This window comes from Enoplosus armatus, chromosome 14, assembly GCF_043641665.1.
Source record: "Enoplosus armatus isolate fEnoArm2 chromosome 14, fEnoArm2.hap1, whole genome shotgun sequence".
NCBI classification, from domain to species: Eukaryota; Metazoa; Chordata; class Actinopteri; order Centrarchiformes; family Enoplosidae; genus Enoplosus; species Enoplosus armatus.
The window spans coordinates 4,515,331-4,586,922 of NC_092193.1; the positions used below are offsets into that span (position 1 = coordinate 4,515,331).

Consider the following 71,592-nt stretch of genomic DNA (forward strand, 5'->3'; position numbering starts at 1 on the left):
ACAACCTGGGATGTCTCAGTAACAAGTCTAACAAGTAGATGGGTGAGTTCTGCTTTAAAATCTGTACTTCTATAAACAATTTTTAACACTGATATTTCATTTCCACAAGAAAAAAGTCACTGTTTTTGTTTTTTCTTTTTTCAAGTTCAGGCACACCTGGGTTTTTGTACACAGTAGTGGACCGTTAAGATCAGGCAACCGCCGTGACTTTCATGACTTTTCTGCGGTTTTGTCTTAATTACCTCGACTTAAATGACCGACACATCGGAACTGTCCCGAAGAGATTTTCCTTCCTTTATTTGGCGTTTGTCACCACTTCCTCTGTGGGTTCGGTGCTGTCTGACCCCTCCCCGATGCTTTTGTCCGTATTTGCTTCACAGTCTGCCGCCTCCTCTGTATCTGCATTTGCTGCTTCCTCCTTTCCTTCAGTTGTTTCCCCGATCTCTTCGTCTTCCTTTCCTTCAGTTGTTCCTCCGATCTCTTCGTCTTCCTTTCCTTCAGTTGTTCCTCCGATCTCTTCGTCCTCCTTTCCTTCAGTTGTTCCTCCGATCTCTTCGTCCTCCTTTCCTTCAGTTGTCTCCCCGATCTCTTCGTCCTCCTTTTCTTCAGTTGTTCCTCCGATCTCTTCGTCTTCCTTTTCTTCAGTTGTCTCCCTGATCTCTTCGTCCTCCTTTTCTTCAGTTGTCTCCCTGATCTCTTCGTCCTCCTTTTCTTGATTAGTTTCCTCCATCTCTTCGTCTTCCTTTTCTTCAGTTGTTTCCCCGATCTCTTCGTCTTCCTTTTCTTCAGTTGTTTCCCCGATCTCTTCGTCCTCCTTTTCTTGATTAGTTTCCTCCATCTCTTCGTCCTCCTTTCCTTCAGTTGTTTCCTCCATCTCTTCGTCCTCCTTTCCTTCAGTTGTTTCCCCGATCTCTTCGTCCTCCTTTCCTTCAGTTGTTTCCCCGATCTCTTCGTCCTCCTTTCCTTCAGTTGTCTCCCCGTTCTCTTCGTCCTCCTTTCCTTCAGTTGTTTCCTCCATCTCTTCGTCCTCCTTTCCTTCAGTTGTTTCCCCGATCTCTTCGTCCTCCTTTCCCTCAGTTGTTTCCCCGATCTCTTCGTCCTCCTTTCCTTCAGTTGTTTCCCCGATCTCTTCGTCCTCCTTTTCTTGAGTCATTTCCTCCATCTCTTCGTCCTCCATGTGATCGTCCCCCAGCTCGATCTCCACCACATCACAAACAACCTCCGCCTCTTCCTCTCTTGTCTCTTCCTCCGCCATCTCCTCTCCGTCCTCGTCGTCGTCATCGAAGTTACCCTCGTAGATCTCGCACTCGCCGTCGTCCACCTGCACGACCCGGATGTCGTCCATACACATGGCCTCGTCGTCATCGTCCTCCTCTTCCTCGCTCTCCCTCTCGTCTGAGTCCAGTTGGGAGGGCGGGGTCGTGGTGCGACTGTCCGACTGCGGCCCGGCGCCGGGGCTGCCGAGCTCCGACTGAGCCCTGCGTGGCCCTGAGCTGGAGCCAGAGCTCGGGCCGTCCTTCTTGCAGTAGGAGTAGCGGTGGTTCATGTGCTGGGAGTATGAGCCGGAGTGAGAGAAACGCTTCCCGCACTTATCACACTGGTAGGGTTTCTCTCCGGAGTGCAGCCTCGAGTGTTCGATCAGGTGGTGTTTGTGTTTGAAGGCCTTCTTGCAGATGTTGCACTCGTGGGGCCGTTTTCCTGCAGATGACAGAACAAAGTGAAACAGATTAAGTGGAGTAAAAACTACGACTGATAATCTGAGGAAAGGAATTGATAAAGATATTAAAAATATTCAAGGGAAATGCCTGTACTCAAATTAAATGTCTTAAAGTGATTTATGGCTTATTGTCTTTGGAGGCAGTGGTTCCCAACCTAGGGATCCGGTGCCCCAAAAAGGGTCTCAAAATAAATCTGGGGGGCTGTGAGATAATTAACAGGATAAAGAACTGTCTGCTACACAAACTGACAACTATTTTGATAATAGATCAGTCGTTAAAGTAAAAATACCAAATGTTGTCCAGCTTCTAAATTGTGAATATTTGCTGCTTTTCTTTGTTAATAAACTGAAATCTTTAGGTTTTAAAGTGTTGGCCGTACAAAACAAACAATTTGATATCATCATCTCGGGCTTTTGGGGAAATTGTGATGAGCATTTTTCACAATTTCACATTTTAAAGGCCGAACGATTCATCGAGAAAATGATCGAAAGATTAACTGATGTTAGTAGCAGCATTTTGCCTCTTTAGGTCTCTAAAAAGTATTTTTTAAAAATCGCTCTTTAGTTGAACTGTTCACAAGTGATAGTCATTCATATATATATATATGAATCTTATATATATAAGATGAATTTGTGTCCATGGTTTGTGTTTAGGTGGATGATGTCATTGCTGAACCATTACACGCCTGTACACAGTAGTGCAGTGTGAAGCTAACTGCTAACAGATTTTAATAAAACCACGTTCCAATACGATACTAGTTGGAGCTTCAGGGAAAATATCCAGTTAATTCACCTCAGGAGCCTCACTTCGATAAAAAATACTGATGTCAAGTCTTTCTGAGCTGGTGCATTTACAGGCCAGCACACACATTAAGTATAGCACATTTAATGAGAGATGATGTCACATGTAAAATCACTGGAAACACCTTTGGGCCAAACAGAAACCCTGCTGAATAAAATGAACTGGACTTGTTGAATTATCTTAAATGAGTTTCTGACTAAGTTTAACTCGTGCAATGAAACAAAACAATTAGTGAATGAGTGTTAATTCAGCACATTAACATTTGAGAGGTGTCACTTTAGACCACCATTATAATCAATTGAGAAAATGTGTTCCTATGTCTGAGCCGACTTTTAATCTAAAGGCCTACCTGTGTGTTCATATTTGTGCCTGAGCAGGGAGCTGCCCTTCTGGAAGACTTTGGAGCAGAGATCACAGGGGTAGACGCCGTTCTCCAGCCGTCGCTTCTTCATCAGTGCGGCCGAATCGGAGTCAATCTGCTCCTCCACTGTGGAAACACCGTCAGAGCTGCTGTCCAGCCGCTTCTCCTGCTGCGAATGGAAGAAAAAGACATTCATCATTGTGGTCAAATGATTTAATGCCACGTGTCGGGGGGGGCGGCAGTAACCCGACGGCGAGGAAAAGTAGTGATAACTCTTCAGGTGAATGTCGATGCATAAATCTCTTCCTTTGATTGAGCTGTCCTTGAATATACTTCAGGTGCTGCAGTGGAGCTGCTCTGTGGCCAACGCTTAAAAACTAGGTCAAGTCTGAAAGTGTGAAGGTGTGAATGAAGCAGGTCTTCTTGAACAATAAGATGCTCAGCAGAACTCTTCCCTAATATATATATTTTTTAGTAGTAGTTTCATTTGGAATATTTAACCAGCAAGTCAAAGAAACATGTATTACTCCTCTGTCAGAAGAGCACAGTGAGGTAGAGGAGGACTGCCAACCGTTTCAGAGATATCATCTCTCGCCACGAATCCCACAGGGGGTTTAAAGTTTGTCTGCATGACTGCCAGATATCGAGTCCACTCATCTATTGACATAATTCCTGCAGCAGTCCGGCGAGCAGATGGTCCCTGAGTCCCTGCAAGCTGGATAAAATGCATTCTGCAGAGTCCGTGGATACATCTCTTAAGTTATCATGTCTAAGAAAATTTGGGTCGTCTATCATACCATCTAAACATATATATATATTTTTTTTTTACATAAGATGTAATGAAGTATGTGTGTGATTGAAATGTTTATCGAGTTCATACATGTTTAGTCGTAGATGGAATCTGAGCTGATTTCATTGTGGTACATTCCTGTTTCATGACATCTGACAAATATCTAACATGCACAGCTCTTTTATTTTATTATTGCAGGGGCCTGTTCTGCCTAGCAACAGTCATCTGCAATAGACAGGTCTCTGGCGTGTATGATGATATCATTGACTACATACTGTCAGGTCAGCTCAGTTGAATAACTACAAATACAGATGCTAAGATACTTGGCATGTTAGAGACTTCTTGTTCTGGTTCACCAGCCTCAATGCTTTCACAATTGATTCACCCTTCAGGTCATTTATCAAGCTCAAATGTGTGGATTTTCTTTTCTCTGTTTTGTCGTTGTAAATTAAATATCTTTGGGTTTAAGACTCTGGGTAAGACAAAACAAACAACATCGAACACATCACCTTGGTCTCTGGGAAATTGTGATTTGATAATGATAAATCAAAGAGAAATGTGATTGAAAGATTCCTTAATAATGATTATTATGGTTAGTTGCAGCCACAAAAAACTTGGATGGTATTCTAGCCTGAATGTTACTGCTGTGTACTGAACTCACAGCTACCTATCACAAGCTAATCATGTGTCTGAAGACCCTGAAATCAGTTTGCAGGTGAATAATAATCTCATTTATTACTAAGAACATCTGTCGCAGTCACGAATGCATTCAAAAATGAATCCACAACGTTCACTGTTTCCAGGTCATCTACAGTTTGTTTTTGGAGTAGTTTTGTACTTCTAAAGGACGACCGGTTACCTGACCTGAATTAAATTGACCGAAGAAGACAATGTTTAACTCAACCAACCTTATGGCCGTTCAGTACGACGGTCTTTGCTCCAGTGGCGTTGCCGGCCGTAGTGGCGTAGGTGTAGGTGAGCTGGGGGATGAGGATGGTGCGCTTCGTTGTGGTGTTGATGGTGCCGAGACAGCCCACCGTGCCCTGACCAGCGATGGCCACTAATGTGGGCAGCTGCGCGGCAGTGACGATGTTGACGGATCTTCCGGTCTGAGGCGCGGTGACGTAGATGGTTCGACCCTCCAGCTGCTCCTTCCTCAGGCAGGTCAGGTTCAGGGGCTGTTCCTGCTGCTTGGCGGGAGGTGTGGGTTTTGTTTCCAATGCCGCTGCGATATGTTTAGGAAGGGAGAGGTCAAGGGGCTCTGCCTGGGAGTCCGGGGCCTCCGGGTCTTCTGGCTCACTTTTAACGATGATGAGGTCCCCGGTGTTGAGGCTTAGTGGTGAAGAGTCTGACGGAGAAGCGCTGCCAGATTCTGATGAGGCTTTGTTGGATGTTTCTTGAGTGCTGTCTTCCTCTGCCTCGCCATTCTGATTCGAGGCCTCCTCTGAGCTGGAATTTGTGGTTTCAGTCTTTTTGGAAACCGCTGTAGCGTTTTTGCGGTATTTGCCCAAATTTTTCCCAGAGTTCATCTTGGCAAACCACTTTCTGATCACATCCACGGGAATACTGACAGACTCGGAGATCTTTGTCAGCTCCGCCTCGCTGGGGTTGGCATTGGAGGCAAAGTAGGTCTTGAGGAGTGAGAGGAGGTCTTCCACAGGTGGCTCCTCCAGCGTCACCCCTGCCTCACTTAGCAGAGCAGCGAACGAGGGGTCCAAAGCGGCGGAGTCAACGGCCTCCCCATTGGCTGCTTTGCGGTGCTGGAGGAGGTGTAACGCCTCCAGGTTGTCGGGACAGTCGTCGCATAGTAAACATGTACTGGTGCTGTTGACTTTTGGCATCTGAGCTGTTTGGGCTGAAGTCTTAACAGTTTTCATTTCTGTCTGTGTGACAGCTTCGGTCTCCATGATGGACACTGATTCTGGCTCTGTCTTTATGATGGAGAGGTCGGCTACCTCTGGGGTTGGGGGTTTATCTGTCCTGGTGGGGGTGGGGGCTGCAGCAGTGGTGACACTGGGAAGGGGAGGAGGATTGTTTTTGGCAACAAGCGGTGCAGGCTGGGTAGTGGCAGTGGTGGCGGCTGCAGGGCTGATGCTGTAGTTGATGATGATCTTTGTGGTGCCGTCGTGATCCACAAAGGCCGGCAGGCTGATGATCTGCTGCTGGGGCTGCTGGACTACAATTCCCTGCTTCCCCTGTGTCACCACCCCGTTAGCTGTACCCAGCACCTGCCTGAGCACGTTTCCGTCCATCGCCACCTTGAGCACATTCTGCAAGTCATTCAGGTTGATGCTGATGGGCGACATCAGACCGACTGTTGGTACGACCATAGCCACGCCCTGAGGCAGGGTCGCAGCTGACGCCACCGCTGGCTGTGCCGTCCCTCCGTTCACCACTCCGTTGGTACCAGCTGAAGTTGCTGGTGCCGCCATCACAGGCTTGCACTCGTATTCCAAAGGTTCAGATTTGATCTGGGTGACGGGGAGCTGCTCCTGGAGGGGTTTGCTTTCGGTCTTCTCTTTAAGAATCACGCGGGCCGGAGCGATCACGACCGGTGCGGCCTGGGGGGTGGGTGGGGGGGATTTGATCGACGTTCGAGGGACGCCATTAGGAGGTGCTGCGCCCACACACTTCTTACTGCTGATGTGGGAGCTGTAGGAGCCTGAGTGGGAGAATCGCTTCTTGCAGTTTGAGCATTCATACGGTTTCTCACCTAAGAAAAAACACAGAGAAATTACAAAAACTGTTGAAAAAGAATCTTGACTCAAGTTGATTTTTATTAAAATATTGTTTTATGTTTTCTTGTGTGCAACTTTCCTCTTAGCACGGTTTAGTTGTCAGTAGGGCCGGGTATCAAACCTGACGTGTTTGTAGCACAGAGTATCAAACACTCGTATCAAAGTACCACAAGTTGACCTTAAATGTTTATATTTTGCAAAATAAGGTATCGAAAAATGTTTTGGTATCAAATACTATTTCTGTTTGTGTCATTTCTATAGTCCCTTGATCCAACATGTTCTTTGTTTTTATGGAAAACATTTTTTATGTTTTGACTAAATTAATTGAAATCCTCAGACCAAAACTAACGGAGCTATAACGACCTGGTGATGAATGTGTAGATCTGATAATAACTATCAATCAACAACAAACACAGTGATTACACATAATAAATAACAGCTACAAGGCGTGAGTGGTCTGTTCAGACTGCCAGGCTGTGTGTGTGTGTGTGTGTGAAGTGAATGAATGAGAGGCAGTTGCTGCAGCAACAGCTCACCGCTGTGAATGCGCAGGTGCTCCTTCAGGTGGTGCTTGTACTTGAAGGCCTTGGAACATTCGGTACACTTGAACTTGCGGGTTCCACCTGTTCCTCCCGATCCTCCTGTCGACTGGGAAACGTGACGCTGAGACGGACAAAATAATAATAATAATAATAATAATAATAAATACATAAATAAACGATGAGGGTGGTTTTGAGAGGCTGCAGCATAAGATGTGTCCATATAACAGAATTAAGTCATTTTTCTATTGTCAGTGTGAAAAAACACAGTAAAGATTTCCATTTTCTTCAGTTTTACTGTCGGTCAAAGCTTTAAAAGGAATATTGATTATCTATGCAGAGGCTTTTGTTAATGGCTTGATTTGCAGGTTGCAAAGCTGCATGTTGATTTTGAATGAATAATGAATCACAGTGCATGACCATTTAAACCAAAAGAGCAAGATAAAAACAGCCAATTTCAGTTTAAACTGAGTTAATTTAGTTAGTACAGTTACTAAAAACTGGGGGGAAAAAAGCATCAGCAAATCAATTAATTGCTTAATTGCTTAGGAATATGAGGTCCAAAAGTATCTAGTAAAGCAGATACAATACTGATACAACACACTTTGTAGTACTTTGAATTTAAAGAAACAAGCCATAATATAAGACCTCCAAAAATACATAAACTAAATATAGAAATACTTTTCCAGCCTTGAAACCAGATATTTTTTCAATATTTACGAGGTGATGCCTTCAGGCTCTGATGTTACCTGCTCCCTGGTGCCCCTGTGGTGGCTCATGTGCCTCTCCAGCTGCGAGCGGTAGGTGAAGGTGTAGCTGCAGTGTGAGCAGCTGTAGTTGTCCTCGCTGGTCTCGTGGCGATATTTGATGTGCTCCTTCAGCGAGGCGTTGCGCTTGTAGCCCCGGGAGCAGTAGGGACAAGTGTGCAACTGGGAGAAGGAGTCTGGTGTGCCTGATAATAGAGACAACAGGGTGATGCTTAAATTCTGCCATCCTTCGTCTGACCTGAGCTGCCAGTATGCTTCATCGGAAATGATGCCTCTTGTCAGCGTCCACACAGTGAAAAGTGAAAGAGTGTGACATTCAAATGCAATTTGAGGAATAAAAACAAAAAGTCAACACCTGAATTAGTGGACATATACCTTTTCACTCTTTCAGTTATGTGACAGCTGTATAATCACATAAACATCTTGCCTAATTAAGCTTTAACTAGAAATAATGGTGGGTAGGTATTCAGAAAACATAAGTTTTTGATTCTAATATTATAGAACTCAGGATATAAAATGAATATGCACAGACACTGAGATAAGTCAGCAGTGGTGTTGCTGTGTAAATGTTACCGTTTTCATCAGCGCCTCCTGTCTCTGCAGGACTTTGCTCATCCTCAGGAGCTTCAGGATAGATGATGGCTGTGTCTCCCTGTTGGAGAATCTCCTCCACTAGAGTATCCTTCACGTCCTCGTCTTCCTCTTCCTCTTCTGACACACACTCCTCTTTCACTAAAAACACACATGTATAAAGTTCAGGATCATTTTAGCAGCTGAAGAGTGGATGTATACGGTGCAGCAGGATGACGGGTTTAGTCTATCCTTGAAAAGAAAGCACAAGTTTATTCCTGAGACAACATCCATCAGACCCATAATGTAGGTCATTTCTTGGATTTGGTGTTACAAATCTCTACCATCAGTTTTCAACGGACACAGAAAATGAAAAAGAGTTGAAATGAATAAACTTCCTGGATTGGCTGATTTTCCATACATGTTTTAATAGCCTCCCTTTTAATGGGATCAAGAGCTGATACTGATTAATCTCTCCACTGGTCTCTAATGACTGAACCAGCAGCTGCATGTGATGCTGTTTTCCAACATCACCACTAGAGAGCAGCAAAGGGCTTCTTAATAATTCTGTGATGAGCACGATCGTCTCTCGAGAACCAAGACAGACACCATTTATCAAGTTTCGGCAAGGTCTGCAATCTATATTTCTAAAATCAAAGCGTACATGCCTTGATTTCGTTTATAATCCTGGTGGCTCCCCATAATCTGAAAGATTTCATCTACCCCGCTGTTGTTGATGTTTTGAAAGTGCAAAGATCATTTTCATATCGTCAACAGTGAGGAAAGATGGATGAAGTCAAAAGAGTGAAAAAATCCCCAGGTTTGAGGATTTGGGGTGTAATCAGTGGCCAAACATTTAAAACTTTTCACATCAATAAGAAAGAAAAACCCACTTGAAGGGCACAAATAATCACTAAACTTTTACAAATTCAAAGATGAGAAAGGTGAAAGGAACATCAACTAAACCCACTCCTGTGATTCAGCACTGACCTTTTCAAGTGCAAAATTACTGATATTCATATATAAAAATACCGACATTTCTGTTCATGTAATAGCTGAACTGTGCAGAAAGCCATGACCTGTAGGATGATGATGATTGCTAAAGAAAAAAAACTTCTTTCCAACCTCTTAAAACATCCAACCAGCACTGAGCCCTGCTGATATTGTTCTCAAATAGCAATTCAGGAATAAAACCATTTATAATTTATACCTTGTATACAGCTACCATCCAGTTATCTGATACTGCAGCAGCAGCTGATCTGTCCTGATGTTGTTGCTGATGATGTTAGAGTTCACTTGGAACAGCTGGTTTGCTGTAAGAGAGACGATATGTGTTTCCCTTTAACCACAATGAGCCTTATGAGGAATAATTAGACGGCTGGACTTTATTCTGACGTGGCACTTTGAGGGAAAGTGACACAGTATCTGTCACTAACTGGTCTGAACTTGTAGTGGGTGACCTCTTGATGCCTGCTGCCTTCTTTAAGATCTGGTGTTTTATACTGTTTTGCTTACTGTTTGTAACAACAGTAGTAAAGTCTCTGGAGCAGAGACGTTACCTCACTTTCTGGGTCTAAAAACACTGATAAGAACAAGCAGCGAGGTGAAACTGTGACCACCGTTGCCATGGAGATCAAGCATTTTAAATGCAGGCAGGACCGGTGCCAAAGGCCACGCCTCTTCCTGCTGAGCCTTGTCAGGGACAGGTGCAGCTGTGTGTGTGTGTGTGTGTGTGAGAGAGAGTGTGTGTCTTCATAAAGAAGAGGCGGGACCAGGCCGAGTCCTGTTAAGCCTCATTTCAAACACACAGATCTCTGCTTCCCATGATCTCATCCAAAAGCTTTCCAAATCTCTCTTTTCCCCTCGGAGACAAACTCATCTACCTTTCATGGGCTGAAGCAGAGATTTAGCTGTTTTTATCTTTTGTTCTGGGATTTAGCGTGGACGGAGATCTTTACAGAAACAACCCGAGAACACTCGTACGGACCAAGGTCGATTTAACACATAAGCAGCACTTTCAGAATGATTCGTGTTTGGTTTGGATGTAGTCTCACATGTTCCCCAACCTCCCCTCTGTCCTCCTCCGTCTTGCCTCTTGTTAACTCCATCACTCTTTCACCCTTTCCTTCTCCCTCTTTCTCCCCACTCCTTTCTCTCACTCCTCACTGTGCACTTCTCCCTCTTCTCTCCATTTTCTACCTCCATCTGTCTCTGCACCTTCATCTTTTCTTTAAATCCCCTCCCTTGCCCTTTTCTTTGTTTCTGCTCCTCATCTCCCTCCTTTACTTGCTCCATTTCCCTCCATCACTCCTCCTTCTGACCCCCCCCCCCCTCCCCTTCCCTTGCTGATACACCTCTCTGCATATTTTCCCACCACACTCTACAATTACACTTAATGCCTCACAAAAAGCCACGCAGTAATGACGACCAGCACCATGCAACACACACATGTGGAATATCATATTGGAATGAAAACAGGAAATCATGTGGTGCGCACACACACATACACACTCAATGGGACACATTTGCACAGGCACACATACCGCCAGAGATATTTGCAAGCACAAGCATCCACTAAAGACACACACACACACACACACACACGCACACACACACACGCACACACACACACACACAGCACTGCACTTGTATACCTTGCCAGAACCTGTCACTGTGAGTCCGTGGTGAATTTATAAGGCAGGATGGATTGGAGCTGCAGTGCGGCCCAGACTGCAGGGGGAGTAGCGGACACTAATCTCTCACCGGAGGACCGATTCAACACCAGCTGCTCTCCCTGCTTTCTCCTCTCGCCTCAGACGGGGAGGAAAGAAACGAGTGAAAGTCAGACAATCCAAAAATATCACGCGACGCCTTTGAAGGGTTCCCAGCGTGGCTCTGCAGCGCTGCAGACTTTTCCATGACTTCCCTCCAACACCATCGGAGCTCTTCCACACACACTAACAACGTTAGTCCTTCCTGGTTTGTTAATGTTTTTCTAAAGGAGGAGGAGGGCAGGCTTGTCTCTGCCGCAGGTGACTCGATTACTTCCCCCCAAAGAACTGATCAGATTCCCTGAATTTCCCCATCCAGACTACACCTTTTACAAATCCAGTATTCTTCCAGAAATAGATCTATATATATGCAAATATCATCGTTAGTTGTACTTATGTTGACATTTCAAGTATTATAACTTAAGTGGGAGCGCACACACAGGTTTACTATCCTACATTATTACCACAAGAACCACCTGACAGTAAAGGTCAAGGGTTGAAACTATTTCTCTCAACACTGCATACTCTACTCAGGCCTCACAAATCCGCAACACTGGCAATAGACAGTAAAAAGTCCATACAGGATCCAGAAAGAACAGCTTTCTTATCAAAAGCACACAAGCTTAGTTAATACAAACAGCCAGGTTTCAGATCTCCAGTTTAAGATCTAGCTGACATGCTCATGAGCAAGTCACTGTAGCTGCACCGGCTCTGGTTCTGAGGCTGAAACCAAAGACACTTTTCCTGCAGCAATTCATGGGAAGTTTAGTAATCTACAACTGATCAGCTGAATCAGCATACTTGGAGCAGAGGTCCATAAAGAAAAGACACAATATGTGACCATAAAAAAAAAAAAAGTATTTTCCATTTCCTGTCATAGCTCTGCCACATCATTTCCTCCATATTTCTAACAAACATCTACTGCAGTACTGGTCACTCACTCTCACAGTACCAATTATTAGGTCAGACCTAATAGTAACAAAAATGATAATACATGTATTTGTATGGCAATTATCTAAATATAACAAATATAGAATACAAATTAGAGCCAACCTGATACTGGACATGTGAGGCCGAATCTGATATCAAAATATGAGACTTTAAATATTCCAATAGCGATCATCCAATATGCATTTTTTTTTTTTTTTTACATAAACACATAACAATAAACAAAAACTTTTAATGAGGAATCTAAAAGTTGTGACCAAGATACAGCCGGAAAATTATGCAGTGATGACACTATGTCTTTAGGTTACCTACAAAAATGGTATCATCTGCATTTCAGTACTGTCATTTATTTTTACTTATCAGCTGTAGTCTGCCAATATTCTGCTTCAAGGTCACGCTGATGTCAGGCTCTAATAACCACGGCTGTATGCACTTTCCTATCTGCTAGAGCAATGAGAGGATGAGGCCTAAAAAGTTAGAGAAGTTAGTTTGTCCAAATGTCAAGGTTTACTGAACAACAACAAGCTCAGCAAACCTTCTGTGGATAATTAACGGCTAATAATATCCAAAGCTGGAGCACCACCTATCACTTCAAACACCGAGGAGAGGCTTTTATTCAATATCTGTCGTTGGATTCTGAGTCGAAGAAGAAACGAGGAGAAGAGGAGAAGAAAATAGGGGGAAACAAAGGCAAAGAGGCAAGCAGGGTAGAAGAATACAAAGAGATGAAAAGGGATCAGTGACTGAGGAAAAATAGCGGGTACACAGAGGAGAAAGGAGAGAGCTGAGAGGGGGAGAGAAACAAAGTGAAAGAGAGCGAGCAGCACTCATGAGCACTGCTCACACCATGTAAGGCTTTATGCAGAAACAATGAAACAAGCCTTGAGAGCAATATCTCTGAGTGTCACATTCTCGCCGTCTCCATGGTTTTAGTATTTCCTGCTTGGCTTTAACTGACTGTTGAGATGAAGGCAGATGCTTGCGTAGGCTGAGCTGTTTGTGGAGAATCATGGATTAAAAGGGCACCGAGAAGCGGTGTAAACACAAGCCAATCAATCTCTGCTGTTGAATGCAGACTTGCTTCTGCCTCTGCTTATTAAATCTTTTGGTACTTTTGTTGTTTGGTTCGAATGCTAAGGTGTGTCAGCTTTTTGAAAGTGTGCTTGTATGGGTAAGCGCTGATCCTGCAAACTCTCTTACTATAAGTTATCTGGAGGCTTTAAATGTAAGAGTTTTAAAGAGCTTTCCAAAGCTGTCAGAAGTGAAACGAAAGCCATTTTAAAAAACAAAACTTCCCAAAAAGGTCTATTTCTGTCTGCACTTCCTGCAGCTGGTGAAACCTATGAAACTATAAATGAGCAGAATAAGAGGAAGGACGGCAGGACGGCGACTCGAGATCCAACTGTGTTTTAATGAAGCAGACGTGATGCGTCCTGCATGACTAAACCTGCTCTGTGTTAATCTACGAGTGGACATGCAGTGCAAATAAAACCTGTCTGCATAGACAAACAAGAAGCAGTTTAGCTGACTCAACTCCCCACAGTCAAACCCAATCCCAGCAGTGCTAATGAGCAAACTCATTAAAACATGATTTCACTAATATCTCAGTCAACACTCCTGTCTGTACATAATACATAGGCCAAATCATATGAACTCAAAAGAGATTACTTGATCAATAGAATAATAGTCCGCAATAATTCTGATAATCGATTAATTGTTTAAAAGTTTTCAAGCAACATGTGTCAAATATCCTCTCTTCCAGCTTCTCAAATGTGAAGATTTTCTTCTTCTCTTTGTCTTGTGATGGTAAACTGAATATTACTGTTGGTCAGATGAAAACGAGACATTTGAAGATCTCACCTTGGGCTTCAGGAAATGTGACGGGCATCATTTTATAGACCGAACAATTAATCAGTTAATTGAGAAAATAATCAGCCAATTAATCAATAATAAAAATGAGCACCACTCAAAAGATATTGCAATAATATTAATTTTTAAAAAATAAATTAGCAGGTGTTTGTTTTTCCTCATTAATATGTTAATTTATGCAAAGAACATCAATATCTATTTCATATAGAGGGAACATGCCACACGCCGAGACAACAGTACTACACAAGAGAATGCCTGACATTTGTAATACTTCACATCAGGGTAATGTCAGCACCCTGACAGTTCGGCAGGAGTAGTTCTGGGAAAAACTGAGTCATTCATTTTTTGAACAGAGAAGCAGGTTTGACTCCAGTCTGAGGACAGAGATGACGAGGAATGATGATGAAGCTCATCAATGTGTTTTATCAGAGAGAGATGGAGAGATGGAGATGGAGATGGGGATGGAGAGACTCGATTCAGAAGGACGAAAGAATGCGTGTGTGTGTGTGTGTGTGTATGCGTGTGTGTGTGTGTGTGTGTGTGTGTGTGTGTGTGTGTGTGCGTGTGTGCCATTGGCAGATTAGTCTTTAGGATGCAGTGTTGTACACGGAGAAGAGATGAGAGAGGGAGAGCAGAACATCTGGCTGTGGGAGTGGAAAGGCGTTCCCAAAGGCTGAGAAGAGGATTGAACTAAACTAATCAAAGAGAGAGCCGGTAGATGTGCACAGACAAACAATCTGATACTTACATACTGGCCTTTAAATCGTCATCATCAGCAGTAAGGAAGACATCCCTGCACGCTGTGTGAAAACGGCGATATTGCATGCCACACTGCGAGATGGATCTAATAAAATCTTGGTTGCAATGTGTGTCAGACAGCGCAGCCTCTATTTTTAGCCATGTCAGATTGTGCGAGGAATACCCGGTGAATCCTGAGATGTAAACAGGAAAAGGAAAAAGCAGATCTACACAGCGGTTGGTTGGTTTCTGACACTCTCTGTATTTTGACGCAGGCTGTCTTTAGTCACCAAAGCTCTGAATGGGCCGCTGGTGGACGCGTCTCACAGTACGATCACTGTTTTGGATTTACAACCCAAAAACTATCACGTTTCTCTCGCAACTGTCAACTGTCATCTGGCACAGCCCGACATCCCACAACACAAAGAGGCCTTTAGTTTGATGTCGGGGTGTTTCCACAGGTTGAGAAGATAAAACAAACCTACAAAGGGTGAAATACAGATAAACCTCTTGAAGGTTGTACAATAGTTTGTCCATCATTTTAACAACATCACATCAATATTGATGATTTCTGGTTAAAAAGTAAAAGGCCAGACTAAACTCACAAACGAGGAACTTATCATATGGCTGGTGTGAGTGGTGCTGCATTGTCAGGGATTTGAATTGACCCTGTACTATATTTGGTGAATTAAGGGATGTATGGGATTTAGCCGGGTTTGTTAGTGAGGATGTGAGAGCTAGAGATTATACAGAAAAACCTGTGCATGACTAGGAAGATTATAACTCCTTAAATGCATTATAAGGTGTTATTGAAGCGTGTCTATTTCTCAGACATGCATGCTTTCCCTCCTGCTGTCTCTTTCTGTTTCTCTATCTGCATACCTCACATTTTCCCTCATTCAGATGGTCTCATTTGCTCAAATTCTCTGCCTTGTGATCGCTCATTACTTGTTGATCTGAACTGAGCTATGATCAGCAGAATGCTTAGTTTATGGGTTTTTATCCTGGTGGCATCTTGCCATCATATTATTCAATAAAGAGGCAGGACTGTGCGGTATATGCACTGTATAAGTATATTCACTGCACTGTATATGCACTTTAGCTCGTGTGGCACTGGTAGACAATAATGTGCGACCACCACGTCTGCTTCTGTACTGATTTGGTTCCACTTGACAACAGTTGCGTGGATAATCTCACCACCTGTTCTAATGTATCTACTGAAACAAAAGAGCCAACGCAACACGTACTACAATTCACTGAGTGACTCACTCCATTATTAATGTGCCTTTTTAAGCTTTATTTACAGCAGCGATGGAGATGAATTACACATGACAACCATATCGATGTTTTTGTGCAAACTATTGGCTATCACTGTCACGTTTGATTATAGTCACAGAAACAGGCAAGAGTTCAGTATCTTTGGTTCAACCCTGCAGACACGCTGGGAAGATCTGTGCAATTAAAGTGAATAAAACTCTTACCTCCCTGAACTACAACTACCACAACCAAGGTGCAGCTGGGTAAAAGTAAAAACTTATCTCTCAAGTGCTGCAGCAGGGCTTTGTGGAGACAGCTTGTGTAAGCCTGTGGGTGTACTGGGCAGCTCCCAGCAGTGAATGTGTTTTTACTGTGTGAATCTGAAAGAGGGCACTGCTGAGAAAGAGCAAACATGCTCAGCAAACCTTCCCAGGATTATCAGATATAATGAAGATCAATGTTGAAAGTCCTGTCTAAAGCCAGGGAATGTCTGACCTACATTTACTTTTACTAAAATATTGCACAGATTGTGGCTGCAATGAAAACCTTCACACTGATAATCTTCATGTTTCTATGATGGCATCTCACCTCCGTTCAAGGTGCCATTGAGGGGTAATACTGTTGTGGTGGCGTCATGGCTGTCCTGCGGCGTGGTCCCATCAGCTTTGGCGACCTCAGGCTCTTGCAGGCTGTCGTCCTCCACAATGTGTAGCTTGTCCTCATCATCAGAGTCTGAACTGGCCTCCAAGCCATTGTTGAAGTTTGTCACTGCAGAGAAGAGACGCAGATATGGAAGATGATATAACATATAACCACTAGCTCTCATTCTGATTCCCTGCTGCTGTAATCAGTGTCTGATCTACATCTGGGATGAAGAATAAAGGCAATTAGCTGCAATTACTGACTGCTAAACATGACATCAGTGTGATCTGCATCTAAGCTACAGAATCGAGTTAGACTGGTAGTCTGTGAGGGTAAAGACGGCACTGTGTGATCTTACACTCCATTGAAGCCACTCTAAAATGCAGTTAAAGGTAAGCTAAGTGGATGACTTGCTGAAAAATTCAGCACTGGCCATGCGAATCTTCTGCAAATTTACAGTGAACACGTGTTAACGATGGCATCTGTAACGATGCTGTGATCTTGAAGGTCATTTCCTTGAGACGAGACCCCCGCACCTGTGATCCAAGTGTATAAATAACCCTGCTAACCAATAAGAGAAAGGTGCATCCATGAAAAGCAGACCAGCACGACCTCAATTAGCCCACCTTGGCCAAGCCGGACCGCAGGCCACCGCCGATGAGAAAATACACTGTGCCTGTTATCTGTGAGACACAGACGTTGGATCTTATGTCTTTTCATGTTAAAAATAAACCTAGGTAACTGCAAACTGCAGTCCGATGAAATGACAGAAAAAAGCAGAAAATAGACATCAGTCAGGTATGTTCACATGCCAATATGTCCGATTGCTGACTCTGACATCTCGAAACCTGGACAAAGTAAACCAGTAAATCCAGATCCTCTGCCATCAGTGGCTCCAAACTTTGCAAAACAATCTTCATCACATCAATCAATCTCTGACACGAGGTACACGCAATTTCCTTCTCTTCACGTACACGGAGAAGACATAAAAAAGGACAAACTGCAGCCATGGGGAAAAATAATCACTTGTATATCAGCCTCAGAAAGCAAATCTATTTTACACTGTGCTGCAGTCAGTGAGTTTGTCTGTGGGGTACAGCTTCTTAATGGGAGCTCAGGGTGACAAATGGACCAACTGGACTGGTCTGAATGAATTTACCAGGATGTGTGTGTGTGTGTGTGTGGCACATAAGTTGTAGATGATGGAGACGTGTGGGTATACAGGGAGGTAAGTAATAATGAGCACTATAGGTATTAATTTAATTTTTCACTGTCAGCGTGTGTGCACTTATATACTCTCACACACAGTCATATGTATGTGAGTGAACAAAAGGGTGTGTATGCTCCCCGCAGGGAAGCTGTACGTCTTGGCGGAGGTGCTGAAGACGCCTAATGAGGAGGAAAACTCGGGTTGTTTGTTCACAGGTGACAGGTGCACATACACACACACACACAGGTCCCAAACCACAAAACAAGCTCTTTATGTGTGTGTGTGTGTGTGTGTGTGTGTGTGTGTGTGTGTGTGTGTGTGCTAAGTGTAGTTCTGCACCTCTGCATGAAATGAGAAGCTATTTCAGGTAGCGCCGTTAACGACTCACACACCCTTGCAGCATGCACATACTGCAGACCAGATGACACACACCTACAGTAACCCACCTACATCTGAGACACACCCTAAGCACTAACACTTTCTACACACACACACACACACACGGGCTCCTACGTCGGCATCGCCCCTCCAGGAGTGATGAGGTGCTTTCCGGAGACGTTTCTGTCACTGCTCCAGACAGACGAGTGAAGCTGGGAATACAAAAGTGTGTGTGTGTGGGGGGGGGGGTCGATACACGTCTGGATCGATGTAAGAGGCTGGAGTAGAAAGACTTGTTCCCCTCAATGTTTGTATGCAGAAGCGTTGGTTTGGGATTTCATATAGGCCAGAAGATGAAGAGAATAACATGACATGTACACAATTCTAGCAGGCTGTTTCAAATCCCTGGACATGTCTGTATGTTAAAGGCCACCACTTAATCTCAGCTCAGCACAGAAATATATGTGTGTGGTATCTCATAGATAGTGATACTGTCAGTGACAGCGGGAGAACAAAATTATACTACAATAATTGATCACAGGGCTGCATTTAAAGATCCTTTTCATTGTTGACTAATCGACTTATTATTTTCTCAATTAATCTCCTAAACGGTGAAAACATTTCCATCACATGTCCAAGATGACGTTTTCAAATGTCTTGCTTGTCCAACCAAAAGTCCAAAATCCAACTATCCGTAGAAGAAACCGGCAAATACTCACATTTGGAACCAGAACTGAAGCTGTAACCATCAATATTTCACTAGTTGAGTACAGTAAGACCAAAACCCTAAATGGTAACTTGAGTGAACCACTGGGGTTTGGCCAGATGCACACCAGTTGAGTAGTTAATAACTAGACTGCAGACAGTCAGCCCAAACACACCCTTACTGCAGGCAGCGAGTTCCTAAAAATCAACAAACTGTGTCTCTCTTTATTCAGACAAAAACACACATTATTTACCAGACGGGCTTGTGGCAATTCCAATAATAGAAAGGTCTATACTTTCAGATAAACAGTCTGTGTCTGTTCTGGTGAGTTATTCTTAACAGTTCTGGCTGGAGGGAACAGGAACCAGCTGAGCTCCAGATAATAAAGAATACTGGAAAAGGCACTAAATGAAAGCTTAGGCATCATGCCGTTATAATCTGTATTCATTCCTTCATTGAATTTGAAGATTTTGGTCATAATGTTGTACAGCATCTAATGAAACTAACCTTAACACCACAAGGCTGAATAATATCAGATTATTGGTGGGTAAAAACCTAATTCTATGTTTAATTTTGACCCAATTTTACTTCCATTTCATGCAAAAACTTTCTTCCAGACTTCAAATGCAATCCCTAAACTTTAACGGTTTGATTGTAATCATTTTCCCATACATGACAGACAGAGGATGGTAAGGAGAAATAAGTCTTTAAAATATAGTGAAACTGTTCTACTCAGTGTCTACAATATTATGATGACTCTCTTCAGTCAGATAATATTCTCATTAAAAATAATCACTGAGGCTGATGAAGTGATATTTAAATTGGTTTTAAAGAATCATAAAATTGGTGTTATATGTTAAATATGCATCAAGCAGATAAGAAAATCTTGTTCGTTCATGTTCATTTAAACTAAAATTAAACAAAATTAAAATAAAATTCTGGTGTTTTGATGTGCATCAATTCTACTATTCAAACAATGAAACTAAACATGAGAAAGCTGGATGCAGCAACATTAGGAATTATTTGGCCTTAATTACAGACTAATCAGGTTGGACACGAGCATGCTCTGTGTGATTTAATGACATGAGAATTCAGGATTTCTGGGTATTGAAGTCAAATGGTTACCTCTCAGTACACTTTTGAGAAGCAAACTAATCCTTCTGTGGTTAACATATCACTGTTTTTTCAGAACATTTTCAATCTCACACCCAACAAATGCTCTGAAGGCATCTTAACGATGAATGATGCACAAACAAGATGACGGCAAAACACCCTGACAAGAAATAATCCAGGAGTTCATCATTTCTGCCAACTTTCTCTGCTCTGCTGGCCAGAGTGCAGTTACCATAACAACAGACAGGGGGCAGCAGTGAGCAGCCTATTAGAGACAAAAGGACCTCCCAACACACTTGATGTAGACACAGACACACACTTCTCTCTTGTGTGTGTGTGTGTGTGTTTGTTAGCCAGAGAGAAAGAGAGACCTGTCTACATCATCACGACAATGCGTCAAGTGAACTGTTAATCCTCCATCTGGAGGTCTGCATGGAGGAGAGGCCAGCGAAGAGAGGAGGAGGAGGAGGAGGAGGAGGGAAGTCTAGACGATAGCATTCCTCCCTTCCTGCCATCCATCTCTCTGATTAAGAATCTGTTTCATAACAGGCCTCTTCATCATTACTATGAACTAATGTTTATTCAGATTTCTTTTCTGATTACTGATTGGTTTTCTGCCACTTCAAGTCATACGCGTTACTCTTTCCTGTTTATTGAGTGAAATCATGCTTCATTATTTAATGCACTAAACATTTGGCGGGAAGGCTTGGCCCTGCATTTCACATGATTTGATAAAACAAACTTCATGTATACTGGTCTTCTCAACACTGAAGTAACTTACAAAAGAAGCGAATGAGTAATAAAAACAATACTAAGGAGGGAAAACTAGTTTTGCTTCTACTTCTAAACCAACTTGTATTCACTAAATTTGGGAGTAAATAATGAATCCAAATGTGGTAAAGAAGAAAAATGATCACACTGTAAACACTGAACACATCTGGGGGGTACAAACATGTAAGGCTGTATATCAATATAATGACCTTTATTGACATTTCTTGTCTTTTCAAACTCAAACACTTATCAGTTATCCAGTGACGAAAACACACACCACTAAGTAATAAAACTTTAATTGTAAGGTGCACTGCCAACAGCACTCTGCTAGCAGGGTGAAATTTCCCCTCAATTAAAACAAGGAAAACGAAAAAGAGAGTGAGGGCAATAAGTCAGAGGATGGAATTCATAATATCCTGTCTGCCTCATCTGACTTTATTTGATATAAGTTTCATTTAATCAGGTAGTTAGACTGAAATTAAAAAAACATCTGCAATACGACGTTAACAAGGGAGCAGCACCAAGGATACACAACAAAGTCAATAAAGTCATTAAACAAGGTAGAAAATATAGTAAAAAATATGCCTAAATCACAAACAGGTACTTCCAAAAAAAGCACTCCCCCTCTGCATCTATACAGCTGTGTCCACTGAACTGCCGTCTTTTTACCATTCAATGAAAAAGAGAACATAAATAATGCCTACAAACAGTTCCTCGTGGGAAAATAGACAGAATACAGAGGCAGCGGCAAAGCATCTGACTTCAACAGTGTCGGCATCACTGAGCCAGACCCACATCAGGACACGTGACCCTGGAGGGGAAATCATGTGTGTCTGACACATCATAACACAACCCCGACTGGACCACATGGCCTGGTATGTGGGTCAAAGGTTGGCTGCTGTGCAGTGGGAAGAGGGGGAGGGAGAGTGAGGGGGACAAGCTGGAAATAGACTACTATCAGTCTGTAGACACAGTCTACATCAGGACTACACTGGCCTCAATAACAAGACTACAACCATGCTAGCAGCTCTGTGAGGCTGTACTTGGGCACAGTGGTGCTTTGAGCTAAATGCTAACATTAGCATGTTAACATGCTGGTGTTGATTACCATGTTCACCATCTTAGTGTAGCTTGTTAGCATGCTAACATGTGCTAATCATAACTAACATACACTAACATAATGTGCAGCATGTCATTCGTTTGAAACAAAAAGTTACGGGATCACCAAAGTTATAACAATCCATCAGGGGGATAGAAATGTCTATAAAACTGCATGGCAATCCATCCAATAGCTGTCTGAACATTTCACTCAAAACCACAAATGTCAACCTCATGGTGGCGCTAGAGGAGAAGTCAGGGGCTCACCAAAGTCATTTGTATTCATCATTTGTGAACCATGAATGTTTGTACCAAATTTAATGGCAATCTATCCAATAGTTGTTGAGACATTTCAGTCTGGATCAAAGTCGTGGACCAAACGACAAACTGTCATCGCCACCTTTAGAGCCGCCTCACGTGCATAGCTCAAAACATCAATCAACTAAATCACTAAATAATAGTAAATAATTCATCACCATCAATCATTAACTAAATACTTGATTACCTCCTACAGCTGAGCAAACACTCCTTATACGGCACATGAATGAAAATGAGTCAACTCCTTTATTTGTGATGTGTTGTTGAGAAGTCCCAACCAAAGAGAGACGTCGTGTGAGCAAAACATCAGACCGCATGACGAAAGCACAGCTAGTTTGCTAGATGTGTATATGTGTGTGTATTGACCCACTGCAGCTGTGCAGCATGGGACCTCAGCCAAGCCCCTAACAGACAATTACCCCACTGTGTGTGTGTGTGTGTGTGTGTGTGTGTGTGTGTGTGGCACACCAAACACAAGAGTGTACATCACTAAAGCTGTCTGTCTGCTACTAGATGTGACCAGACTTTAACATGCTGAGCAGCTGCAGAGAGAGTCAGCCCACTTAAAGGGACAGTCACACATTTTCTTGTCCTTCATAATAGACAACTGGCTCATGTTGTGGGAGGACTTCTGTCCACTTGAAGGTGACATGTCCAGCTTTTTAGGATATAAATAGGGCTTCAAGTAAAGATCACTTTCATCATTAGTTAATCTGTTGTTTTTTATAACATGCGATTATAACATCTCAGCATATAGTAAAAATTGCTCATCACAATTTCCCAGAACTCAAGGTGACAACTACAAATTGTTTTGTCCACTCAAAAGTCAAAAACTCAAAAGATTTTCTACTTACAATAATATAAAACAGAGAAAAGCAGCAAATCCACACTTTTGAGAAGCTGAAACCAGCCAACATTTGTCATTTTTCCTTGATCATTAAATGATCAATTGGCCAATCAATTAAACAATATTATCAACATTTCACAATAGATTACTTTGAGCTGTGGGACATTTTAATGGGTATTTTCCACCATTTTCTGGACAAAACGATAAATCAAGAAAATAATCCTCACATTAATAAATAATGAAAGTGGTTGGTAGTTGCAGCTCTACTGAAGTCTCTACAAAGAAGACAACACTTCCCATAAATCATATTGCTTCCTGCTTCCTTTTTGAAGAGGAACGCAAGTTTGAAGCGGTTTTCCCAGAGGCAAACAATCTCTTCAATGGTATCATTTGGTTGCATTAATTATACGTGCAATTAAGTTATCGCTGTTAAAATGCTACAGTACATGCCACTGCCTCTGAGCGCCTTCCAGGTTCAGAAATGGCTACGTCAGTATAAAAACAGCCCTCGTTGCAGGACTGGAAGTTGTTAACTATGAAGCACTGAGTCATATTCCTGAGGTGTCTGTTAAAAGTCAACATCATGAGGTAAGACTGAGGCTGCGTCATCCGCACAGACAGCAGAGGAGGGGTGCGGTCACTTATTTCCCTGGCGCACCACACCGGGTTTCCATGCCCACCTTGCCTTAATACAGCCGACAACCTCTGGACAAGCACACACTGCAGAGCTATAAATGCACCAGCTACACACACACACACACACACACACACACACAGGAAAGCCCCTCTAGTTGCAGCCAGCAATGTAAACCAGAGGCCAGGGACTCTCCCCCTCCTCCTCCTCCTCCTCCTCCTCCTCCTCCCAAAGAGACAGAGCATCTGCCACGTGTATGTTCATATATGTGTGTGTGATTGTTACAGTGAGAGAGAGAGAAAACTTCAGTGTGTGTGATTAATAACTGTACAGTGAATCTTTATAATTCACCCTGGTAAGTCACTGAAGCCTGACATGTTTCAGGAATTGTGTGTGTGTGTGTGTGTCCACAGAGTAATCAGGACTCTCCAGCTGCTTCCTGCTCAGCCCAGGTGCTCAATCAGACCCCATCAGACCTTTCTCTCCCTCTCTCTCTCTCTGCAGGGTTGGCCCCTCAGTACACAACAGTAGGAACTATAGAAAATCTGAAAGGCCTAATCATTCTGCACCAGGACTACAATCTACACTGAGGAAAAATACTGAGACTTTAAATTGGCTGCAGGGTGGGCTGGAGCTTAGAGGGTCTGTCACGTAGCTTAAAGGACTAGTTTGACATTTTGGGAAATACACTTATTCTACTTTCATGTCTGCATGCTAAATGTGAAGCTACTTCCAGCAGCCAATTAGCTTAGCATAGCATAAAGACTGAAAACAGGGAGAGGCAGCTAGCCTGGCTCTGTGCAAAGGTAACAAAGCTCACTAATGAACACGTTATATCTAGTTTGTTTTATTTAGTCTGTACAATAACCTAAGTGTAAAAAACAACAAGCTGAGGTTTGACAGAGGGTTACGTGCTGGAACTATTTCTCGACCGGGGCAGTGACTTCCTGGACTCACAAAACTCCTTGTAAAACCACAACAGATTACATCTCGTTTGTGTATTTAAATGGTGAGCCTTTAGAGGTGCTGGTTTTTGGACAGCCAGGATATCGGTTTCGCTATGTTTCAAGTCTTTATTATGCTAAGGTAAGCTAATTGCCTGCTGGCTCTAGCTTCATATTTAGTATATAAGCGTATTTACCAAATGTAAAACTGTTCCTTTAAAGGACACAAGTTTCATAAAGAATCAGAGACACAACTTTCTCAACAAATACAGAGAATCATCATGAATCTAGGTTAGTCCCACTGAGATCAAGGATCCTCTTTGACAAGGTAGACCTTTTAGCACACAGCCACGAGTGTCAAGTGTGAACGATTGACTTTAAAAGTTTCAGTCCACTCTGGGGGGAAAACGAAAAGCTACCTGAAACTCACATTTCAATGTCACAGCAGAGGCCTTAATAGGTTTAGTATTATTTAATTCATGATTTTGAGTTCAAACACACTTCTAATACACTCCTGGTTGAGGACTAAAACAATCAGAACATGTAAGAATAAATGTATGGATGAATAGACTGAAAAGAAATGCAGCCACTTTGTTTATGGTGTTTTAAATGTATTTAAGACATAATAATGTACTTTTGTTTTTGTAAATTAACTGTTAGTGGGTGATTTGTGGGTTAAGATAAGAAAGATTTTAATAGTTTTGTGAAAGAAGCAAAAAACAGGTAGTGTTTACTCGATTAAAGTCTGCACTTTGAAAGCATTAACGCCAAACTTTATCAACAGCTCACATGGTTGACATACAGTGACGGTATCAGTAGAGCTGGAGATGACAGACAAAAGGTTGGGGCTAATTCTCAACTCATCTCTCAAGAATCTTCATCACAGTTAACCAGACCAGTGAACTTCCAGCTGATCTAAACAAACTTAATTACACTTACCTGAGAATACAGCTTCTGGACACTGGGTGTGATACATCAAAGACTATTACTGCCTGAGTGAACCAGCACTCGGGCGTTATCAGTCAACTGCACCAGTTTCACTCTAGCTGATGCTTGTACTTAGTTTAAAATACATGTAATATTTGAAAAAGCAGAAACTCTTCACCACTCAAACAAAATGAAATGTTTATGTCTACATTAAACATACAGGAGGCAGAGAAACAGGTTAATAGTAACCACACCATGTTATTTTTGTGCCAGCAATCATTTTCTCAGAGTTTTAATGTAAACATCACCATTGGAAATTAATCCAGTTTAGTTTCTTACAAACTGCTCCTAAAAGCAGAATACAGGCCTAAAGCAACACCTACATCATCTTCAAACTCCCCAGACGTTATTGGGTGACTTACAGGTGACAGGCGGTACAGCACTGTGGCTGATGTAATTTCCCCAAAGCTCATTTACTGCAAGTGCAGCTGACTAGGCCGTGACTCACAAGACGACACTACACCTGAGAAACCACTGGCACCGCTGCCAAAGTCTTTGTGATTAGATTAGAGTTCTTTAACTATGCAAATTATGTAAATAATCCGGGACACCAAAGTGTAAGCACATCTTTATGGGCTCACTGGAGGAGGCCGAGGTCAGAGCTGAGAGGGATTTGCTCATTAATGATCGCTATACTGCAATAGACAGCAGGTAGTCTGTGTATTAAACTTCAGTCTTCATTCAAACTCATATGATCAGTCCATTTTGAGTGTGACAGTATACATCAGGTTAAGCACCTACATGACGTGCTGTATTTGTGTGTGTGTGTGTGTGTGTGTGTAATGAGTCATGCCCTACAGGGGGTGGCAGTACACTAGGGTATTACATAACATTCTCAGCTCTGATCTCAGTCCTGTTACAGCTGCCTGGAAAAACCACTGATTTGACTGCACCTCTGCGCTACATCATCATCTGTCTACCCAACTGGAGTTCATCAGTGAGTCATATAAACACTAATGGGTGAGGAGGTATGGATTAAAGCTGCTCTAGGCCAGAGTTCTATATAAAAAAAATCCCCATGTCTCGTTAAGTCTCCTTAAAGGAGGGTTTCAAGTTGAAGATGTAACTCTAATTAAGAGGCTCGTTTTGCCCAAGTTAAACTCTGGTGTTGGTATTTCTACGTAGAGAAGTGAATGAAACCTAAAGGAAGAAAACTGTCTTCTTAAGAGCAGTAAGTGAGTTTAGACGGTTTAGAGAAATCTGACCTCACCAACACTAAATCATTTCCTCTCTTGTCCTTTTAATAGAAAGTTGCACAGATCAACCAGAATGGGGAACATCATTAAAGCCACCAATGTGCACTCATGATGTAGCTTTGATTGAAATGTATACAGCTCAGTGAATCGCTCAATAAGCCACTTAACAGTCAAAAAAGGCCATCAGTGCTACACGATGTAAGAAGTGCAACACTATTTTCTTCAAAACACAAAAAGAAAGGCTTCACTCGGATAGGTGCGCTACGGTAAAGCAGGTGGGCAAACACATGCTGTAAAAGCAAATACTTCTGCAAATAAATCTGCCTCGTTAATGTCAACTAATGTAGGAGTGCAGCACAAAGAGAGAATACCAGATGTTCAATACTCAAGCATAAATATAAAAGAAAAATCTAGAAAAACAGAAATTTCAGGTGTAGGATAACAATTTGTTTCTGTTCACCTGAAGTTTTCAGTTTTGATTTAACATAAGAGTGAGTCAAACTGAAACCAGTTTATATTCTCTGAGAAGTAGCAGTGCACTGAAAATGTGTTGTACAGAAGTTTGTTCAGCACTGAGAATCTGCAGATTTCAGAGAGCAAAACTTTAAGTTTTAATGCTTCCTGATTTTAAATATCTGGACAAAGTTTTCAAATCTGACTGTTTGTGTTTGAGTGTACTAATACTATAGACTAAAAGGAGGCTACAAGAAAACTGGAACCTGATTTTTAACTCCATGAAGCCCATTTTTGTCTAGTAACTCAGACAGGATGCATACTTTACGACTAATCCTGTATTAATATAAGAATGGCCACGTGGCACAGAGAAAATAGTAGATAGCTTATATCTCATCTAGAAGTCCTCAATTATGAGAATATATCTGGTCATGAAATTGGTCAAAAATGAAAAGGGCTTAAAATCACTAAATGTTTTCAACTTATAAAGTCTTATCTTATTGTGCTGCCAGTTCCAGGGCATTTCTCTGCATGCGACCTGCACTCTGACCTCTGACCCCGTGGGAGGGGGATGCAAGACAAAAGAAAGTGCTTTCACTGTGGAACTCCACTCACAAAAGCACAGAGTTGGATTTTGCAGTTTCCCAAAGTCCCACTGATCCTAGAAACTGGTAAAAAGTGATCTGCCGACAAGATGCATCTTTGACATTTACCTGTCACTCTGACTCATTGCTACCTGCCTGACATAACACACACACACACACACACACACACACACACATTCTCCATCCACTGTGTGTGTGACATGTGTAGGATCAGCAGGATTTAACTCTCTCTGACAACAACTGGGTCACACGCTAACACGGTGCTGTTAGGTATTTTACTCCCACACACGTATATACGGACATACAGTATCAACACAGATTTGACCTACATACCAACATATCAGTCTAACCTTGTCATGTATAATAAAACGTGTCAGGTCTATCTCACTCTTCACCGACACACACGCCTCTGGTTCAGTGACAGGAGGTGACAAATGTAACCTGAGCACACTTATAAGAATAAGCAGACCACAGTCCACATACAGGATGTGACATATAGAGAAGCGCAGGGTTAAAGTGGTGAGTGGTCACTTCCTGTTTACCTTAGCACGTTCCCTCCTCCTGTCCTCCCCTTTTAAACCCTGTCCTCCAGTCTTAGATCTACTCTGGTTTCACTGTAAACATTAGTGTTTAATGGCCATTACAGGCATATTTTCCTTACATTCATTCAGCAACTCAATCTGCAATGTAGATTCCACTTAAAGTGTAAGTATCACAAGAAGGATGTGAAGGCCAGACATTTAATTCTGACACTGTGTGCAATGACTGGATATAACTTCTTCCTTTATGCAGCATGAACATTTAAGTATATTTGACAGAAATATGAAGCTTTGCATGGATGATGACTGGATGCATGTTACAACGTGAATAAAACATGCTGTTCATTTCAGCTACATTTAACAAACCTTATGGACACCAAGTGCTGTACAGCTTCTACTACTGCTGCTTTTATCTTTAAATCCAGAATTAAGGATGTACCAATACAGATTGCGATACCGCGTACCAATCCAATCCCAGTGCTCTCCGTTCCTCAAATTTAAAATCTGTAGGCTATATATCAACGTGTAGAACTCATCAGGATCCTTTCTATGTGAGGTAAAATAAGGCCAGGAGGAGTTGGCACCTGGTGTGGTTGAATTGATGTAACTGAAAGTAAAAACTGAATTTTATGATGACACTGATAAGCTATTGAAAAAAGTCACTTTAGTTTTAGTAACAAAAGCACCAGTATCACAAAATGTAAACATAAAAGCAATAATTACTAGTGTCGATAACATTTGATCAGGTCCTAGTTACACAAACGTAAGTATGACAAGTTTTCTGGCCTAATGGACTGATTGTTTTCTCGTTTGTCTCCAGCTCGCTTCTGATTCAGATCTAGGAAATGAGAAGAACATCACTCACAGCACACAGGGCGCTGGTGGAAACTCCCTGCTGCCAGTCCAGTTCTTTCAAATACATGGGAGGAGAAACAGAAGTACTCACTTCAAAACAATGAGTACCTAAAAGCCTGCAGCCTGTCGTGTGTGTGTGTGTGTGTGTGTGTGTGTGAGGTGAGTCAATCACATAACACTGCACTGTCATACTCACTTATAAACTCCCTCCCACTCACATACACATGCACACACACTCTCTCTAGCTCTCTAAGACACACACTCGTCCTCACTCATACAACCACTCTGGCAGGGCGTTTCCCATCTTCCTTCAACACAGAGGCTGCAGAGGAGCGCACATACTGTAGCTTTAATATAATTTAATGCTACAGTACATGCATTAATCTGCCGCATCAGAAAACACACACATATACTGTACACACACTAATCTTCTCTGCCAAAAGGCCATCCATACCAGCTCTACACGTGGATTAAAGGGGTTTAAACAGTAATCTATCATGGATGATTTATTGTGTACAGCTACTGTTTGTACACTGAAATCACTTGTTTTTTTTCCCTCCTGTGTGTCACAAGGAGTCTCAAATCAGAGTGAAGCTGCGGACAAAGGCTGACAAGGTCATAGTTAATGAGACGGCTGATTAATCTTTCCAATTAATTGTTTACTCTATATAATGTCCAAAAATTGTGAAAAATGCCCATCACTATGCTGAGCCCAGATTGGACAAAACAAGCAATTAAGATATGTCAAACAACAGTCGACCCAAATATATTCAGTTTACTATCACAGAGGACTAAGAAAACTATTCACATGTGTGAGTCATTTTTGCTAATAAATGACTCACTCAAAACAATTAACCAATTAGCAAATTTGTTTATTGATGATTCTGTTGATCAACTAACCCATTAATCAACTAATCCTTTCAGTCTACATCGTCTACATTTAGCCAGAGACACACAAAACTAAAACGTCACCATCAAACAACAACTTTTTTAGCTTTTTCCTGTAAAGGGATTCTGAGTCAATGCAGAAAAGACTCACATTTACATTACTGTAGGCCCCTCCCACCACTGATACTTTATTTAAGTCCCAGGACACCTTCAAAATACTATTTAGGACAAGCCGTGTAGCTGATGGGCTCTCTGCTGGTGTAACATCAGTCACCCATGACTAAGAGGCTAGCAGGCTAATCACAGTGATGTAGTCTGCCTGCCTGTCTGACCTACCTGCTGTTTGACAAACAGCCTGGGGAGCAGAGGGCTGGATTTTGGTGAAATATCTCTTTAATAGCCTTCAGAGTCTGAAGGCTTAGATGGAGGACAGGTTTGAGGGCAGGACCTGAAGTCAGGCAGAAAATAGCTCAAAAAGATACACGTGTATGTGTGAGTGCATGTGTGGAAGTGTGTGTGTGTGTGTGTGTGTGTGTGTGTGTGTGCTGTCTCAAGGCTGCCTCGCCAAGAATAAGCGATTAAGAGGAGCTGGGTTGACCCTGTTTTCTACTAGACTCTGAAGCAGACCCATGAGGATAAAAGACGAGTGAGGTTACATAAGCTCTACTCCCAGAAGACACTCACATATACAGTACAGCAGCCACTGTCACAGTCACAGAGGCTGACGGACAGTGCAGGCTTACTACATGCACTACTGGTGACAGAATTCATGCATAAAATGAGATAAATCAGAGAGAGGAGGCAGGGTCCGGCAGGCAGCAGCCAGTTAGCGACCTCCCAGGCTTTCAACTCTGCTGGATCCAGTCGAATAGTCAGACCATCCCTGAAACACCAGGCTGAACAAGGAGGAGGCCGAAATCAATCTGATAGCTTGAGTTTCCATGCCAGGGGCCACACAAGAGCCCGAGTGACCGGGGAGCGACTGATTCAATTTACCTAAGAAGCCCAGCTGTTACTCAGAAAGACAGAGAGGGAAAGACAGGGAAAGTGTGTGTGTGTGTGTGTGTGTGTGTGTGTGTGTGTGTGCGGTCCAAGAGAAATTGCTGTACAAGCACTTTCTTTTCTTCTCTCTTTCTTTTTGTAATTCCATTTTTATGTAGGTCTCCACTTTGGCAGAAATGAGATTCAAGACTTAGACTTTAAATCTTGTTGGCTTGCTAAATGACTGTGTGTGTGTGTGAGTGTGTGCGCGCATGCTCTTTCACAGTGCTTAGGCTCATGGCAGGCTATATATTATCCATACATCACCTGCATGTGAGTCTTTGATTTCATTATGGGCACAAATAGACTGCAGTGCATGCACAGCATGACCCACAGTAAACAGGTTCCTTTTAGAAAGCTGCTCAACACTCATTTCCCTGTTTCCTGCTTCTTGCTACAATAACAGTATTACAGTCTACAGCCCGTGGGCTAAGGTGTACCCTCCACAGTCTAGTGTAGTGCAGTCTAACGTTTATTTTGACACATTTAGAGACTTGCCTGTTAGAAGCTGTAATAGAACACAAAACTTGAGTTTGGCATAAAGGAAAGAGATAACCCATGCATTAAATCACATGACAAATGGTTTGCTCAACAAGCAATGGTAACATGCTAATAACGATCAGCTCTTCGTAGGCTTGTATCTTTCTATGGCCTGCATGCAAAAACTGTAAATGGTGTGACAATATTTGTACACTTTGATCGCTGCCACTTGCGCTTTCACTTTCTGCTCTCTGGAGAACTGTGAGTCTCTGACCTTTCTCTCACTACTCTCATTAGGCATCTCTAAAATACACATCACAAGCATGGCCACCAAACAGACATTCAAGGACGCAGTTATACATATAAATCAGATATCCAGGTTAACAGGGGGGGGGGGGGGGGGTAACTGGTTTTCTTGCATATGTTATGCCAATACCAGTACCATCAGATCAATACATGTGATTAATGAGGTCAGACCTGCTGCTTTCTATTCTGCTTGATGCACTCACTGAAGTCCTTCTTTTTAGGTAAAGAGGTCGATCCTTTCCAATACTCCACAGGTTTTGTCAACAGGAGGACACAGAGGAATATATATATATATATATATATATATATGTGTGTGTGTGTGTATATTTCTTCCAAGATGCTGTGAGAAGGCCAAGATTTCCTGAACAGACACTTGTTAAACTGTTTCAAACCATGATATTCGAGCTCCAGTAGTCTTTCTTTTGCCATCTAGGTAGCTCACATTACTTTCAATTACGTCAGGAAGCTAACTTTTGCTGCTCACTGACTGCTGTGGCTGAATAATGCTATATATAAAGAGCCACATTTATTATTTTACCAGTCTAATTACTTTTTAATGCACTTGAACCTAATAATAAAAAGCGTTTAAGTTGGTAAGCAAGTTAATTCGTTTTTTGAAGTGGTAATTACCCACTATAAAAAGTGACTTAAAATCAAGTGCAATTTATTTACACTGAGACATATTTAGTTGACAATAGATGAACATGAAGTGTAGCTGGTGACCATCATGCTGATGGTTACTAACAGCCTCTGCTACCCCCCACTGAGCAGCCATGTTTCAGTGTAAGACCAGAGGCCAGAGAGGAGAGAGTGCAGCCAAGCCAAGAGCCACGCTTTGCCAATCAGCGCTAAAGAGGTCAGAAAGGTTGCTACCCGGCCACTGGTGCCCACTGACGAGAGACTAAGCATGGAGAGGCCACCTAATGAAAGGAGGGGGAGGAGGCTGGAGGACAGGTCACTGTGCAGAGGGGGGAGGAGAAACTCTGAGCACATGGTCTTTAACCACATGACACAGTGAAGGAGAGGAGAGAAGAAAGCAGTGCAGCTATCTTGTGCCTGAAATGCAACAATACAGAGAGTTGGAGTTGCTCCTGAATCCATTCATTTGAATATGAATCAGTTTATTCAGCAGCAGATGCAGGGGAATCTTCCCTGGTGGCATCAGCACAGACACAATTTACACAGTAGCATTACATGAGATTTTGTATTCCAGCCCGAGCAGCCTCGCCGTCTGCCAAAATCTGTTGCAAAACTCCCACACACTGTCTCAAACTTTAAATTACACTTTATTTTAAGCAACACGTGAAATTACAATTTCACATATTAAACATGGAGCTTTTTTTTTTTCCACATGGGGGCCTACTTCCAAAACAAACATCTGCAAAAAGTACCTGGCTGACACAGCTTTCTAAAGTGGTCCTGGTTTACTGCTCCTACCACACTGGCCAAAATTCAACTAACCAACTACCACCGAACTAATCATCCACCGTGGCCTTTGATCAAATATCAACCAATTTCACACTGTACACAACAAAATCATTTGTACACTATAAACCATCAAGGAATGCTTCGTGATCGCTTCCTAAAATCAACGTGAGACTGCTCACTTTCAATGAAACAGACTTATTATATAAGATTTATAAGATAGAACTTGTTCAAATTTAAAAATACTGACAGCAGTGGGTCAACTTGCCTTAAATGGGTTGCTAACAAACTGATTAAAATGTGATGTGTTCTGCCAGTGCTCTCAGTGGAAAATGCACATTTTGCTATAAAAATGGTAAAATTAACAGAAAAAGATAATGAATACTGCCACAAAATATTGGCTATTGACAGATTGTTTTCTCAATTAATCGTTCAGTAAATAACATTTCTAAAAATACAGAATTATCTCCGCGACAATCTCCAAGAACCAAAGATAACATCCTCAAATGTTTTGTTTTGTCCGACTAACAGTCCAAGCAAATCTTTGACATTTTTGCTTGAAAAATGATAAACGAACAAAGATGAAATGATTAGTCGATTATCAAAATAGTTAATATTAATTTTCTAACAGTTTCAGCTCTATTTATCTGTCACTACTGGCCTTTAAATGCACACCCCTCTGAGCCATGAGAGGTTTGGAGGACAGCAGAGAGGCCTCATCTCTAATATCATAAGTTTGTTCCACTTTCCAAACAAGCTTCCTTGTCAGATTGTATCACACCAGCCTGTTTTCTATTTTTGTTGATTCATGAATACAGATTTATTCTGCTCTTTTAACTTAACCCAGATCAATCAGGATATGAATGTTAGCTAAATGCTTAAAATGTCACCATAAAAACACACACAGCTCCAGAGTCTCTGGTGTCTGTCAGACCTGGTGCACATCTGGAGCAGGAAGTCCTGTAACCAGCTTATTATCCAGCCCCGGATTCCTGTGAAACGTGCCTACGCAACACTTTCCCTGCCATACACAGACGTTGCACCGTGCGCCTTTTTATGATCAACAAAACAAACAGGCAGACATGCAGCGGATGACACTTTAATAAAGCGTCGGAGGAACTGGGGATTTGCTATTTGTTTTTGTGGCCCCTTAGGATCTTCTGTTGTTCTGTTGGAGTGACAGCTATTGGTGGGAGCAAATCTAGGTCATCTCTGTGTTTTGGATGCTTAGCATTAGTATTTGACCCGGTAGTTTCACAGCAAGATGGTTTTCCAATTTTCGTGAGGTGTGTAAGTCTTACCCCTGCATTCACATTCCCAGCCAAAGAATTTGGTAAGTCATCTCCTATATCAAGCCTGTAAGGCGGGTCGCTGGCTGTCAGCAGGTAATCGCATTTCGCTGCTTCCTTGTTTCTCTGTCGGTGACATTTCATATTAAACATTCAAATGAAGAATATTCAGGGAGCAGTCCATCATTGAAGTAGATGGCAAGTTCTCAAGCAAGTGGACCTTCATATCTGGTTGTGATAAATCATCAAAACTAGGGATAACGTGTGTCTGTTAACAAATGTATCTGCAGACCACTACACTGATGATACAGTCTGATATTTTACCATTTTCGCCAACCCTTCATGTCTTCCTTTGGGGGGTAGTAAACTTCAAACCTCTCAAGTTTTCAGTGAGTGGAAAAAAGACTGTGATTACACTGGATAGTTTCCAGGTGTGAATGTGTCCATCTGTATGAATGTGATGTGGGCTGTAGCTGCTGAGCTTGTGTGCTGAGTAAACTTTCCTTGGATTAAAAAAAAAAAAAAAAGAAATCTGACACAATACCATGTGGTTGTACAAAAAGAGATGACAAAATGAAAGCTGAACCAGTACAGCCGTGTAATTAGAAGGTGTATATTATGCACGACATCAGACTCTCAGCAGGGTTTTAATTAAATAAATGTGATACTTTTTGCTGCACTTTCATACAATTTGAGCAGAATCTCAGGGGAGAGGCAGACCTGCTCAATGGCAAACAGCATTCATTGGTTTTCCAGAGTCAACCACCCATGCTTCATTTTAAATTACAGTCATTTTCTACTGTCTACCATATGTCATTCAGTGCTCCCTGGGTCTGTTCATGAGGTACTGTAATCTTTGTACCAAGCAGGTCTGCATGCACCGTGTCATCTGTGAATACACCTCTCCCAGACAGATTACCTGGCCTCTTTTTGTACTTGGCACTTAGTCATTCAAGTGAATCTGATAATGATGCAGCTGAATGACATGACAGATGAGCAAACTGTCCGTATTGTCAGACACTGTTGAGCATTAGAAGCAAAGAATGTGGTTTTCTTCGTCTTCTATGATAGTAAACTGAGTATCTTTTGAGTTTTGGACTGTTCGGATAAAGGATAAAACAAGCAATTTAAATACATCAACCTAGGATTTGGGAAATTGTGATGTTTTTGTTCACTATTCTATTCTATATAAATATATATAGAGAGAGGCTGGAACTGAGGTTTGGGATTTGTGCTTGAAAAATCACTTCATCATCAATCATTGCAGCGCAGGACTACAATGCAGCCCTAGTTTCAGGGCCACTTTGCATGGCCAGCAGGGGTTTGGTGAACAGTACTGTGACATTGTGGGGACCAAACAGCTGGGTTCAACTCGGCAAGCACGCAACCTGCTAAAGTGCCCTTGTCAGTAAATCCCTTCTTGTTCCAGAGGGGCGGTTACGCAGCTAATCCTGACCTGTGACCTACACGTGCAAGAGGTAGAATTTTCCAACAGGCATCAATCAAGTATTAGATTGGACATTATCGCAAAACGGAGTGACAGAAGGGATCTGTCCAGGCTGCTTAGTGGACTGGGGCACGTGCCATGAAGTTTGGGTGCAGTACTGCCTTATGACCTTTAATGATTATGATCTGAAGCCTTGCTTCATCAGTGGGTGATCGGAGTGACACCTCTGGATCAAACCAGAGGAAAAAAGATGCTGTCTGGGAAGCTAAAAGGACATTTGGCTCTTGAAGTGAAAACAAGTGATTTAGAGAAACAATGGTGGTACTTCTGCTTGGTTTCTGCTCTGCGTGTTAATACCGTCTGCACGACGTTTCCTTTCAAGACTATTGAGGTTATCGCACTGGAAATGTCATTCAGGTTCACCTATTAAGTCTGTAATCACACATTACACTCCCTGAGATTCACCCTGCCTGCTACGGCCTTAAACCATTTATAATATAATGATTATCATAAAATATAATGGGAGAGACGGAGCTTCAGAGCTGAGTGCAGAGTAGAGGACTCTGTTACCTCCAGCTCATCTTGCGTTTCAATGCACACCCTGATTTTCCAGACATGCTTTAGTTGCAACTCATGATGTATTTTCAATTTGGACAAGGACTAATTTAATATCCATTAGGCCTTGCTTTCTCTTTCACTGAAGCCAAACAGAGGATATCACAAGCAATCAGGTAATGTAGAAGCATTCAGCTAATCATACACCCGATCAATAACCATGTTTCCCAGCTACTCTGTTCCAAACCGCAGGACAGGCTGTTTGAATGGCTGACAAGTCCCTGACTGACGTGACGATGCATACATTTCTAAAATGATTTCCCCTCTCCTCTCGTTTTCCAAACAAAAGATCATGAGGTAGCAGAAAACTTAATATATTCAATTATTCAATAGTTGGTTTTACTTTTAAGCCAAGAATCTTTTTTTTTCCTTTGCCTGATTTTAGCAGCGCGTTTGGGAAAAAAATGTGGTGTTCTCATTTTGGCATGAAACTGAAGCTTTCAAGTCCTGCCTGCAGAATTAATCTCTCCTCTCCCTTACATTGGTCACAGTGAGTTTCAACGGGAAGAAACACTTCCATCTTATCAATAATAATCTCTGTGAGTCTGATTTATGCCCCAGCAGGTACCGCTGCACTGCTGTGGTCATGATCTAATACTCACTACCAGCTCCCCTACATTTTCCTCCTCTTCTCACCTGCTCAGTATTCATATCACACGCACTCTCTCTCTGGCTGAAAACTCCTTGGGAAATAGGTCGGAGAACTGTAGACTTTCACTGGTTGCAAAGAGCTGCTTAGCATCAGTAAAAGCTGAGCATTGTGATGTGCAAAACATGACATCTGCGTGTTTAGCTGTGTCTCTGCAAGAGATAGCTGCCACACAAGCCGGCCTGTGGGGGGAGCGTGTATTGCCGTGAGCAGTTTCTGTATCTGTGCTATGCTTCACTTGGCTAGGCTACGCTAAACTAAACGCTGAGCTTAACACTACATCAGACAAGCCTCATGTGGGTCTGCCCTGAGCTTTAGGGCATACATGCCGGAGCACACACAGGCTACTACTGTCATGTCAAAAATGTTCTTGGATAACACTGCTGACCTCAGGAGTCTGGGCAAACTGAGGTGAGCTGTGAGGTAACATCAGCCAAAATGTACACAGCCACATTTCTCAATGCCAGTTTACCTCCTGAGACACATCGTACAGGAGTTACAAGTTATTTTTCTGTGTCCCTGCATTATCTAATATCTCTTGGCAGATATGTAAAGCGTTTTTGAGCATTTATATATCAAAGTTCTTTTCTTGTCTAGAATCAAACAGCTAACCCCTGTGATCATATAAAACTAATCTTATTAGTCGTAGTGGCTAGTGGAGCAACATCTTTAGTCGGAGGTGTGTTGGGATATCATGTGTGATTTATTCACTTCTTTCTTTTGCCTCCTGATCTAACAACTTGGATGAGGAAGTTGTGGATGGACAGCTGTAGCAGCTCAGAATCGCTGTTGCTCTCCAGAGACTCCATGCTTGCAAAGTCATGCCCACTTTCGAGCAATCAAATCATCTAACTCACATATCACTGTCTCTAAAAGACTAGCAGTTGTGATTGTTTCCATAAATATGGTTTATTAGATAACCAAGCTTGTACTGTAGTAATCCACATTAAGAAACCAGACCAGACTTGACTACAAATACGTACAGATAAACTTTTAAACATGCAACATTTACGTGAAAGGCATCAACAATATTACTCTATTGACATTTGGTTTAGTAGATTTGAAATCTAAATACTACAGTAAAATTTGTATTAACTGTAATCCACCTGTATAACTGCAAAGGCCCAACCTCTTCACAGATTAAGTCTTCATGAATGGATCTGTGTATTCAGTCAGCAGCCTAATTTCATAATCAGAACACAGATGGAGAACGGACAGGGCTCCTCCCTTCCCCACTAACGATATCTCCATCCCCAAATCCAGCAGGCTACTTCACACCATCCCACCATCTTACATCATATTACTTAATCAGACCACTGTATTGTTGGCACTGTCGGTGCAAAACCGCCTGTCTACTGTATGTCAGGAGCTGGCAGCAGCCGTGGCGAGCTCTGCAGGCAGCTCTCTGGCACATAACCTCGGCTGGCATGGCAGATCTGTCCTCTAAATGAAGACCATGCCGCGGATGCTAGCTAGCTCGCTTTGAACGGCTGTCAGCGAGGGAAGCGTCAAGCTGGGAGATGAGACTGTGCCCGGGTACCAGAGAGCTGGCAGTGCAGAGGGAAGGCTTCATGTCTGAGTGGCACAAAACCAAAGCATGGGAACGACCTCCATATGCTTTCAGCCGTTGGATTAAAAATTCAACCTCAGGGATGATCGGAGGAGGCACAGCAACAGGCGTGATGTTTTCAACGACCCATACATCACTATACAACAGCAGCGTGTTTGGTATAAATTCAAAAGGTTTGTTCTTCACGGCACTATCTGGGAACATAACCCACAAAGACTCTTAGATGATCTTTGGTGCATTAAAACGCTTGTTCCACCCACTTTGCGCAACTCCTAATGTCTGGGCACAGGAAAGACTACGCTGTAGAAACCTTCCATGTACACACTGAAAATACTGACCTGTTTTTAGGGCATAATGAGATGCTAGCCTACTTTTTCTTTACAGGTGTGTTTAGGGAAAACATCAAAAATAAACAAATCAAGGCTGTTCTGCGCGTGGTAGGCAATAAAGACAAAGGCATAATCCTAAGCCTGCAGGCGTACAAAGCAAACTCCCCAGATGTATAGGCAGTCTGTGAGGATATACGCATGTGTTTGAGTGTGTGTGTGTGTGTGTTTACCCAGTCACACAATGCAGGGAGGAGGGGAAGGAAAACACAGGGACAGGCAGAACCTTTCCGAATGCAGTTTAGCAAAATGTCAAGCACGTTCAGATCGCCGGCCGACTGAAATGTCATCCAGGCGAGGCAGCGAAGAGACTAAACAGAAAAGCACTGCTCAGGTGTATCAGCACAAAGTGAATACCAGACAAATATTTAGAATTAAAACACCTTCTGGCCACAATGTGCCCAATTTGCATTAACTGTTAAAGGATACGGAGGGATTAAACTCTAGAACACCTTGACCTTCATGATGGGTTTATTTTTTCCATTAAGCACCATTAAATTTGATGCACACTTAATGCTTCTGAAAGTGTGTCTGTGTGTGTGTGTGTGTGTGTGTGTGTGTGTGTGTGTTTTGGCCAGGGTTACTGTTTCAAATGAACATGTGTGGACATAGACATTACACTTTATAGCTTTGGAGGATCCACTTTTAAAATTAAACTAAAAAGGAGCCAACTAAGGTCAAGTCAAATTCATTCTGGAGGTGCTTTCAAGAAAACAAAAGTTTGTCACAAACAGCTCAAATGTCTGTCATAAGACACAGCTTGAGAGAGAGTATGTGTGCTCACGCCAGCTCGGTCTGTTAAGAGGTTCTGGGCAGGGGTGTAGCTTTCCTCCCCTGAAGTGCGGTATAATATAATTGTGCTGAATGGCTGCATGCTCACGCCACAGGAGGAGAGTTTTATATCGAAGCCTGCCTGCTGTAACGGTGTCAGGTGGTATTTATGAGACTTGTAATGGGGCTGAAGCCCAGGCACACCTGCTACGCTGGGAAGGGTATATATACACACACACACACACACACATCAACACACATCCATCCACACACTAACACACAAACATACATATACTAGCAGCAAATCCTTGAGTTTGCTTGTTTCTGCTTGTTTTCAGCTGTTGTTTTGGCTGTATTTAAGTGCAGTGTTGCTTGACAAATCTGATGAGGGCACTATGTACATAAATAAACTGGATTTGTCTCGACATGGATTGAGTGGGAGAGAAAAGAGGCTGGCAAGGGCTTCAACAGTTTTTCCAAGAAAGAAGTAAAACTTAAGGCAACGAGGGAAGAAAATTTTAGGTCACGTCCCATTAACATATTTCCACATACCAATCCTATTTTGGATTAATTAGTTTTATATGCACATTTTTTTCATTTCTAAATTAGCATGAGTTTATTTCAAGAGCAAAGTCACACATGAATCAAATTAGGGCTGCAACTAACAATTTATTTCATTATCGATTAATACACCAATTATTGTCTCAATGAATCGAAAAACGTCCATCGTAATTTCTCAGACAGAAGTAAACACTGAATTTACTACCATAAAGATAAAGAAAACTAGAAAATATTCACATTAGAGAAGCTGGAATCTCTGAATTTTTGGCATTTCTGCTTAAAACAATTACTTAAATGATTAATTAATTTGCAAATGAGTTGCTGATTTTTTTCCAATTAATAGGCTAATTGTTTCAGCTCTAAATCTAATTCACCAAGTGTGCAGGTTTTGTGACATTGGCACAAGACAAAAAGTTGACTAACTATATTAAGAGTGAATCTTTGGCAATCTCACATCATAACTCGATTATGATTCTTGGTGTCATGATTCGATTCAGCATCGATTCTCGACTCAAGACAATTCAATAAAAAGAAATGCACTATACTTTATACTTGCTTTAGTGCACTGTGTGCCAAACTGTTGACTCCTGTCCTTTGTCCACTGAGCTGCAAATGAAACATAACTGCCAGTTAAGTTAACTGGTTTTGATGAGGGCCATTGTCTGACTAAAAAGCAGAGAAAGGTGTGTGAGAGTTTGCAGTTTTTTTTAAAGGTATCTAATTAAGTTAACTGCATTAACTTGGAAGCATCTTCCACTCGTCTTACATTCATCTTCTTCCTGTATGAAAATAATGAAATGAAAGTGTAATTTACTGACATCACGGTAAGTATTCCCAAAATACTTCACCTTGGTCTTGCAAAGCTAACTATTAAGACGTTAAATCCAAAATGCTTATAAATGTTTGCCTTTTGTGAAGATTAACTATAAGATTACTTGATTGTTTTCACCCCTCCACCCCTTCTATATATAGAACAAGTTGTAAAGTATTAATTTTGGTGCACACAGAATACATACTGCTGATCTTTCGCTGTTGAATTCTGGGCCTCTGCCTTCCTTTTCTGTTGAGACTGTTGGAGGCAAAGCGACTGGTGACTAATGAGCCTCTACACAAGCTCACTACAGGTTGGTGAGATTAACTCCAAGTATCTCTGAGCTCACATTAAGATGCCTGCTGCATGAGGCCAGAGGGGGAAAACAAACAGTGTTGATGAAACCCAGTCAAGATGTAGAAGCTGCAGCCTCTGAGCTGCACTTGTGCCAATTCTCTTATACCGATAACCCAAAAAGGAAAACTGTAACTCAGCCAGACTTCTGCTTAGGTTACATACTTGATGAAGGCAGGAAATTAAACTTTTTGCCCATCGACGACGTTGGCTGATGGTTTCCACAAGTCAACAGCTAATTTGGAGTAACATGACTGATCCCAGCATTTTAAGGCTAAGGTCAAAATCTTTTCAAATCATTTTATCATTTTAATGCCAAAAAAGTAGGCATTGGCTTCAGTAATATCAGTCTAAAATACTGGTCACCTAGACTTCTATAATTTTGCACTTTCCTATCATGTAAATAAACTGATAAGATAAACTGTAACATATCCAGGCTGTCTATGTGGTTTGACATCTGATGTTTGTACTTCACTGTACAAAGATGACAGTTTACCTACGCAGGTGTAAAGATAACAGAGTTTCCTCTACGTTCATCCAAGAAAAAAGAAAGATCACTGCAAAAAGAATATGATCTTTTTGTTGAATAATAAGTATGCAAAAGAGAAATGTTGCAATCAGAAGGGTCACAACAAGGCCACACAATGACCCGAACCACCACTGCTACGGCACTATCACAGAGGAAACCCTGTAAGGACACACAGTAGATCCCGCCTCTCACATCCTGCCATAACAGACAAACATCCTTGAAAGTAAACAAGCGACACAATCTCAAACTCTCACACACAATAATTGTTTATGGTTGATAGCTTCAGTCTTGTAACCCTTTAACAACGAGGCCTCGCAACAGAGACAAGTGTGGAGATGCAAATGGCCTGACAGACGGCTGCTCTGATGTTGTCACATGCACGGAAAAACACAAATGGAGGTGTGTTCGCCTTGCCCCACAGGTTTCCCTCAGAGAAGGTAGAGGGAGCCAAAATCCCACTGAGCGGCAGCGCCACAAACGCAGAAACAAAATGATGAGAAAGCCTGCAGTGTCGTTTGTCCACATCTCTTGTAGACTGAACAGCTGACACCTCAGCAATCACGCTGCGGCGGCAACGCCGATGCCAAAACTGCTTTGATCAACAAAAATCTACCAAAGTGGATAAGCACGGTGGCATTCTCAGTGACAGCAGAGATCCTGAACGCTCAGCAGAAAAAAAGAATAACAAGTACAGAGGGAAAGCAATTTGGATGTGATAATAAATACAAAAACGCAGTAAAAAGGGCAGGAAGTTTCATGAGTTAATACTCAGTGTTAGTATCATACACTACCCATGAAACTACACTCGAGATGCAACCAATGATTATTTTCATCATCCATTATTTTCTCATTTAATCTAATAATTGTGTGGTCTGTAAAATGTCAGAAAATAGTGAAAAATGCCTGTCAATCTCAAGGTGACGTTTCCAAATTACGAGGAAGAAAAACAGCGTTACAGCGTCCTCATCATCGAGAAGCTGGATTTGCTGTATGACAAAAATCACAACTTAAAATCCTGTAAAAGCATCAGTGCCAAATAACTGGAACACATCCAGGGAAATACGAGATGCAGTCCTACATAACAGAGCTCCATCAAGTCACAGCGAAGAGCACAGTCATGACTCGACAAAACATTGTTTAAAAGTTCTATTAGCTACTCTTTTTTCTACTATTTATTCCACAAAAACACAAACTGCTACGACAGTAAACATAAAATACTTTGCTTCTTGTACAACAGAGGATGTTCCCAGAGATCTGACATCAAACATCACATTTTTCAATTTCACGGACCGGCTATAGGCTGAGTCACTGTGGTGTCACACGAATCAGTGATGTTAGAATAACATGTATTCAGATAAAAAGCTTGTGCAATGTGACTTTCAGGCCCTGCCGTCACCCTGCCAACAGCCTCAGTGGGGTGGTAATGCTGTTATTGTCACAGCTCCGGTGCAAACGTGTTGCTTCTTGCCTACAGCTCATCAAAAACCGAGCACTCTTCTCGCTCAGCAGCCGCCTCAATTACAGCAGCATCACCACCGGCTCTGTCGTCCCTCCATCCATCCAGTCTGGGTGTAATTCATCAGGGATGGGTGGCCTCCATTAGCGCTCCTCTGCGGGGACAGGACAGCCTCTAAAGCACAGCACTCAGGGAGCGCACTGGGGCCCCGCACTTTACCCTAACAGCTTCATCAACTCCGCATCCCTAGAGCCAGATACACACATTCACACCAAACACACACACGCAACAACACACACACAACCTCTGGAGGGCCCAATTAGCAGCCATCACCTGTAATTCAATAACAACACTCCCTTTCTTTCAGCCTCTCCAGCTCTCTTTCATTCAACCGTGATTTTCATCGCATGATTTTTAAAAAGGGACGACTCCTAATGTCCTCCTACTCCAACAAAATCCATATCTACACTGACAGTTTATTAAGCGATCTGAATAGACCTGCATATTTCGTTTGCTAGCAAGAGGTGACTTTCACCTCATCTCCCTTCTTCCTCCCAGTGTTCACTTTTACAAGCGTCATATATCATCCCTCCGGCTCCATGCACTGCAGATCAGGCCCACTGGACACAGGAGGGAGGAGAGACACAAAGAGAGGATCCACACTGCACGTCTCAGCTCGGCTTCTAATCAAATCCTCTGTTCCATTTCAATGTGCTCACTCGCCATCAGCACTGCATGATGGGAGAGGGCAGAGAGAAGAGACAGCAGCTATCCAACTAGGAAACAGATATGACATCACAATATATACATTGAGAAACCTGTTTATAGAATTATCATTAGCAAACGGCTCCACACATGGAGGAAACATTTATTCCAAACTGAGTAAACTGAATGATACCAATAGCAGCACCGGAGGAGACCAATCAGGAAACAGTGTAACTGACCCTGCAAGTAATGATTCTTTTCATTATCGATGAATCTACCAATTGCCTTCTTGATTAATTGATTGTCGGCTGTAAAATAGCAGAAAATGGTTTAAATGTCAATCCAATTTCCCAGAGCCCAAGGTGACGTCTTCTAACTGCTTGTTTTATCCAACCAACGATCCAGCACCCAAATATGTTTCATTTACAATGACACAAAGCAGAGAAAAAAAATCTTAATATTGAGCATATTTGAGCAGCTGGATTCAAAAGACGCCGAGTGAGTCGATATGAGGAAGTTGAGAGAGATTCAACTTTCTGCAGATATCCTCTGACATGTGGGAGCGACAACCTATCAGGTTAAAGAACAGACTTTTCCCAAAATGCCTTGCAACAACCCCCCCCCAGAGAGGGGGTGTGGTTAATTCCAACCAAAAGTAGGTGTATAAATGTTAAGTATATAAATATAGCTTTCTAGCGAACTAGTTTTTGCCCAGGGAGGTGGTTATGCCTCTCTTTGTGCCACATATTGTCAGTACTGTCCACTTTCATTTTCTGCTTTTCTGTGTCGCTTCTCGCTTGATGCCCACGTGATCTGAGACACAAAAGACTTGAATGGAAAGCCAGCTACAGCGTAAAGGAGGAGAATTAATCACTCTACTGTGCTTGTAATCTAATTCTCTATTCCACTCCCACCTGTCCTGCTTCTGCCATACCCACTGAGGTCTCTGGGGGGTCTTTAGTGAGTCCAGGCCCCTCCTAACCCACCTGTCCACCGCTCATGATTTATGTCTCCTGAGACCACTGGGGCTGCTGGGAGGTCGCCTCTCCTGCTCCAACTGTAGGTTTTACTTTTTGTGTTTAAAGCTTTATTCAGTCAGAAATAAGTTGGAATCTTTCTTGGTTAGCGTCATGGTTTTATACAGCTTTGGTTTGTGAAATCAGAATAAATAAAACACTTCGGCTCTTCCTTTAAGTTATTTTAATACATAATGTTCCTATGAAAATAATGTGGTTCCTGTGAAAAGGCATTTGAGCATGGTAAAAGCTGAAAAGGGGATATGCCTAAAGCTACATTTTCCATTACTATATACTGTAGAACTTTAAGCATGCAGTGCTATTTTAGATTAAAATCCTTTTCCCATAGCGCTCTTGTCAAGACAGCACAGACTAAAGAAAGTCTTAAAATCTTATTTTTCATAAAACCAGGTGACCAGTAATGACCGTGATTTGCACTATATTTCCGACAAATTAATTAACTTGAATTTTCCTAAATCAAGTGTCAATTATTTACATTTGTCTGGTCCTCTATCTTTTTTGATTATTAATCCATTAAAGCCTGAAATAACATCTTCAGACCCCGATATATCCAGTTTATTATCACACAAGACCAAGAAAAGCAGAAAATCCTCACAATTAAGAAGCTGGGACAAGAGAGTGTTTGTTGAAAAAATGGCTTTTTACTAACACGGAGAACAATATTTCAGTACAGAGACAAACATGGAGGTCATAATCTAATGTGAAGATGGGCTTTAACTTTGTGCTGTTTTCTTTTATTTAACTTCTCCTTCTCCTCTCAATGCCACATTCAATTTCGTTTCAGCTTTCCTACACCTGTTTCTTTTTGGTGTACCTTTGAGATGTGTCCCAATTTTAATGGAAGAAAATCAAAGCGAGTAGCCTATCACAGGCAAGCGGCATTCCACTTCAATGACCAACATGCACAGGATTACGGCTCGACTTAGTCTCTACTGTGCTGCACATGTGGCTGTGGCTCGGTGTTGTGCCTAGAGGCAGGCAGCAGCTTTGGGCTGCGTTTTCACTGATTTCCTCTGAGCTCGAGGAGCCGGCGGCCTCTGTTCTGCTTCTCAGGCGGCAGGAGAAAAAAGAGAATGGAGGATGGCAGGATATGCAAATTGAACCACCACCAAAGGAGAGGGAGAGGAGTTTCCCACCGGCTGAGTGTGAAAGAATGCTCCCCCTCTCCCACACACACACACACACACAGGACTTTGAATGGGACTCTTTCTTTTGACACACACTGGCCTGCATGCACACGTAACCCACACAATCACACAAACTCACAAACGTATAAACACAGACACAGGTATAACCTAATTTCACAAATGCACACATGCACGTTATGCAAGTTATAACACACAAACACACACATATATGCGTGGCGTGATGTGGGATGCTGGTCAATAAACTGGGTCCCTTCACCACAGGCTGTCTTTCACTGCTCAGCCTTGGTTAGCGGCACAGTATAGATTAAAGTTTTAGCTGTTAGCTGCTCGGGGAGCCTCTTGAATACATGAATATTCAGGTGGTTTAATGAGAACGATGAAAGGCAACAGCAAATCAGGTTACTTGTGGAAATGGGTTAGGCCACCTTTAAGAAAAGTGCTAATACGAGTTTGGCAGTTCCTCTGAGATTTTATGCACCAGTGGCGCTGGAGGTAAATTTCAGTTCTGGTTCCACATTTGGTTTTGTTTTGAGCGTAGGTGGCAGTGAGCAAACTCTTGTCTTCATGACATCAATTTAAAACGGCATTGTAAGTTTGGAGGAGTTGGCTTTACTATAATCTTATTTTAATTTAACACGGCACACGAAACAGAAAATGGATCTTTTCTGCCACTATTCATTCTCAGCATAGCACATATCTTTCACGTGTTACAGATTCATGAGGGAACAGCAGCTTTGAACTCTAAATGTCTTTCATTGAATTACAGCAACAAATGAGCAGAAGACATTAAATTCTTGATTTCTCTTGAAGGCATTGATTAAGTTTAGTAATCTTCTGTGCTTTGACATTATTGGAGTTTTTAATATGTGACAAGACCCATTTTTGCGGCCTAAACGTAGAACAAGAATTGGACAATAATGCCAGCTAAATTTGTTTTTCCCAACTTTGTCCTCAAGGTCTGTCTACCTTTTTATTATATATTATAAGGTGTCGTTGAGCCCTTAACTGATTCAGGTGTGCACGGACTGGGTTTGCTAATGATAAACAAAAAAAGATGTTTATGTTCTGACACACGAAGGAGTCCAAACCATTTTTTTGGGGAGATTTGTCTTTTAAAAGTGACATAAGTGCACAGATGTTAAATATACACACCATTTTGTTATGATTTGATGCAACAAAAAAAAGCTATCTGTGGTACATTTTCCTTGTGTACTTTTATCTTACATCTTTATGCAGCACACGTAAAGTAACACTGAATCTTTACTGAGCATCTTACATGCTGTTCACTGCTTCTCAGCACATGTGGCTCATGTGGTTTCTGGTGTAACGCAGCTCCAGGGCTGCTCCATTGACCTCTGACCTCTCCGTGGAGGACTGGGTGGTTCTGTGAGGAGGGGGACTATTTTCTAAAATCTGCGTTGTCAACACTGTCGATACAGACTACTTATAGTTTTGAGTTTCAAAAGCCACACCGCCACGCATGTTTCAGATGTATTTAGACTCCTCTGAGCAGTGCAGCCTGGATGACATAACTAGTTGCTCTCAGTGTCGTATCAAATCAGAGGGCAGCACACCATTTCCCTTCCACCTCGACTAAAAATAGTTCCCATGTTGAGTGTTCATGAGTTGCAGGGGCAAATCACACCTGCACGACAACCGGCACGTCTGTCACTTGATTGAGGCTATTTTCTGAATATGTCGTTTAGTTTAACGAAGTGATTGTGATTGTGGCTGTTTTGTTTGGCATAGCTTACCTCAGCAACTTGCCAAAACACACCCTGAACATCTGCTAATGTAGAGTCTACATCACTGCTGTGAAAATCCTCGTCACTATGTTTCTATAGTGGCCAACTCCCCTACTTTCTGCCTTTAAAATCCATCGGATAAACTTATTAAGGCCAGCTGATATATAATTATGTGTACCTGAATGGTGCTAAAAGTTGTTGTATCAATCATAACAGAATTAACAGAATGATCCAGACTGACTCCTTCATCTAATTTAACCTGCTATAACTGCAGAAACACTGTACAAGTCAGAGGCGGGGATGTATATTGTTTAAACCGGTTTAAAGCTGATGCGTGTGCCTTTATTAGGCCGTATTGAGTCGTCTTTCCACGCCTGATCTGTCAAGGTGCCTTTATCAGCCGACGTCATCTAATTGAAACGCAACAGCATCAGCAGGAACCGCTGGTTTTCCCTCACAGGCACCATGTTAATGCATGTAAATCCAAACAAGCAGGCCTGTGTTGTTATGCAAAGCCTGGAGGAAAGTAGCAGTTTCCCACCTTGATGCTAACACACACACACACACTCTTTCTCTCTCTCACGTATACACACACACACACACACACACACACACTACTCAATTAGTCACAGCAGCAGCATCAGTAGCCCTGACGCACCTCCCCCTCTGGACCATAAAAGGCAATGGGAGGGGTTAATGCTGACTTGCTAAAGACATCCTGTAGTGCTTTGTCATTCCACAGGCCCATTTGTGTAAGGGAAACATCACGCGCACACACACACACACACACACACACACACACACAGCCCCAGGCTCTTTAGCACAAGGAGAAAGTAACATGAATGACCAATGGTCATGGATCAATTAACAGCTACTGTTGACCACAACCACCTCTAATAACACTCAGAGCCATTTCCCTATGACACTGCAATCTTCCTAATAGACTACAAAAAGGGACATTTGTATAAATATTAATTTTATGCTAAAAGAAATACACAACTTAAGGTAAAAAAGTAGTCCTAAAACTACCTCTGATTATTGGATAACATTATAGCATTTATTATTTGTTATCAGACTAATATAATGAGTGTACCAGGATGAACCCAGCCCATGGCAAAGCCTATTAGCTACGAATAAATGCTTGATATTATCTCAGAGGCAAGACACTCACATGACTACTCTGCTCTGTACGACAGCTGTACTGGAGCACCTTAGGGTGACCTCAAGAAAATAGTTCATTCATGCAATGACCACAAGACAAAAGAGGACTACAAAACATGGTGCAGCATTTATATTTAACCCGTTGTACCTTTAAGTGTGACTGTACAAGGTTGAGCAGAAACACTGGTAAACAGAATATAGTCCTGCAGAGTGAACTTCAGCACTGATTGTTGAGGGGCCGTAGACATCATAAGATGATGCAAAGCTTGCTTATTCAACATGCAAGACATTAATAGAGCATTACAGCTTCAGCATCTACAGAGGAGAGCTGCACAAATACCAGACACACAGAGAAAATGCTCCTCATCTACGCATCAAACAACACCAAGCTGATCAAAGAGCCTATCACCAAAGAGACAAGAGTATTCCTTTAAAACAGTAATTCAAAGCACTTTCATATCAACAAATGTCTGTTTCCCTGACCTGATACAGCTTATAAAACAGCAGTCAGTGAACAGAGTCATTGAAAGCTGTAACCACCACTATCACTGCTACTGAAAATGATCCATATAATTTAGCCAAACATACATCTGCAATTTAAATAAGCGCAGGCCTGAGGATAATCATGAAATATGACAATGAGGAACATTTTTAGCACAGCTTTTGTTTGTTTAAAAGAAAACTCCACGGGGCACCTTTTAAACATCCAACCAGTTCCTCATTTATCCAAAAACCTCCACAGGATGGGCAGACAGACGCTGGTGAAGGCCCGGGCCCTGGCAGGGCTTGTACATATGAGCAGTCCGAGCCTGGGAGTAGGCCGCTGTGTTTATCCTGTCAAGGTATGTTAACACCAGGCCGCATTCCTGTAGTCCCTAAATTGCAGTGTTAGATTACAGCCCAGCTCAGAGCACACTCGTACACACACACAAACATGCAGCACTTTAAAGCGAGAGGAAAGGCGTTGGATGATGAAGCCGTGACCAAAGTGGCAGCAGCAGCAACAGGCGACGCGCATAGGAGGGCCGACACCTGCCATTTACAGAAGAACTGCAGACGATTAACATGTGGTGAAGCTGAAAACAAGTTCATTAAGGCTGTTGAGGTTAGGTAAAAACAAGAACAACTTCATACTTTCTCCTCCGCTCGTCTTTCTTTACAAGAGTGTCTATATATACTTACTTTAAACACACAGGATTAACTGTTTTATATACTGCTCATGCTGCTACAACTCACTGTAATGTACAGTGTAATGTGTGGTAAGGGTTTCATTTAGCCAAAAACAAGTACAGTAAGCGATAAGTGAAGGTTGTTGGGGGTCTCGGCAGGCCTATAGCTAGATGACACTCATTATTTGCTGGGCTTTTATACCAGCATGAAATCATCTCTGTAAAGAAGTGGAGCAAGGCCAACTGACTGTCTGCTATCAACTATTAATAACACCAGGCAGGTTACAGTTAGTTTGTTTACATAACTGAGAGCAATGCTTTTTCTTTTTACACTAAAAACAGTTCAGAGACACCTGAATGTGAGTCTCAGTCCCCTCTCAAACAAACAGCAATGTGGCTCATCATTAATTAGATCATAACTCCAGGAAATGACTGCAAAAACACAAGGTTTTATGGGTATGAAGAGATGGATGTTAACCCCTGATTGACATTGTTGCTCATGCACAAAAAAATAATCAAGGACAAACTGCAGTCTGAACTGTTGCTCACATCCAGCTTTTTCTTCAAGTGTTCCCAACTGTTTTAACGGTCTAACTACCCAACTCTGCCTCTAACCAGCAAAAATGACGGATAACCTGCTCCGTCTGATAACGATCTACTAATGATTTTGTTCACAGTTCTGGTTCACTAAAGCATAATTGTGCAATGTGAAACTTAAACCACAAAAACAAATGCAAAGCCAACTTTGACACTATGATTTGCACCCAACAGAACCAGGGGTAAGTGTGAGTGTGCCCTTAACACATGGTTTATGGTGCTAAATTCTTATTAACCATGTACAGTACTGTCAGTCTTAATTATATTGGTGTGCTGTAATCTGGGGACAACTGTGAAAATCTGTGTAATACTTTGCCTTATAATGTTCTCAGACCTTCATAATATGCAAGAAAGATGGGACATGTGAGGTGAACTATTAGTTTATTCATTGATAAGTGAATTGATGTGGGAAATTTGGGAAAATCGATAAATTATTGCTCTTTATAAGCAAAAATGCAAAACATTCTCTGGTTCCAGCTTCTCAAATGTGCTGATTTGCTTTGTTATATATATATAAAAAGTATTAAACTGTATAATTTGAGTAAGCCGTCTTGAGCTCAGGGATATTACAATGGGCATTTTTTTTATTATTATCTGACATTTTGCAGAACAAACAACTATATTGAGAAAGTAATCTGTAGATTAATTGGTAATTAAAGTAATCAACAGGAGATTTGGCTCCATGATGACAAAAAGCATTAAAATATCTATAGTCACCTGAGGAATATCATTTATTATCAGAAAAGGTCGAGGGATGTGATGTAAGTTAAGGTGAGTCCATCCACAGTCCGTCCACTCACTTTCTAATACACGGCAGGAAGTTTGTCCACCTTTTAGACTGTAAATGAGCATGTGCACTGTTGAGGAAATCACAAGCACAAATGAAAGCTTCTGTGACAGTGCAGCTGATAGTAACAGCAGCCACCGTGATGACAGGCTGGAGGTCGTGGTACATTAGCACAGGCTAATGTTTGGCACATCAGTTCTTTTGAAATTCAAAGGAGTGAGCAGGCTGTGAACTAGCAGTCTGTCATGTGGATGCAAACTAATAAAAAATACACCTTTTGAATTGAGGCAGGTTGACTATGAAAGGAGAAGGAGAGGGCAGTTTCACTTGCAGCAGATGAAAGAGGTGCGCACTGAATCACAGCACCTTTTGCCATCTTGATTGTGCGTCCCGTTACATGGACAAGGATGCGCTCCTTCCACATTATAATCTCATTTAACGCTGTATGTTTGGACATTAAACGAAGCGAGACGCTCAGAAATGTCCCCGTCAAGTATTTGAGCCTTACGCGGCAAAGATAACACGGGGAAATCGGTAAAAATACACCTTTATAGGTGTTGCATCACCTTGCGTACCTGGCTGTCTCCGGTCCAGAGAAAAAAAAGCAGCAGCCCCGCCTTCACTGCAGTAATGGTACTGACCGCCATTCCCTTCCGCACACCGCTCAGGAAATTGTATAACGAATTACCGCAACACAATAGATGGAAACGAGGGGTTTGACGGTGAGCCCTGCGAGCACCGTTATTGTACACGGTGGGAATAACAGAGGTATAACCACCTTATGCACCGCTCATTTTCCGTGCAGACACACACAGAGCTGCAGAGTGCACTCGACCAAACAAGGCAACCAGTCCGCACACAAAAAAAAATACATGAAAGGGAAGATAAAACATGCACAAGTGGGTCAGAAATGCGTGTCGATGAGATAAATCCCGCGAGAATGAAGGGAGGCGAGCATCCATGCGAAGCTGGCATGGCACACGGTGAAAACTACAAAAATCATCTCTACCTGCACAAGTTGACATTTGGAGCGGTTTTCCTGGCTCCTCACGAGACACAGAGCCTTTAGGAAACGGCGAGCAGATCCTGTTCCGTTAACGGTCGAGAGCCGCAGGTGTTATTTCTGTTTATTTCTAGGCCATTTGTCAGCCCCGTTATCCGCGTTCAGGTAAACATGATGATGATGATGATGATGGCTCCTGTACGGACGCGCAGAGTCACCGTCGTGGCGTCAGCAGGAGAAAAAAAGGTGCTTTCCAGCCCCTCGGCTCACACACATCATGCCTCGTAACGGTGCCTAAATATATATATATATTTATGGGTTTACTTTTTTTATTGGCTGATACGATGTAAGAGGGGGAGAGTACAGGTAAGAAACCGTCCAATGAGGCACTCTGGCTCCAGTGGGCTGTGTAAATTTAAACTTATTACAACAACCTACATCTAAAACCTATTTTTATATCCTTTACTCCACAACAGGTGAACTCAAAATACTCTTATTGAGTGTAAAAAAACGCTCCAGCCCACAAACACCTATTCTGGGATCATTTTAATAATAATAATAATAATAATATCATTATCAGATAAACTCCCTGTAGGTGATGTTAGAGGATTATTACTACTATACCACCGCAGATAGAAATACCACTAAGTAAGATACAGTAAATATGATGCCAACACTGACAACCAAACACATACTATAAGTCTATATCTTGCAATGAAGTGGCTCTAAACCTCTGCTTAGAAATTAATAAATGCATTCCCGTATATTGCCCAATGCAGCCTATAACAACATTTATTTTCAGCATTGCTAATGGTTCCCGAATTGACAGGTGCAAAAAGCAACAGCCGGAAATGTGCAATAGGAGCAATTTGAAAAGCAATCAACAAAAAGCCCACGCCGAATAACATAAATAGCTAGATTAATAAAGCTAAACTGGTGCGGGCAATGAGGAAATGCATTCATGCATGCATGCATCAAGATAGATTTACTTCGTGAGAATTAGAAATACAGTTTCCATTCTTACCTTTACTAAGGGAACATGTGGTGTTGCAGTTGTAGCAGGGAGGGGTGAAGTGGAGATAAAATAAACATCCCATCTCTTTGCCATCACGGGGCAGCAGTGAACCCGACCAAAACCCATGCAAAAAATCTCTTGCATTCACCGCAACAGCGCGATTTACCACCCGGCCATCAACACAAACAGATACAGTTGAATTATTATGAACGGGGAAGAGAAACTGCACCGTCCGGGGCCGAGTGAGCAGCAAGTTAGCATGAAACTAACCCTGCAACAACCTCGCCCTAAAAAAAAATCATACACTAAACTACAAACTGCGCTCAACGGGCCACGTTGTTATGCGAAAGCCCCGCAACCTGCCGCCAAGTGTTGCTGAGGGTGGAAAAGTGGCAGAAAAGTACCGAAACAAAGAGAGGAAAAGTGAAGGAAACTAAATCTGCAGACAACTATCAAGCGCTCCTCGGGTTATTATAACTGACGGATAACGGTTCACTCAGTCAGGCGGCCCCATGCACCGCTAGGCGGAGAGAGACGCCAGCCAGGTATAACGGTACACCACCACAGTGGGATATGAACACACCAATACTTCCCGAAACTCCAAGAAACGTGGTCCAACTCACTCCCAGAAAGTCCCCAGAAGGAGTTTACCGAGTGAAAAGCTCACCGGCAGCCCGCCCGGTTCGCTCAGCGGCGGTTACGGAAGAGTTCGGACTTACCGCTGCTCCTCTTCGGGTTCGCCTGTTTTCTGCGCTTACACCTGGGGCCATCCGCCATGATCCTCTCGCTGAGTCTGAACCGCAGCCGCTCGCGAGTCACCTCTCTCCTCCTCCTGTCTCACCCCCCCCGCCCCCCCCACCTCTTCTCTTCCTCACCCTTCCTCACCCCTCCCCTCCCTTTCGCCTGTCCGCTTTACGACATCACCTTCCCCCCGCTAAACACCTGGTTTGCGACAGACTGGACGCGTTTACGGCATCACCTTCTCAAACACCTCAGCACATGGCCCCTCCTACTGGCCGCACATGGGTGTGTGTTCTCTGAAAGACGTTTCCAAACGGTGGTCCTACCGCTCTGTCAGGGTCGGCCCGGGACTCTCACTCCTCTCTCTGCTCCTCCTGACTGCTGGGGGAAAGAAAATGACAACAACGAGGCGTTTCTCCTCAGGTAGAGATGTAGAAACGTGTCTAGAGAGTAGAGCTGAAGAGAAATGAATGTGTCAGTGATAAGCAGTGGTGGAGGAAGTATTCATATAGCCCTACATTAACCTTACATTACCTTACTTAAGTACAATCTTGACTTACTTTTACTTCACTTGAGTATTTCCAGTTTATGCAACTTTCTACTTCTACTCCACTACATTTTGGGAGGCAAATGTTGTACTTTTTACTGCACTACATTTATTTGATGGCTAGTTACTGCAGATTATTAACACAAAATACAAATCCATTAGTAAATTGTGATATATTATTATAGGCTGAGCTACCCAGCAGTGCATTAAGTAATTCAAATGAGCCCCACCTTTACCAGCTGCAATGTGAAAGTGACGTACATGAATGCATTACTGATTATAATCCAGTAATATAATATACATGATTCGGAAAGGGGTCATTCTGTATAATAAGTACTTTTGCTTTTGGTTCTTTATTTTGATGCTAAACCTTTTGTACTTTTACTTATGTTTATTATAAGCAGATAAGTCTGCATAGGAATCTCCCTTTTAAGACACAAAGTATTATAACCTTCGTAGTAAAAGTCTTTCATTCAAAATTTTACTTAAGTAAAAGTATAAGTATCAAAATATACTTAAAGTGCCAAAAGTAAAAGTACTCATGATGCAGAATGGCTCATTTTCTGAGTCATATATATCATGTTATTGGACTGTAATCATTGACAGATTAAGTAGCACTTTAATGTTACTGCTGGTAAAGGTCGGGCTAATTTCAATTAACCTACTTTATGTACTGCTATGTAGCTTAATCTATCATAATACATCATATTTCATTTATTCATTCAAATAATATTTTGTATTAATAATCTGAATATGTAAAGTAACAAGTACCTAAATTTAGCAAATAAATGTATGTGGAGTGGAGCAGAAATATAAATAAAACTTAACATAAAACGACATTACTCAAGTAAAGTACAAGTACCTCAAAAAGTACGGTTCTTGAGTAAACGTACTTAGTTACTCTCCACCACTGCTGGGTTTTGTATCAGTGCAGCAGAGACCAAACAAATCCAAACCATACAAATCTGCTAACTTATATGTTTCATGTTGTAGGGCTTAAGATAAGATGAAGTTTTATTTAATGTTTTGTCAAAACAAATAATCATAGTAACTCAGTCTTTGTTAAAAGATACAATCTGGAAAAAGCGATCGTGAACAACTAATGTACCATAGAGGTTAGCCTTGTTTGTTTTACCGTAAACACACTGTGTCTCTAAATGAATGTGTTGATGTTTTATTGGGGTTTAAAATGCAACATGTTACTGCTCTAAAGGAAAACAAGCAGTTATAAAAATGTCAAGAGCCTCTGAGCAGTAAGTTAAGGAAACCTGAGCCCAAAGATACATGCCCACACAAACATTGAGCAGGGTTTTGTCCTCGGCAGGGACAGAAGTTCAATGACAGTTCACAGCAGGTCAAGGGAGTGGCCTTTACGGTCCCGTTGTGCTATTCTTGTACCTGCCGATGATCAGGTTTCCAGTTCAGACACACCAGGTGCTGCTGCGAGCCTCTCACAGTGTCACTGTGTGGAGGACTGGGGATGAAATGAACCTGCAGAGGCTTAACGGTGGGACAGAAAGCTTGAGATTATATGCGTTTTTCAAATGTATTTCTGCATTCAGCCGCCTGACTCAACAGTGACAACATGAATGAGCTTTGATCGGATTGTGAAGGTTTTATACAGGAGAAGAACATGTGGAGCAAACAACTGTAGCAGGAGAAGTAATCAGCAAAACCACAGCGTAGAAATACTCTGTTACAAGTAAAAGTCCTGCATGCAACTTCTTACTTTAGTAAAAGTACATTAGCATCAAGATATACTCAAAGTAGCAAAAGTGCTCATTATGCAGTTGGTCCCATTTCAGAATCATGTATATTATATAATTGGACTTGTAAATACTTTGTGTACAGCTGGGTAGCTTAATCTATAATAATACATAATGATTTATTAGTTGATTATATTTTGAATTGATAATTTGAATCAAATTAACTAGTAACTAAAGCTGTCAGATAAATGGAATGAAAAGTGGAATATTTGCAAAATGTTGAGGAGTCGAAGTCAAGTATCACAAAAATTGAATTACTCAAGCAAAGTATAAGTACCTCAAAGTGGGCCACTTATCACTTAGTAGTTTAAAGTCTTAAGCTATTTGACTCACATTTCTCCATATTTAAACTTCGATGAAATTGTTTTCTACACTGTCCAACAAAGTAAGGTCACTTACTCTGTAAATGCTTGTTTTAAGGATTATTTTAAATGAGCAGCATGCTTATATTGAGTTATATGTTTAAAATCAAGAGGTCATTTGTTATTACTGCACCATTAAATTCAACATTTGCCATGGCTTGCAGGTCGTTTTAAACATATTTCCCTGTTATTCAGCATGAAATATTTGGACAGGTACTAATTTTGGCCAGAATGTAGAATAAAGTTCTGTGTATGACGTGACTTTAGGTGCAGCTTAAGAGGTACCCCACTTCAATATTACCATTTTGTTTTGACTTTGTCAGTCAAAAAATTCAAGCTGTCACTTTGGACTCTGTTAACTTGTGATTGTTGTGCACATTTTATAGACTCAAAGTGATCTGACTCGCAGACAAAGTGCCACGTTGAGCTCAATTTGTCCAACAGACCTTTTTTTACAGCAGACATTTTGTCATAGGGGAACAAGCACTGGTGTTTCTAATGACATTAACAATGGCTCCGTTGTCTTCACGTGTCCCAGACAGTGTGACAGTGAACACTATACTGTTTTCTGCTAACAATCCCACAATGCAATATGTCATATTTTACAGGTGTGTTGTGTGACTCTGCAGCTGTCAGAGATGCTGCAAAATAATGATGATTCATAAGTTTCCAAAATCTCAATTTATTGCACACTATAAACTATTGAGAGTCTATTTTATGAGGGGGAATGGATGAACGAGGACACAGCTCTGGCCCCTAAAACTAATTCACCTCTATGGAACTCAGCCATTATCAATTGTATTACTTACACCTGTGCTTTTCTGTCTGTGACATGTCAAAATGTCGTCTGTCATCTTGCCTGTGCAGTGGCAGCACACAGATTTGTTTCTTTGTGTTTGAGTTTTAACTCTTGCACGATGGCATAAAGGTTTTGGTTTCTGTGTTAAGTGTGTGTGCAGCTAGTAAACCACAAACGTCACATACGGTCTCATCTAGAAAGAAATATCCATCTGTGGAGTTAAAGCCATGTGATGCCCCACAGCATCCCAGAAAAATATAAACCGCATGAAACAAAATGATTATTTTTTAGTATAAATACAATACAAGTGCACATAATAATAATAATTGTTAGTTGCAGCAATAATATAAATACATTTGAACATGGCATTGCATTTAAAAATGCATCCAAAATATAATTGCCAGTCTCCCCTCAGCACCTACACACATTAGTTTCGTGCAAAGATGACCTGTCCGTTGGCTTGATTTAGCCCCTCAAACCACAACCAACCCACTCACCATCACATCAGAAATGCTTTAATTGACTCTCCCACTGGCAGGATATGAAGGGCTAAAGATTCCCCTCCTATCTGGGGAGTCCTGCCCCGCTACATCACAACGTCTCTACAGGCGACCGCTGTCCTGCTGCCTGTGAAGTGAAAGAGGAAATGGATGCCGTTATTCAATGCTAATTTGGTATTGACATGAATATTGGGTTTTTTTCCCCTCTCTTCAGTAAATTCATTTGTATTTCTGCTGGAAAATCCTTCTCAATGAGTCGTCAGCCAATAGACTATGAGTATTGTTCTTTGAAGAAGAGGTGAGCCTTCGGGCTAAACGCTTTTTTATTCCTTCCTCAGCAGTTTCCTTTGTCATGCGTCAGGTAGGAGTTCTACCTTAAGAGTAAAGCTCTGGATCTGGATACAGGGAATTTAACCCCTAAACCTATTAGAATTAGTACCTTGCTCTAACGATGTATTTAAACAGGATGACTCTTTGAGAGTTATATGATACAGTTTAAAAATAAAGAATGGATGCTAACTCATGGCAGCTATTTTGAAATTAGTTTGGGAACGTGTAAAACATGTAAAAAGAACATGCATTGCAGGTCTGACTAAATTTGTGCCTATACTTCATGCAAACATATATATATTTATTATTTCTCAGATCTGATGCTGAAAAGGTTTTTGTAAAAGATGTTGTCAGTGCCAACTGAAAAAACTGAAAAAACGATAAATATGATTGTGTAATGTTTAAGGTTTGGTTTCGGCACAAAACTACTTGGTTAAGATCAGAGATATCTAATCAACAACAAACAACAACAAACATGGTAAATTGAAGCAACTGTGGTTGTAGTTATTCCCAAAATTTGTTGCTAAACTAGGCTGATTTTATTAACACAGTGTTCAAGTAATGCTTAAATACAATATGTCTGATTCAGGTAGAGTTTCTACCTGAGTTTCTAATCATATGTTCAGGTAAATAGTTAAGGACAATAGATCAAACTGTAATAAACTGAACTTACATGGATATTTTTTAATCTTAATGTAACTCTCATTTTAATGTTGTGTAATGGTCCTCCATAGATTTGGCCTTTGTGTTTGTGTTAGTGTTTGTCAGGTGATAGGTTAGCGTGAGGCTTTTGAGTAAAAAGTGAGGACAAAGGTAGAGTAAAGCTCTGTCTCTGTTATGTTAATCAGCTCAAACATGTAGCATTTCCTCTGAACAAATCAATTAACTTCAGCTCTACTGTGCTCTAGTCCAGTGTCATAGAGGGGCTGTGTGACCAACAGATGAACAATGTAATTTTGTGTCAGGATGAGTAATGCGGGCACAAATCACTTGACTGGATGAGTGGCTGGGGAGTTGATAATGGTGAGTCCTCACATTGGGTTTATAAGGCAGGATGAGAGAGGGGAGATAATTCACCCCCTTTCTCCGTCGTTCTCTCCATTAATGATGTGCTGTAAAGGCCGTGTAGTTGAACAGCAATATGAATACAGAGAAGAGCAAGAACCTGGAATAAAGGAAACTACCTGCTGAGAAATGTTTACTTTATGACGAGGTTAATTAAAGGGTTAGTTTTGAAGCCCCAGTTCAGTTGTAACCTAGAATATATTTGTCGTTGTACACTGATATGGCTTTAATTATTCTTCGATGTGACTCATAAATCTGTCTACTACAGTAAAGACAACCTGAGGCCTTTTTCAAACCTGTTTATTGGGTTCACGCAAAGTACAGTTTTATTGATTACTCATTGATTGAGACAGTTTGACCTGAGCTTCAGATTTTCATTTCATCCTGTTACCTGAGATAAGAGCTGTGTTTGACAGGACAAAGTCTGGAGGGGTGTTTTGGTTGCAGACAGGTAAACCAGGGGTCAGTTGGCTGACCACTCTCCCAGGTGTGTGTGTGTGTGTGTGTGTGTGTGTGTTTGCTATTCTGCTTGTGTGTGTGATAACAGTCTAAACACCACAGGAAAGCAGGTAATAGGTAAAGAGAAGAGATGGACTCCTTGACATGTACGTTAGCTTCTTCATTAATATTATTAATGCGTTAATTAAAATGGTTCCTTTTGCTAAAATAATGATTTAGCATAGTTTAAAGATATATGTCTGTCTCACATGACTCAATAACTATATGCTAATTTAAAAAATCAGTTTAATACATTAAAAAGATAATTGCCATCGATCGAACACTAACACCCCTGTCTGCTACCTGCCCAGCACCAAACAGCAGACTAACAACGTTAGCAACGAGCTGATGAACATAGGCTAGCATCTAGCTGCTAAAGAACCAAAAATCCATGTATATGTGACAGTACTTGGTACCAAAACCAAGCTAAAAGGGGATAGGGGACGTATGACTTAAATTTGTCGTGCAGACAGAAATCTAATTTCAAAGGAAAGCTTGTGTGGCTTTGTTTGCTAGCGGGTTAGCCATAAAAACTGGTGATATTGGTAGCTGTCAGCATGTTTTAATGTTTTTCTGCCCCCTATTGACTAAAAGTAGATTAATGCTTTAAGGATACAAATCAAACACACACTCCCACTGTTCACTCTCCAAATGAATCAGCACCACACTCAACCCCCTCTTCTTCTCTCTTGAGCAACATTCATTTCCTGTGCAGTGACCATCAGCCTCCTCACATCACACTGCTGATCAATAGACCCGTGTCCAGTTCAGGTGATGTGTGCAGCGATAACCTGGCCTGTTTGCTCTCTTTCCTGACGGTGATAATGGTGAGCCTTTATCGGCCAGCGTAATGAGTCACATGCAGAAACGGGAGCGACTGATGTCATTTTGCATCACTTCATCTCCACTGGGACCAGACACACTGTGTGTGTGTGTGTGTGTGTGTGTGTGTGCCACAGTGCAAGCCTTTAGACATGCATAGATGTGTGTGACAGTGTGTTTTTATTGCATGCTTGTGAGTGTGTGTTAAGCAGTGCGCGTCCTGAGGCCCTGCCTGCTGTTCAAGCCCATACCTGGAGGCTGACCTCATTTATTGCAGCACTGCAGCTCCGGACACATGGAAGTCACATGACTTAGCCCCCCCAACTCCATATGGAACAAAAGCCTCCTGCTGCAGACCCTGCTGACCTTATTATCAGTGTCCATTTTGAGCTTTATGCAAGGAAACTCTACTTCTTCTAGTGCTGTGGTTTCTAACCTTTTTGCCCTATGCCACGTATGGCCCCTCGTCACATTAGATAAGATAACGTATACTTTATTGTTGCATATATCACTGAGTAGTGAGGTTAGAAAGTTCGAAAACAATGGATAACATGTTGTGTTTTTTGATAGTCTAATCATTGACACCTCTTTGTGATTTTGTTACTCCTTAGAGGGACCCTGGCCCCCAGGTTGGGAACCCCTGATCTAGTCTTACTTTACCACAAAAGTGAGAATCTTAGATGGATTCAACTCCATCGCATCTATTGATGATTAATGTTGTTTGATGTGCTGGTTTTTAATTCTTAGTTTCTACATAGCGAATGCCTTGCTGTCCAAATTAATTTGAATAAATGTTAGTATCTTGTCTTTATCCGAGGATCGTCATATTAAATAACTTTTTCCATAAAATATTCCATCCGTCCAACCATTTTCTGACGCTCATCCGGGGCCGGGTAGTGGTGGAGACAGGCTAAGCAAGGTAGTCCAAGATAGGCCTCTCACCCTGGGCAACTAAAGTCCAGCCCCTCTCCAGGAGTTTGGTTCCAGACCCAGTGCTATACATAGAGGGTTAGGGTTAGGTCTAGTCGGTACCTCACCACCTCCCACACCAGTTCTGCTTCCTCTCCCACCAGAGAGGTGACGGTCCACGATTGATGACTTCTTACATTTTCCAAAAAAAACATCTTCATGTCTAATGACAAAGCTATAGTTTAATTTTTTACCTGAACTCTAGTATTTTCTCACTATTTTCCAACATGTCATACAGGATAACATGTAGGTGGCTCTTCAGTGTCGACCTCCCGGACTGAGACCTGAGCCCTGCTGTCATTCCCACTGGATGTCAATGTTTGGCTGTGAAACACATATAACACATTAAAGTCCTATTGTATTGTCTTCATCCAGTCCAAACGCAGCGTGTGATGTATCCATGCACACGCGCAGACACCTGTGTCAGCGTTTTAATCACACCCTGTGTGTTAGACCCTCTGCTGCAGATTCACTACAGGAGTATGTGCTACCTTCTGAGTATAAACTCAGTGGGCATGTGCGTGGGAAGATTAAATATTCTTTGCATGTGGGTATGCAAATTGCATTGAATTAAACCACCTACTATAGCAAAATGTACGCACACCTATAAAATTTACATGAATATGAGTGGAGGTTTATGTAACAGGCGGTACTGCAAAGGAATTATTGCTCTACAATCCTTACAGCTGTGCCAGCTTTACTGCTGATGCACTGTGAATGATACACATGCTTTAATACTTAATTTAACATGCAGAAACACCTGATATACTGATATTTCTGTACAAGGTGTGTTTGTGTATGTGTTTCTACACTACGGATCTTAAGATCCTTGCAGGATTCAGCAGGATAATATGATATTTTTCCCAACCCATCCCCTTGTGTGTTGCATCCCATCAGAGATGACCTCACCCTGCCTCAGCCCCAGTGTATGATGGGATAGGGAGCGGTGCTCTGTGTCTGAGTGGAGGGTAAGTCATTGCTAAGACGTCCCCATGACTCATCCCAGTTGACATTATTCAAGATGAAAGTCAGACTTGCTGCTTATCATGATTTCACTATTAACTGGAGGGCAAAGAAAAGAAAAGAAAAGGAAAGAAAAGGAAGGCGTTCAAAGAAGGGAAAGAAGAAACCTAATATATTATTAATGCTCTGAGCAGTTAATAGAATTATTGGGAATGACCTTAATGGTCTAGACTCACAGGAGAATATTGACTGCAAATTGAAATGTGGATTACTTATTTTTTGTTCTCAGCCCTGGGTAGTGTCTGCAGGTATTCCTTTCAGGTTGCGTACAGCCTCTACAGCCTCCGCCAGCCTGTGTATAGCCTGAGAGGTGAGGCCAAGGGCTGTATAAGTTTGCAAAGTACTCGCTGCTGCACGTTACGTTTATTGTTGTGAGTGCATGGTGACAACTGAGGGTTACTCAGATGAGTGCATCATCATTGTTGTCAACTCATGTCGTCTCATATCTGGACTGTAGTTAAATTTGGTATAAAGTGACCGGCCGCTATTCTCATCCATAAAGCCATGATGCTAATATGGCGATTTCCACAAGAAATTACATATTGACACAAGTAATGACAAAGAAAAATCATGCAAAAATGGAAAAGAGGAATACTGTCAGCTAGAATATGCACCTCTATCCTTTTCATATCTGTCACTACAAACAGACAAATGGGGGAGATGCTTGATGCTTTGACAATACCACAATGCATTTCCATTATCTCTACCCATTGGCTCCTGATAGGTACCTGTATATACAAACAAACATACTTAGATTGCTGTATTTCAATCCGCTGAGCACTATTCATCATCGCACAGGTAACACCCTCCCACCACCAGCATCAGCCTCACTCTGTCATCATCCTCAGATCAGCAGAAACCATCTAACCTCCACTCTTCACAGTTTTGACACTAATTGCACTTTGTCGAGATCAAACTGCCTTGCAGTGTTTCCTCTGCTCACCCCGAAATTCACTCTGACACTTGACAGTCACTGAAAGGGCTTCATATCTCACACATCAGACAGGTATCTGGTACGATGTGATAAAAGCCAAATATAATATTCAGACCCCCCCCCCCCCAACCTGCCATCGTCAACCTCCTCTGCTATTCTCAACTTCAGGCTCACACTTTAATCTTCCAGGTCTCATTCAAAGTGGGTAACAGTGGAAAGATACTATCTGCACTGTTTGATGTACTGCTGTGGCGTGTTGAGCATGATTACTGATGAAGATTTCCTCTCTGAAAAACCAGTCTGGAACCAGTCTGAAATAGAGAGGAACCAGGTTATAAAAGATGTCATAAATATCTGTTCCCTTTTATCGTTTGAAAAACAGACTTTTTTTGTGAAGATGTTTGTGGCATCAATCTGTGTGAACGATAATTTTAATGAAAGTCTTATCGGTATGAGGAATTCAGAAGATTTACGATTAACTACAGCTTTCACCTCTTTAAGTGATCAATAGTGTCTTATCATATATTTTTAAGGGGTAATTGAAAATAGCAATAGCACTAAAATACTTATTATTAACTATTATTAAAACTACAGTTATTAAAGCACAAATCAAAGTTGTAAACGAACTTAAAACACCTTTAACTAATGTAGTTGTAATAGGCAAATTCAAAGAGCGACTTGTTATTTGTGGCATCTTTCATCAGGAGCTTGGAGGAACGCCTCTGTGTTCGCAGTGTTTTCAGTCCAGCAGTGAAGTGCTCTCAAACGGGTGCTTATCATTTATACCGGCAGTGAGGCTTACGCTTCACAATACATTTAGCTTCAAATCTCCTCGTTACTCTGATGTGAACTAAATGTGCTTGAGAAAGACAAGAGGGAGAAGAGAGGAGAGTTGACCAAGATTTCCTTGAAAAGGAGCAACAATGCCAGCGTAAGAATGCACCTGTAAGAAGGACAAACGTTAAATAGATGCTGGTGCTTCAGTCATTCACCAGAGATTGCATTCAAACTAAAAGAAAGGTTCAGTACAGTAACTTTATTCTTTCAGTAAACGTTCCTGTACCAACACTTGACAAATTAAACATCTGTCCAAAGAAAGAACCAAACTCTGTGGCCATGATCAAGATCTTTGTGAAATATGTTGATCTCTGTGAGACAGTGTTGTATAGCTTTGGTCTGTATGTATTTGCCTGTGGATGTATTTGTTCATACTGTATGTGTGTGTGTGTGTAGTGTACTGTATATTTATGTATTCATATATACAGTCTGAGAGTTTTCCATTTTTTAATTTATTCTAGCGCCCTCCCTTATGTTGACACTCATGTAGCTACAGTGAACTTTTATATGTGCACTCTTCACATTTGAAATGTCTGACAACCGCCTACAGTATGTGTGAATTTATCACATATGAAATGTGTTATACGGTGTTTATATAACTGTTGTCACATGTCATTTCTTATAATTCATATGTCAAATCTGAAAATCACGTGCCTCTGTGCGTAAGTAAAATGTTTTTCACGTATGATTAATTCTCATGTGTCTTTTTTGTAATGAGATGTAAAGTTGCACCTACAAACCAAAAGCAACAGAATTTGGACTTTTCGTTTTAAAATACATGACTATAGTAAAAACTTACAGTGCTTTAAAATATTCTAAGTTGAACAAACTACTCAGATAAAAGTCAGTTACAATAAAACAATCAGAGTACTCTAATTCATACATTACTCTAATTCTTTACATGCATTATATGGGCATGTTGTCTCCCAAACTTGCACCATGCATCCCTCTCTCTCTCACTCTCTTGGTTTTGTATCTTAAAAACACCCAGCAGCTCTTCCCCAGCTACAGTCTTGACCCACATGTAAACAGCACTACAAGAACAACCACTTTAGCTGATAATTGACCCACAACAAGGCCAGCCGCTCCTCTCTGTGCCTGCAGGACGTCTCCTGCTCGCTACTCTCTGCCTACCTTGCCAGGAGCGCTGGCAACACCTAGAACAGGGGAAGTGCATAAAGGATTAAATTATGAATGGGGATCCAGCGAGGCAGAAGGAAATGGTTGTGATAATAGCATGACAGCATATTTAATTTGCAGATAATTGCACTTTGGGGGCTTTTAAGGGGCTCGTCACACACTGGCATTTTTAATGAAATGGGCAAATCATAGCTGTTGTCACCTTACAGCCTCTAAAGAAACTCAAGGTAGATTAAAAAGAGCAACAACGTAAAAGAAAAGTGACTGAATGGACTGTGTCGGCCATTTTAATGATTCAGATTGTCATTTGAAAATGGAAACCAGGCCTTTGCACTGCCACTGTTGAATGGAGAGCACTCTGGTTTCGGCCTTACGAGAGTGTGTTTTTATTATATTCTGTTTTCATTGAAAACCTGTGTTTTGTAGCCAATCAATTTGTATCTGCAGGAACCATTCACACACATGTATCAGCAGATTTGGGGTCACAGTTAAAAGCTTTTCTGACTTGTATGCTTAAAGAAACCTTTTATTTTGTCACACAAGCTCAATTCCACAGTTACACCTTTTTAAGTCTATCAGCCTGTCAAACCCTGTCCTACATACTGTGATGTACATCATGTAATGTCATTCTCACATGTTTTCTATAATTGCCTCAGTGAGTAATTTTTCATATCTGGAACATATGAAGAAATGTGAGCACAAAAGAAATATTTGTGAAAAGGCCAGTGTCTCTGGAAATGTTACAACCTCCTGAATTTGCAAAAGAAAAAAAGACAGCATCTGTTGTTTGTTCAAATGCACAAAATTACCTACATATGTCTGCATTTACCTGACAAGGGCCTCCGGCAGTGGTGTGGATTATGATTTTTGTCTGACAAGAGAAAAGGTGGGAGTAGCGTGATGGTAATTATAATACTACAAAACCTCTACAGTTTAATGAGCCGCCTTCGCTTGGTTAGATGTGTGATGTTAAACGACGGAACTTTAATGTCAAATGCATCAAATGTCATATTACAAAGATCTCCCCTATATATATATATATATATATATATATATATATATCTTGTATATTTATGTTGCACTCGTGAGTGTCAATACTGTTTAATAAAAAACGTGTGGTTAAGTCAGATCATGTCACTTATATGAAGGAGATTATTTTTAATTGAAGCAGGTGAAGTAAACTGTCCAATGCGATCAATTGGTGAGATCGATACACACATTTATCTTGAAATAAATGTATTATTGTTACTGAACAGTTAATATGAATTATTGGTAATATCAATAATAATCAGCATTCTATTTTTAATTATTAAACCTCTATCAAACTACTTTAATTGTAGATCATGCCGTTGACCTGCAAGCTAGAGTTTAAGAGGTTAATGAGGTTTTGGCTCGTGCCGGAGCTCCCCTGTTGGAGGCACTAATCAGTGTCATCTGTGAAGACTGCAGTGACAGAGATGAGAGCTGATACCTTAAAATATCATCAGCTATACTTTGTAATATAATACATGACAATGGTGCAACCGCAAGAGCCAGTGTGTCCTGAAAATAGATATAATATAATATTCCTGCAAGACCCCACTTAGGGATGAAACCCAACACTCCTCCACCTTCTGCATCAGTTGTCAACAGCATTCATAGACATTTAAGATCCGACGCTGAGCTTTCAGACGCTGGTCAGCTGAACGCTTGGATTTATGCCAACACAGAAGTGGAATAAAGGTAATCTGCGTCTCAGGAACGAGTGAGCGCGCTTAACAGCACACAATAGTTAAACGAATTGAGTTTGGAGATTCACATTTTGCCGATTAATGAGGTAATTTATGTAAATGGTTTGGTTTCTCATTAGCATTCTGTAATGAGGTGAGCAACCTATTTCACTCACTGCCCTCTTCCTCTTCTTCTTCTTCTGCCTCAGCATCGGCGTGCTACACTGGCATTTACAGGCAAATTAATACAAAGAGACAGCCGTGACCTCCTCGAGAGGGATGTTGTGCTGAGTGTGTGTGTGTGTGTGTGTGTGTGTGTGTGTGTGTGTGTGTGTGTGTGTGGAGAGAGAGAAAGATAGAGAGTGTGCTGTGCTTACCAGCTGTTTCATTCAGCCATCTGTGGTGTCAGATGTTTGTGAGGATGCTGGATGATTCTCAGCCTGGTGTGACGAGCACATGTGCACATTTTGAATATTATTTGACACGCACATGTGCATAAGCACACATGCACACACACACACTTTTTTTTTAAACATTTCTTTCTCTCTCTCTTTATGTCAGTTCAGCCAAATTCAGTTTAACCTAATTCAACTCAACTGAGAAATTATATAAATGCAGTGGCGGAAAGCTTTTATAGTCAAGTACTGCACAGGTACTTTTACTTTACAAAGTATTTCAATTGTATGCTACTTTATACTTCAACTCCACTACATTTAAGAGGGAAATATTGTACTTTTTACTCCACTATATGTATCTGACAGCTGGAGTCACAATTTACTTTACAAATAAAGTTTTATAAACAAAACATGATCAATTTATAAAACATGATATTGTGCTGTGCTGCAGATGAAACTACCCAACAGTATATAAAGTAGTTCAAATGTGGTCCATCTCCACCAGCTGTTTACATATCAAAGCATCAGTAATAACCAATACCATGGTCCAGATATTAGTTTAGCATATTAGCATGCTAACATTTGTTATTTAGCGCTAAACAACTGAGGCCGAATGTCATTAGTTTTCCTTCTATTTGGTCATAAATCAAAGTATTGGACAAATGGAAAGTTTGACCTGATGGTGGTGCTAGATGAAAGGTCAGAGGATCACAGACGTTATTACAATTCATGCCCAGGGGACCATTAACCTCATGGTGGCGCTGCAGAAAACGTCAGGGGATCACCAAAGTCAGTAGGATTCATCCTCTGAGGACCATGAATGTATGTACCAAACTTCATGCCAATCCATCCAATAGTTGTTGAGATATTTCAGTCTGGACCAAAGTATGAGATGATAACAAGTGGTGGTATATTGGTACCGAGTCCCTGGCGAGTGAATGTCCTCCTTGATCTTTCTCCGGCTGTCCTCTGTCGATTACGTTGATCACTTCCTGGTCGATGCTGTGACAGGTTTTGGTCTGAAGTTCACAGACAGCTGAAGTATTTTCAGAGTTCATTCTGTCTCTTGTCCAGTGATTCCCCACAGCTGTTGCATGTGATGTTACACATGTACTCCAGTTTTCCCATCCAGGCAGGTCATGTCTTTAATTTACGACATTTTCAGCTGAATCAATCGTGATTGAACAACGTGTGGAAAAGTAATATTCTAACCCCCAACTGCTTCAGTGACTGAACAGCAGAAGATTAGGTTTTACTGGCACATGTATGAATGTGAAGCAGGGAACTGCCAGGATAAATACAGGTAAAAGAAAGATACAAAAAATCTGTTGCCTCTCAGTTGGACTCTGACTCATCTTGTCGAAAACGACTCCATAAAGCAAGCTGTTTCCCTTCAGCTGATCGCCCAGATGATGAGAGCGAATGCCAGGACGCTGTGAAGAATTACAGAGCTGATGTCTGAACAGACCAGCAGAGGAGAGAGCCGGTGAGATCCTTCCATGTACCTGTCAGCCTGAAATGATGGCTGACTTCCTGTGGGCTGGAGAAACATTAATAGTCTCCAGCTGGACAGAGAGAAATCTTCACCGTGTGTGTGTGTGTGTGTTTGCTTCTTACAGCAGGAAACTTTACACCTACGTTAGGTCAGAGGATGACTTAAACACATGTGAATTTCTGGTGTTCACCTGGTGTGGTACTTTCCCAGCAGAAGAAAAGATTTGACTGTTAAGGGTTGAGAATCGAGCCGGAGGTGACTTCATGAACACTGCTGGGAACTTTCTTCCTGTCAGGTAGACAATACTGTGGAGGTTTGACAACACCGTATCTTATTTTCTGGAGACTTTGCATCTGCATTACAAATATCCTGCCAACATTGCGTGCTACCATCGTGGAGCTCCACTGGAGAATTTCATGAGTGGAAATAACGGAAAGACATACTGCGGGAGACCAGACCAGAGTTGACGAGATACCTGAAACGATTGTGTTCATGTGCCAGGAGGTGGATGTAGCAAAGACAGAGAAAACTCTACTGCAAAACACTTGTAGCATCAGCAGAGCCTCCCTGAACTAACAGCTAAGTGAAAGTATGGACAGTAACAGGGTTTTTCCATAGTTAACATACGTTGTTGCCGTGCCGTGTGGGTTCCATATCTGTTTGATTAGACATGTTCTTATTGAGGAATAGTGCTGCTAATGAAGCTCAGTTACCTTGGTGACAAACACATTGCACTTCCTGTAACTTTTTCAAAATAAAATCATCTCCAGTGGAAAGATTCAATGTGAAGCAGCAACAGCAGGAAAGGTTTGTTTTGCAGCAGTAGCAATGACTTCACGCAGCTCTGATACGGCTGAAAGCGATCAGTAAACAGTCAAGTAAGACTAATATCTGAAAGTACAAACAGAAACACAACAGTGAAACTAAACTCTAAACCCCAGAGTTTCAGGAGATTCAGAAACAGTAAAGCAGACCCTTATGCGTTGAGCGGAATCTCCCTTTATTTGTAACATTACATACTTATGTTATTTAACTTTATTGCATTATATAATCTGCATTTTAATGTTGTAGCTGTTAAAAGTGGAATTACTTTGACAATTCGTGTGCTTTTGGGTTGTCTGGTCTATTAATCTGAAAAGTATGCAGGAACTATAGTAAAATGTACAATATTCCTTTCTGAAATGCTATGCACTATAAGTATGAATATGTAGCCTAGTTATGTACAATATGCAAGTAAAAGTTCCTTAGTTGTCCAACTAAAATGATTTTCCAGATTTTTAGCTGCTGGTCAACAATCTTTAGAAATGTATGTAAAAATGCACCTTTTGCTAAGTGTGTCTGGTAACTAGCTCACAGATAAGAGAGACTGTGTTTTGTTATTTGAATGAAAAGGATCACACCACACAGCATCTAAACTGACTGACTGTGACGTTTGCAGAGATTTTACCACGTTGACCACCTCTCTAGCCAGAAAAATGACATTAGCTATTGCATTTTTCACCATTGGGCCTGTGTTTGTTGTGTGCTAGCTCGGCTCCAGCTACAGTAGGCT

General features: G+C 41.6%; 1 protein-coding gene across 1 annotated transcript; it reads right to left on the bottom strand.

The window, feature by feature from the left end:
* Window positions 1-284: 284 nt before the first annotated feature.
* Window positions 285-54,899, bottom strand: zeb1a (zinc finger E-box binding homeobox 1a). The gene is made up of 10 exons (XM_070918530.1): window positions 54,828-54,899; window positions 16,456-16,635; window positions 8,288-8,446; window positions 7,697-7,899; window positions 6,945-7,071; window positions 4,579-6,383; window positions 2,869-3,046; window positions 1,014-1,698; window positions 579-797; window positions 285-470 (listed from the first exon to the last, which is right to left on the bottom strand). The coding sequence occupies exons 1-10, from the start codon at window positions 54,883-54,885 to the stop codon at window positions 296-298; spliced, it is 3,789 nt and encodes a 1,262-aa protein (XP_070774631.1). The 5' UTR covers window positions 54,886-54,899; the 3' UTR covers window positions 285-295.
* Window positions 54,900-71,592: the final 16,693 nt, after the last annotated feature.

Bases quoted from the DNA above. Each gene is read 5' to 3' on its own strand.
- zeb1a (XM_070918530.1), bottom strand. From the start codon at position 54,885: ATGGCGGATGGCCCCAGGTGTAAGCGCAGAAAACAGGCGAACCCGAAG. The intron at 7,072-7,696 runs GTAACATCAGAG...TGTCCGTCTCAG, and splicing joins ACAGGGGCACCAGGGAGCAG to CGTCACGTTTCCCAGTCGAC. The intron at 471-578 runs GACAACTGAAGG...AGAGATCGGAGG, and splicing joins GAGGACGAAGAGATCGGGGA to AACAACTGAAGGAAAGGAAG.